The sequence below is a fragment of the Cydia strobilella genome, chromosome 15 (genome assembly GCF_947568885.1).
Source record: "Cydia strobilella chromosome 15, ilCydStro3.1, whole genome shotgun sequence".
NCBI classification, from domain to species: domain Eukaryota; kingdom Metazoa; phylum Arthropoda; class Insecta; order Lepidoptera; family Tortricidae; genus Cydia; species Cydia strobilella.
The window spans coordinates 1446277-1518365 of record NC_086055.1 but is presented as its reverse complement, the minus strand read 5'-3'; the positions used below and the strand labels follow the sequence as shown (position 1 = coordinate 1518365).

At 36.6% G+C, this 72089-nt stretch overlaps 1 protein-coding gene and 1 long non-coding RNA gene across 2 annotated transcripts; one reads left to right on the top strand and one right to left on the bottom strand.

Annotated features, from left to right (window-relative positions):
* Nucleotides 1-16079: 16079 nt before the first annotated feature.
* Nucleotides 16080-39763, top strand: LOC134747773 (connectin-like). The gene is made up of 3 exons (XM_063682411.1): nt 16080-16218; nt 36561-37633; nt 38993-39763. The coding sequence occupies exons 2-3, from the start codon at nt 36580-36582 to the stop codon at nt 39445-39447; spliced, it is 1509 nt and encodes a 502-aa protein (XP_063538481.1). The 5' UTR covers nt 16080-16218; nt 36561-36579; the 3' UTR covers nt 39448-39763.
* An 11276-nt stretch (nt 39764-51039) lies between these two features.
* On the bottom strand, nt 51040-54226 carry LOC134747804 (uncharacterized). Its single transcript, XR_010128363.1, has 3 exons — nt 54028-54226; nt 53277-53384; nt 51040-52413 (listed from the first exon to the last, which is right to left on the bottom strand). It is a non-coding gene; the product is annotated as an uncharacterized LOC134747804 (long non-coding RNA).
* Nucleotides 54227-72089: the final 17863 nt, after the last annotated feature.

Sequence of the window (72089 nt, the reverse complement as noted above, 5' to 3'; positions counted from 1 at the left end):
GGAGGTTGATTCAAAATTCATAAATGTATTCTCCAATTAGACCTCAAGGGCTCTTTCACAATCAATCAATCAATCAATCAATCAATCAATCAATCGTTTATTTGCAGATAAAAACACAATTCAGGCATTTAATTCAGTAGGCCGAGCAAATGATTGGCGCGACAGTATCTCGCCGCGAGATAGACTACCCGTCTTTTACTAACTGTATGAACTAAAGAGGGACGGGTAGTCTAAGTCGCGGCGAGATACTCACGCGCCAATCATGTGCTAGCCCGGCATGACCCATAGAAATGTTAGTAACAAAAACTTAAATACTAATGTTATACAGTACAATTATTATTAAAAGCTACCATGCAAAACAGTATACATTAATCATACCATAAGTCTCATTATTTACAATAACACCAACGGCAAATAAATAAAAAATAACAATCAAGGTTATACAGAAATATTTTTAAAGCAACAAATTATTGACATCTCAACGCACCTCAAAAGAGCCGGCTCTTGAAATAACACGATTAATCCGAGGGTACTATTACCTATTATATTAAGTTTAAAAACCAACAATGGCATTAGAACCTTGTTTTATTAACGTATTTGTTCCATTTGGTTGGTGTGCGTATGTATCGGTTAGTGCGACAAGGTGGTAAGGCGTTTCTTTTGAGGGTGAATGTACAATATATTCTTCCAGACGACCGACTTTTGTGTAGCGGGTGTAGCGTAAGTGATGAGTGAGTCGCAGCGGCATGAATTTCGTCATAAAGATGATATTCGGATGTAAACTGCACTGCAGCTAATACATTTCTTCTAAGTCGGTCCCTCACTGCTGAGGATCGTGACTCCGCTTGCTAATTTTTCCTACGGCAGCTCTCCGCTTCTCCCTGTAGGTTGCTTTGTGGAAAGCGTTGCCTAGTGTGATGTCCATTTGGTCACAGCATCTCCTTGGACTTGGTCCTCTAGGCCAGTGTTTTTCAAACTGTGGGTCGCGACCCCTAGGGGGGTCGCGGCACTTATCCAAGGGGGTCGCGAAACCAGGGGTCGGAAACCGGTATTTGCTCCATACAAAAATACCGTTATTATTACGTTCTTTTTCGTTCTTTTGTTTATAAATTTCATTTTTAATGGGACATTTTAATAATGCAAAATTATTTTCTAAATACGTGATTCAGTCCTACGTAATGAGCATAAAATAATTCAAAATATTGGCCTATTTCAGGGTTTTTTAAAAAAAACCGGTTCCGAGCCCTGCGCGAAGCTCAGGGTCTAGAGTCTAGGCCGTGTGCCGTCCACCTTTCTCATCACAAGTCTCTCCAAGTCGTCAGGGTCTCTGCGAGCTATGTGACCGATATATCTCAGTACTCGTTGAAGACAGATTGTAGATAGTCTAGGTTCCTTGTCCTCAACTCGAGCGTCCACTCAGGCCTTACACTTACTCAGTGTAGCAGGAGTGAAGGAGCTGAAGGAGGCAGTTAGCAACCTGAAGACCTTGCTAGGTTTCATGGACGAGCTGCGGTGGTTAGAATAGACCTACCTCGTATTCACGCATAATAGGCTCGTTGGATGTCGACTTGAGGAAAATGACAAGTAAAACTAACTAACTACTCAGTGTAGCAATCCGCACTAAACTTGTGACTTACTCCACACTAGTTATAAGGCTAGTAACAATGTCCCCCATTTCGCACGTGAGTCGCTGGCGATCGAAATGATTTATTCGAATAGAATGAGCGATATTTACTATTGTCGACAATTCGACATGTTAAATTATCCTCTTTGTTACTTTAAGGTTCCTATACACTGGTTTGTACCTTTTAGGGTTCGGTACCCAAAGAGTAAAAACGGGACCCTATTACTAAGACTCCGCTGTCCGTCTGTCCGTCTATCCGTCTGTCCGTCTGTCTGTCTGTCACCAGGCTGTATCTCATGAACCGTGAATCCGTGATAGCTAAGTAGTTGAAATTTTCACAGATGATGTACTTCTGTTGCCGCTATAACAACAAATACTAAAAAGTACGGAACCCTCGGTGCGAGAGTCCGACTCGCACTTGGCCGGTTTTTTTTTTATATCGTATTTCGTTGACAAAGTAAAGGTATGATAAATTTATTTGTAATTTTAGAATAAAAGGTTTATGGAATTTTAAATATGACTAGAAAGTTTTATTAAAGGTACGAGCAGCACTCTATTTGTATGTATATTTAGTATTAAACAACTATTAACGTTGGCAAATTTGATGCAAAATTATCGTGAACAAGGCTCAACATTCGTAACAAAAAGTACAATTAAGTAAAAGTAACAATGAAATAAATGCTTAAATAAGTCACTCCTTCCATTCACTGGGAAGCTCCCTTGTATTTCACCTTTCCCTGTGTTGGTGTGGCCTGATTTCACCCCTGTTCACTACGCGCATACACCCTTAAGTTCCTCAAGTACCACAACATCGAATTTGTATCCAAAAAACTGAACCCACCAAACCTACTGATGTGCAGTTCTATAGACATTCATTGAGCACAAGTCAAGGATAAAACTTCCAAAAACCGGATAAGTGCGAGTCAGACTCGAGAAATACATCATCTGTGAAAATTTCAACTATGTATCTAGATACATTTCATGAGGAGTCTTAGTAATAGGGTCCCGTGTTTACCCTTTGCGAAGGGAAAAAACCGGACAAGTGCGAGTCGGACTCGCCCACCGAGGGTTCCGTACTTTTTAGTATTTGTTGTTATAGCGGCAACAGAAATACATCATCTGTGAAAATTTCAACTGTCTAGCTATCACGGTTCAAGAGATACAGCCTGGTGACAGATAGACAGACGGACAGACGGACAGTGGAGTCTTAGGGTCCCGTTTTTACCCTTTGGGTACGGAACCCTAAAAACATTGACAACTTCTGCAGAAGATGGGCTCATGCAGCCATTTGTATTGCTTTCTCTTGATCAATATCAATTTTAAACTGAAATAGATGTCATATATTAAAGAAAAAGTGACGAAGCCCTCCAGTGGTAAAGGCCGGATTCTAACCTGCGTCTAGCAATCCGGACTAACGCCATAAACCCCTAGGCCACCTCGCCACGGCGGAACCCGTCCCAATTTCTCGACTATATTATGCCATTACCCAAGACCATTACGCAAAAAACAGCAAAAAAATAACGTTTGTTGTATGGAAGCCCCACTTCAATATTTATTTTATTCTGTTTTAAGTATTTGTTGTTATAGCGGCAACAGAAATACATCATCTGTAAAAATTTCAACTGTCTAGCTATTACGGTTCATGAGATACAGCCTGGTGACAGACGGACAGACAGAGAGACAGACAGACAGATAGACAAACAGACAGACCGCGGAGTATTCTAAGACTCTACTACTACTATACTACTAAGTCTAGTAAGATAAGGTCCCATTTTTACCCTTTTGGTGCGAAACCCTAAAATACATCAAAATATTTAATAAAATAATTTGATTTGTTCCCAAACTTGTTAATAAAACATTAATTTATTAACTACATTAAAGTCTTTCTTAAGCTCTATTTGTACGATTTTTTTCATTCAAACAAATGAGACTTAATAATAATAACTCATTCCTCACATTTATTAACTAAATTAATAAATAAACATAAGAGGCATTTTCTTGAATTTTACTTCTTTATCCGACATTCGATATTTCATAAATGAGTCTGAGTACCCATAACACAAGCCTTCTTGAGCTTACTGTGGGACTTAGTCAATCTGTGTAAGAATGTCTTATAATATTTATTTATATTGGATCGGGCAATGTGAGAACTCTCTAAGACGATATTATTTTATTTGCTGCTAGAAGACCTTTGAATAACGTATACTGATGCAAATTGACATGTGGTCGCTACAGCCGGGCGGAGACACGTCGTGCAGTGTGGTTTACGCGGCTTTTAGATACCAATGTCACACATTCGAAACTACCAGGCCAACAGGCGTATTCTGACATTAATAACAGTTTATGAATAGATCTAATCCATAACAAATCCAGATCTAATTCATAACCTGTTATTAAAATCAGAATACTCCTGCAATTCGAACATAGACTGAAATTGGAATGATATTTGAATCATGTTATTTATTGATCGTGCGTGTGCACGGCTGAGGAATGTTAGGAATGTTGGGCGTCATGACAGAGTGGTGTCATTCTGTACGTAGCCCCCCCCCCCCCCCCCGCGCCGACTTCCTCTACCGAATGCACGGAGTTTGAGGACAGTACTTACGGATACGGACGGGGTACGGATAAGGAGGTATAGTATATACACGATAACTAGGATGCCATTTAATAAACAATATTGGGAACAAATAAAATTATTTTATTAAATATTTTGATTTGTGTTTTTTAAGTACTCACACTACTATATAAATTATAAACAATAATATATGACATCTATTACATTTTTAATAAGTAAAATTTCTCAATTATACGCTCCAAGAATCGCACTACGAATATTTCGCATATCGAATATTTCACTCGACTAAAAATAATAGTGAGTAAAAACCGTACTGATCTAAATATACGCTCCAAGCCTAGATTTAAATAAAATATCTAAAGAAATTATTTCCACCCAATTTTATTTATCCACCAATCATTTAGCAACTGCACCGTAATTTGTAAATAATATATAATCTAATAAATTTTCGTCTTCGTTTTGCAGCATCTAAATGCTTATTCGTCTGGTTAGTTAGTAAGTTAGTTAGGTTAGTTATTTATTTAATAACTTAGTTAAGAACTAGTTAAAGTTTTTGGTTGGGGACTGAAAATCAGCGGTCTCGCTGAGTCTCATCCATTTTACTGCACAAATATTTGTAATTCTATCTGATTTTTTTATTGTACTCGCAATTCATTGTTTTTTGTGTTGGTAAATAAATCTTTTTATTTATTTTTTATTTACAATAAAAAATAAAGTTTCCGTAAAAAATACTTACCTCATCTACGTAAGTTTACATTTCTCCATTCACAATACAAAAGTCAGATGGTCTAATTATGAAATAGAAAAGAACCCGTCCGTTCTGTCTATACTAATTTGTCATATCGTCATGATCTCTATCTTATAAATACGACAATTGCAATAAAACTACTTCAAATCACAATTAAAACTAACAAATGACTATCGCCCAGTTATACTGTTCCCCTAGCAACAAAGCTTTAACATCTGTAGCATTGAACATGATCTAAAGATCTGATAAGATTGTATGTTGACGTTGATTTGATTCGACGGTGACCGTTACGTATACATATGTGTGTATTGTGTGTTTGAATCAGTCGGGATAAAAATGGAGAACGGAGAACCATTTTTAAATATTTCGAATGCGGTAAAATACTATTTTGTGTTTCTTTGCTTCCGCAAGGTTAAAATAATGTCTCAAGTAAAAATAACCACCTCCACAGTCACCAAACCCGTTGTCTAAATCGTTGCTATTTGATTCTTGATTCTTCTTGAAGATACGTACAACATAGGTATCTTTTTTTCTGATTTACAATGAATAAAAAATAAATAAGTAGCGAGTATTGCTAAGAAAAAGTTTGGCTAATAGCGACGACGAATTTTAAAGTATTTGTTTTCGGTTTTATTTTATGTATTAGTTCTAAGTAGTCTTAAACTAAAACTAACAAAAAGAAAAACTTTTAACTACTTCATTATTTTTCTAAATGTAGGTATGTAGTGATTAGTATGTAGTTAAATTATGAGTTTCATATAAGAGACCCACACTAGCGTCATTCGAGGGTCGACGCCTAATCAGCGCTATGGAAAATGGCGTCGCTGCGGAGTTGCGCCAACGATGCATCGAGCAGCAGCCACAGAGTTGACTAAACACCGGCGCTCGGGTGACGCTAGTGCGGGATGGCCCTTTCTAGGTAGTGACCTAAAATTTGTCTGGAAGAGATCGCTCTTTAGCGATAAGGCCGCCTGTCCTCTGTCTTCATGATTTATTCCTTGGTTTTTGCAATTAAGATGATTTGTATTGTACCGATTGTATTGTTTCTACGTCAATTTATCTGTACATGATTTTTGTGATTTGTTCATCCTCTTTTCCTCTTCAATCGAAAATTAAGAACGCAACCTTATTTTATGATCTGTCAATGTTACCAAATACAACCCCGTGTCCTATAAAGGATTTGCCACACTGGATGCGTTCTGCGGTCAGCGGTCAGGGTCAAACCCGAATTATGTATGAACAACATTGACAGCAACCTTTGAAGTTGAAGTTTGACCTGACCGCTGCCCGCAGAACGCATCCAGTGTGGCAAATCCTTAAGGGTGATAATGAAGGTAGACTCAAGGGCAAGCATCGTAAGGACAGTCTGAAGGGCACTTGTTGGCAATTCATGGGATTTAAATAACAATCTAGCTCACTATAACACTGGTCGATACTTGCAAAGGAACATTTTAGCTGAAATGAGAGGTCAACTAGAAAAGAGAGTGATATATGAGACCGTTTAAATTAAGTGGAATGCCTAACGGAGTTTTAAATTGGCTATGGCTTTGTCATTGTAATTTAGTGTACTGGGGCCTGTTTTACTATAGTTTAATAAGTGTAGGGGGAGGTACAAATATTCGCGGAATGAAGTAGAAGGAGATAAAATGGTACAAAACCTTATTGCTTATCTGGTATGAGAACTATTTAGAAAAAAATAATATAAATGTCAATTCAAAACCGTCATTTGCTTTAAAGATATCGCTTTTCAAACAAATTATTTCGGAATAAACTGAGGCTGATCGCTGTTATAACGACAAAACGATAAAATGCTAAAATAAAAAAATCAAAAAATAAATAAAATAAAAATAAAAATAAAATATCTTTATTTCAGAACATTTAAAATTCCATACAATATTGTTAGTACCATCGTTATACCTATGTGTTAGTAAATACATTAAAAATAAAAACAAAACTTTTAACAATAAAATCAAAATCCAATAAATTTAAATAATTAATATGTCAGATTCAAAATAATATAGACTAGAATAATAATTAGAATGTAGAATAGTAATTAAAATGGTGACCATTTTCATCTTAGCGAAGGAATCGTCACTCTCGAATGAATAAATAGTTTATGATGGTCCCACGATGGTCCCTATATATTTTGCGAAAATATTCCAAATGACTTTAAAAAACATTCATTTATTTAATTAATAATAAATACACATAGGTATTTCTTTAATTATTTTTTAAAATAGAAGACTTCTTGAAGGATATGTCATACGGACCACTATAATGCCGGCTGTACACACTCGTCGCGAGACCCCGGGACAGGCCAAGAACGAGTGTGTACATGCCCTTCTCGTCTCGCTTTCTTTGTCTCGTCTCGCGCTTCTCCGATTGGATCGGTGGCTCTCGGAAAGAGGCTTTCGACGAATGTGTACAGCCGACATAAGGTTAGGCAATAAACTGTACTGTGTACATGACTTAGTTATTAAAACACTCCTGTGTTGTTTTTATAAAACTCACTTTCAGCTCGTTTCATAACCCACACTCGTATTTTAATGCCTTTCATTATGTAGCAGTAACATTAAATACTATAAATTAAATTGAAAATAAAAGTCACAAACGTTTAATTAAAACTATATCCACTCAAACGTACTCTGGCGCTTGGATTCCATTTGACATAAATAATCCCCACCGCGACGCTAATCCACATAAATCGAAATATCGGATCCGTGCGATCGGACCGCAGTGCAAACGCATATTTACTTCTGATAGGATTGGATTGGTAGGAACAGACGAGAGCAGATGAGGCAAATTTGGTCTTTCGATCAAGGAAATTGACAGATACTGTAATGTAGCAACAGTATACTGTATTATAATACAGCTGTAGTTGACATCTGAACGTCACCTTTAAGTATAGAGCCTCAAAATTTGTTTTGAGGACTTCCGGTTCGAACGCCATCTTGATAGTAGCCTCGTGATTAATTCCTTTATTTTTTGTTCATTAATATTGTTTAAAGTGTAATATAGATAGCTTTATTATACAGTAATCTAATTTGGTAATGTGCAGTGAATGGAGAATTAATCTCAAAGCGTGTTTAACCACCATTTTGGAGTCAACGGCCGGTAGTCCACGTGCTTCTCGTAAAATCCAGCTATCGGTTTTACGAGACAACAACAACAATAACTACCGAACAACGTCGTGCTCTAAGAGCATTTGGTATTTCTACCTCTAACCGTGTCAGGCTAGAGCCCTAGAGGCCCATAATTTTATTTACCGTACACTGGCTGAAGAAAATCTAGAATTATTAATTCGATCCCACGTGGATCCCACTTTGACGTTGGCGAAATCATCGACAGTACCGATGGAGCCATACTACTTAAAGATTGATTGATTGAAGATTTGTTTTGTGATTAGATACCCCCGGTTCGCAGTGCTCTAGTGTCATGGCACGATGCGACATCGTGTCATGTTTCGGCGTCGTGTCGTGGTACCATACGACGTCGTGTCATATTGCGACGTCATGTTGTGGCACGATGCGACATCGTGTCATGTTACGGCGTCGTGTCGTGGCATCATACGACGTCGTGTCGTGGCACGATACGACGCCGTGTCTCGTTGTATGTGACGTCGTGTGGCGTCAATACTGTAAATCTACGACGTAAACCGTAAATATTATTTTCTCTATTTCTCTCTTCATTCTGCGACTTCTTAATAGCAGCAGGACAAGAACATACGTCTGTTGCGGTCCACATCCCTTGATTAACTACTTTTTTTTTAAATTTCAACGTCATAGTATTGACGGCATCCAACACCACGTAGTATAGTTTATTAGTGTTTTGGTTCATAAGTTCGATCGATCGCCAATAAGTTCGAGTTGGCGCATAAATAATACTCAACAAAGGACAACAGTAAAAACGAGCCGAGATTATTAAATTTAGACTCAAACGACTCGTTTCTACCAACACCAATTAGAAGGTATCAAAGATTTCCAACTGAGGTGTCTGTCCCTCAAGCTGGGTTGTATTGTCCACGCATATTTACTAACATAATGCAGGGTTATAGGATCTCACACTCTGCCATTGATTTAGCCGGACTTATACTGACAGTATGATATCCGTCCAATCCTGCCGTGGCTTAGTATTTAGGAGTAAAATGAATGAGTTTCCGATGAATGCACCATGATTCTATTCAGACAAAATGTCATTTAAGCTGCCATTTACATATACCAATGAATACTTAAATAAATGGGGCAACTATAAAACGGTTGCTTAATTTAACGCAAACCCTAGTGAATAAATCCGACAATCATCATCATCTTCAGTCTGTATGCGGCCCATCTACTTGGCACCCAAGACCTTAATAATCAATCAATCCATAATCATTTATTTCGAACAAAAGTCCATAATAGTTTTCATATTAACCATGACCCAGAATGTTATACATACCAGTATATACTTTTTAATTCACCGACCAAAAAGCTAAACAAAGCTATTTTTTAAATTCATTTTTATTGTCTTCGGTTACCGCGATAGTTACTCATGAAACTACACCCGTTGACCACGAACGCTGTAAAGAGTTCGAAACGTCGGGATGTATTATAAATTCAATATACGCGATATAATCCGTTTTCATAGTTTTATTTCAGGCATTTTTATTATACAGGATGGTTAAAAAATAAGTGCATTCCCGTTGCCAGGGAGGTTTTGGGATTATAGTGTACAACTTTTACTATGGGACCAACCACGAAATCGCGAAAAAAGAATTTACCCATAGAAAATGGACCAACCAAAATTTATGAAACAGCCAAATTTTTTTTTGCGATTTTGGGGTTGGTCCCATAGTAAAAGTTGCTTAGTATAATCCCAAACCTCCCTGGCAACGGGAAAGCACTTATTTATTAGACAACCTGTATATTATTGATTAGGTACACATTTGTCCACAAATTTTAGAAATATGATACGTGAGTTTTGAATGATTCACGGTCAGTTTCACTAGACTTATATTGACCGGGATATAGACCGTGATTACCTTTTGTATTATTTGTGAGCTCCCGATATTTCGACGCAGTTACATGCATCATGTTCACGGGTGACTGAAGATAGCGGATGGGTGTCAAAGTTGTGTAGACAGCGCTCTGTCTACCCTCATTCTTGCAAATAATACAAATAATACAAAACGTAATCACGGTCTATATCCCGGTCAATATAATTCTAGTATATGATACGTGGTTATACGAGTAGGATCACACGCTCGCTCTGCCATTGCACATTGATAACAGTCATTACTTCAACGTGTTGTCTGTCCGTTTTCGCCATGACTCCATATTTAGGAGAGGGTTTTATTGGATTCACCGAATTCACTATGATTTTATTTAAATTTGAGGTAAACTCTAAACGTTCGTAATATTTACGTTTTAGCTACCATTTACTGCAATAAAATAAATTGTATATGAGAAAGTCACTATTCATTTTCATCAAAATGAAATAAAAGCTTGAAGCCATTTATTTATAGTAAATGCTTAGATATTATCGTTAAATTGGTATTTATTTAACGTCTCTATCCCTAAGTAATTCTGTTGATTTATATCCAAATCATAAAAATGAACATTGAACTTTTCGTGAAATTTAATACTAAGCTTTTTCATCCCCAGAGTTTGCCCAAGCAATTTATAGTTTTATTAAAGTTTACCCACGGCCATACAAGTATGGATGGGTTGGGTGTATATCCTGGACAGACATAAGCGCCTAATATAAAAATTTCCAACAATAGCAGCACCATGAGAGACGTAATAATCTCCTTATTGTGCAGAACCATAACATGACCCTCTGTTTGCTTACTTGAAATCATTTTACCACTCAAATATCAACCTTCCTCCCCTACAATACAGTTCAGTCTAACCTACACTAAAGACGAGTAACATAATATCCTTATTACCATAATTTCATAACGAAGGGTGCAGAGATTTTTGATATTGCATTTTGATTTTCGATTTACTTTTTTTGGTTATTAGGAACTCATATTTCATGATTACGTTTAGATGCTTTGAAATTTTAGATGCGAGGAAAGATAAAGTGAAATTGCAGTGGTACGTGAGAGGGAAGGCAATTTGGTGGCTATATGACCTGTAACCTACTTGTTCGTTGAGATGAAAAATTGCTGACACAAATTGTCTTGCAGTCTTGGAACATCGCTTTTAAGAATTTAAAATAGTTATGAATTTATCTCTAGCCGCTTATAGGCCTGTAAAAAGATACTCATTCCTCTATAAATACCTATATTTTTAATCTTTGCTTTAAAATTGTTTAGCAAGTTTTTTTTTGTATCTCAGGCAAAAAATAAAGTTATATAGGTATGTTTAGTGCAAGTGTAAGTTTCCGTAACAAATGTGCTAGTATTACATAGAAATTTTATTTATTTACTGTTTAAAATGAACTCCCAAACCAAACGCACCTATTAGCTGTGCCATAGGAGGTAATTACATAATATAATATTCGATGTATTACCCAATTTTTTTAAGCACCCTTATATATACGGTTCAGTATACTCGTCGTCTACAAGAATTTAAATTACGTGCATGGCACGACACATCACGTCTTCCAGTTAGCGTAATAATAGATAACACATCTAACTATTCAAAATGTATCTACGGATTAATTTTGGAAACAACGCCCATGTTCGCCTACGGTTATGACCATTTTATTATTATTGCGTATACGGGGACGCATAAAGCGGCGCGACCGATGAGTGATAGATCACGTGTGGGTTTCTCTCATCGGTAAATATAGGAAACCTTTTATATTTTTTATCAAAACATACCTACAGTGTATATTGTCTGTACATTTATTATTCACAAATTAATAGTGAAAAATCTGAAAAGAGGAATTATGGGTACAATCCAGGGTCAGGCTTAGAAAAATTTTGCCAGTGCCGAAATTTTATTTGATTTAAAAAAAAAAAAAAAAAAAATTTTTATTTGATTTTTATAGGAATGCCTAGTTTTGGATACCTATAAAAAAGAAAAGCGTAAACCATGACATGTGAAATGACAAAACAAATCATTGTCATTGCTACCTTGCATTGTTCATCTTTAAAAGTAGTACGAGTACGAGACAAAAGATTAATCAATAAAATAATTAGCAGTATGTCTTTACAATTAATAAGAGATATTTTTAATCGGACATTGTATCAGAAATATGTCACATGTCATATTGTTGGTAGTTAGTTAGTAAAAGAGCGATACTCGACAAGTCTATGCATCAATTGCAGGTACGTACGTTAGGGTACTTATAATTATTATAAAGAAAAACTATTGAAAAAAAATATTGGGTCATATTTTTACGTATGTAAATACGTTGGATGCCATCGTTAAACTTGAATCTTACCTACTTAACTGCAGTTAAATATGAATATAAAATTAATATATGTAGTTAGGTTAATTTGGTCAAATTTAAGTGCATGGTAATTTCTGCTTTCGATAATGCCACTTTAAGCTGATTACACTTACAGTCAGGTAGGCTATTATTGTTGTTTACAATACCACTTCAAGAATTCTTTTATTGCTTCTAGCTATTTTTGTAGCGAGAATTTCTCCCCTGAATGTGGATTTTACTGCTGGAGGAAACTCAGACATTGATGCTTTACCTATACTGTAGTGACCATGAATCGAAATACATTTAGCACTTTGTTTATCATACTAATCTGCGAAAGTTACTCTGTCTGGTTGTTACACCTTCACGCTTAAACCGCTAAACCGATATAGATAAAATTTGGTATGGAGATAGTGTAAGGCCCGGGCATTTTTATCAATCATCATCATCATTTCACGTAAGAATCCACTGTCTGTCTGTCACCAGGCTGTATCTCATGAACCGAGATAGCTAGACAGTTGAAATTTTCACAGACTATGTATTTCTGCTGCCGCTGTAACAACAAATACTATAAAGTACGGAACCCTCGGTGAAAGAATTCGTTTTTTACCTGGATGAAGTTACAGATTTAGATTGCGGTTTCGTAATACAAGTTCTACGCAGACAAAGACGCGGGAAAATGATGTTCTCGAAACCAAATAAGATTGGCCTACTAAATAAATACCGTAGGCCTTTTTTTCGTGTAAATCTCTATCTCTATTACATTTTTTTTTCAAAATCATTTATTTAACAATATTTTAAACGTTCATTACTAATATCAATTTAACATTTGGATTATTTTTACGAGTAAATACGTTTAATTTTAAAAATACACACGATTCAGATTAAACTTCGCTAATGGATGTTTAATGAACAACCATGTAATACATTATGATTTGATAGATTTGTGAGTATCATAATGCATTAAAAAACAAAATTGAAAATACACATGTACATAATAATGTAATTTAATTTTTTATCTATCATGCTACATAATTATGTTTTAATTTCAACAAAATCAAATAAGTATGTACTTATGTATACCCATTTTAGTGAACTGTCTTGTTCTTATGAGTAAATAATGAATCTCTAAACCTAAAATAAATTATATTATAAATCGTACCAAGAAAAACTGTCTCAGTAGTCCACAATCCATGGTCACCGTGCACCGTAGAGCACGTTACCTGCAAGCTTACGTAGCAACAGCTTAACAATAACCAGACGCTTACCCACTAGGGCTCGAAAAGCTTTGTCCAGACTTTTATGATATCCGACAAACAATACTATTGTTAACCTACTTCCACGATTATAACCAAAATGCGACAAGTTGGGGTTAGTAATTATTTCAAATCGTGTTTTAGCTTCTTGAAAATTAAGTTGAAAATAGAAAGCTTATGAGATCTTATTTCTACTAATTATCGTTAAGAGTTTATTGTTTCTTGATTGTGGATCTTGAGATTTTTTGTAAGTTGTTACATGCATTGTTTTCTTTTAAGTTGAAGTCCTTTGTATTTCAAGTGTTTTACTTAGGTTAGGTTCTTCAAGGGTTTTCTTGAAGATACCTGGGCAAAGAATTACCTGGAATCAAAAAATGTGAATGTTATTCCTATGTTTGTCTGCTTTATCAAAAATCTTATTTCCGTGTGAATTTTTTCCTGGCATTTGCCTTTGATTAAAACGTGTAAACATTCAATATAAAAACTACAAATTTTGGGTTTAGCCCCCTCTCAAGAATAATATTTTTGTCTAAAATCAATTTACTTGATATATTATTCGAGTCAGAAACACGACATCAAACGTTCAACAGCGGTATTCAGACATAAAAATCTGTTATGGTTTTGATGGTAATATGATTATATGATACGATCGATAATGCTTACTGGTACGCGTGAAATGCAATGTGAGTTGTATCATATTTAAGGCGTCTGCGTCTTGCTCGCTCCTATTGGTGCGCGCGAGAGGCTATTTATTTTAAGATCGTATCACAAGATGCCACGAATTTTCGGCAACTATTCGGTATTCGGAGTATTCTGCCACTTTGCCGAATATTCGATATTTGGCCGAATGTTGCGTACTATTCGGCCGAATACCGAATATCTCTTACAAAAGATAAATTACGCAATAATAATAACTGCAAACACTAAATTTAATGTTTAAAATGTTTTCTTGGAAAGTTGTTAAATACGAAGACTAGTTTTGAGCATTTGTTGGTTACTAACAATTTTATTTTTGAAATTTAACAGTTTCGGAATCTGACGTGATACAAAATCGAGATTAAATAGCTTAATAAAGATGTTTTAGAGATAGAGATGCCAAATTTTAACATATCAAAAAAATATTAAATCATATTTAAAACTCATACAACCCCTATTTTACTACCGTTCATTAATTCTAAATAACATTATAATTATATGAATATCCAATTTCCGTTAATTCTAACTAGCATTATAATTATATTAATATTTAATTACTCGTTTATCTATTGTACGATACACCGCGCTTATTTAATCAAGTCTAAAGCACTTTGGTCAGTTAGGCGCCATCTAAAACGTGGTAAGAGACATATTTACGCTATGAACATACGATGTTGTGTTCGTATAAATGTTAAGGCAGGTGCACATTATGAGTCATGGTTTTATAGCGTAGGGGGACAAGAGATAAGGCGTAATGTGCTTTATCACACATTCATTCGATTTAGGTAATTTTGTTAGGGATATTGTCGTATAAACTTATAAAGGAATACGGCCTTTAGCAGTTATCTGTCTGAAATCGTAAAAATAGTATTCATGTATTGGCAACACTGTTTTTTCGGTGCTATATGAGAGAGCTTCACCAATTGAGACATTCATAAAATGAATACATTAAGTTGGTGGCAGATTTTTCAGAGCGCTTACCGCGAATCGACGTGTTGCCTCCCTGTCACACTTACGTATGAGTAGTAAGTGCGACAGAGAGGCACGTCAAATGTGGTTCGCTGTAGGCCCTCAGGTCTAAGGTACCGTTTGGATCCAGACTATACTATACCGGCAACTGCTGCAGTAATGCGGCGCAATATTGCTGCCGACTGCATTGCTGCCGCAAATGTCCAAATTTCGGGTATCGACATCGATTAGCTCATCTTAATGCAGCGCAATATTGCTGCAGAAATGTTGCTCTGGTATGTTGCCAGATTGGCAGAAAGTGTAATAAGTAGAAAATATCTAATGTATTCCCAATACGTAAAAAACATTGCATGTCCCTATCGCTCCAATATAGTATGTAATACGAGTGAGGTGCCCGGACTCCGGAGAATATAATACTTATCTTAAATATTTTTTATAAAAAAAATTAACATTTCCCACAAATACCTACTAACAAAAGCGAAAAGGTCTCTACGAGTTAGACTTGCATTTCCAAACTTTCTACGTAATAAAATCATGTTTAGGAAACGATTTTATGATAACCGACCGTTAAACTCGATCATAATTCAGAGCAGGAGCGTGTTAGGAGAATTTACATTGCTTCGTTTAACACTAACTCAATAGGAAAGCCAAGGATCCCACCTAACCCGGAATCCCTTTACACAATATTCAAACTACTATCACTATATCGCCCCTGTCCAAAGCCACATAACAATTCTTGAAATCTTGACCCTTCCAAACCTTCCAAAAAATTTCAAGCAAGAAACCCCGATGCATCCACTCCCCACCAGTTGCAGGATTCCCCGCCCCATCTAGGTGCGGAGCTCAGTTCGGTTCGCGTTTTCTCGGGGTCGCACGTCGCAGGAATTTCGGCGTTCTCGCATTCGAAGTTGCCGAGAACTTAGTTCTCGTAATTCAGTGATTATTACTGGTGCGTGCCTACATTGAGGGTGATACGTGATTCCGGTTTTGGGTGAGTTATTTTCTATTCGTTTTCCCTTTATCGAGTGTTAATTAGGGGCTCGGTAATTGGCGTTAGTTTTATTTTGTTTCCTTGTTGATTTAGTTTTCGCCTTTGCTAAATGTTGTTTGCCGTCAATTCACGTATTTGATTGTTTGGGAGTTATTACAATATTGGATTTGCCTTTTCTGTTTACTGAGTTTTTTCATTTGCTAAACACACAATGGTGATTTTTAGTTTAGCTTTGTATTTCAAGTAGTTTAGTGTTACAGGCTGAAGTTTTCATTTGAAATGTTTTTTGTTTAGCTTTATTTCATTTTATAACTATATTCGGAGCGTAATAAAAATGGCGCTAAAAGATTTTTAATTATTTATTTACTTTCCCTACACTTTTTTCAAATCACATTTTTCTAAATTTTAAGTTATAATCATTTTTAATAATTAAGTAAAAACTTTTTTTATCCTTAAACAATATGTAGTTATGTATTGGCTTTTTCCTATAAGTTTAAAATTTTCTCTCTTATTTAATTTGTAGGCAAAATAAATAATAAATTCTATCGTCTTTTTAAATTACTAAGCAAGATGCCTTCGCAAGCGGCGTAGAAGCGTAAATGTCTCGTGTTTTGGAGTTATAGTTGTTTGCCGTTTATAAAATTATCCCGCTTTCGAAGTTACCTCACTTCACCTTACAGATATACAATCGGTTTAACGGTTCCCTTCGGTCCCCAAATACGTTAACCTGTAATCCATCTTCCGCTGGGCGAACACTGGAATTGCTCCAATTCCGCACTTTGCCGCCCGCTTTGGCTCATAACTGCTCAATTTGTCATCAGCTCAACCAATGATCTGAGAGAATTCACTATTTCTTTGTCAGGGTAGTAACTGTGATCGTAATTGATAATTAATCATTTGGAGCGCAATTTCTTTGATTTAATCCATTAATTTTAACAAGATTTGGTGCTTCTAAACTTTGGCGGGAACTTAGCTTCGTGGGAGTTGCTTGTCGACCGCCATCTTGTTTTGTTTTTGCTCATTAACGTTGTTTAATACTGATAGCCTATTGCAGTAAAATAATGTGGAAGTGTGTGGATAATGAAGAATTAATCTAGATACGAGTTTATCCACCGTTCTGGCGTTAACGCCAAGTAGCTCCACGTGGACCTTGTATAGTCCTGCTATCGCTTTACAAGAGCTAATAACCGTACACTGTCTTATACTAACTGTACAATATTCGTCTATACCTATATTATAGCTTCTTATACCTTGACACTGGCTGATTTGTCGCAATGGACTGAAGCCATTTAATTCGCAATGGATTGAAGACAGCAGCAGAAGTAGCTAAGCGGGCGAGCTGCTCGAAATGATCTTGACGCGACTTTACTGTTAAGAGAATAAGAGCGTGTCTAGGTTACTTTGAACACCTCGCCCGCTTAGCTACTTCTGTTGCTGACTTTACATTGCGTGTTGACGCTCATAATTTAGTTGTCTTTTTAACGCCACCAGTTTTGTCAGAAGTATTCTATGTATAGTTGTTCAAGCAAATCTTGCCAGTAGAAAAGGGCGCGAAATTCAAATTTTCTATAGGACGATATCCCTTCGCGCCTACATTTTTTAAATTTGCCGCCTTTCTCTACTGACAAGATTTGCTTGACCAATGATAAACAACATCAATAGCAGCGGATAAACAAATACCTATATACCCTACCCGTGAATAAAAATACGTCTGGCGTTTTCTTAGTTATCTGATATGTTGATGCTGACTATGACTTTAGCCATAACAATGATGTCTACGTATTATTTTTTCTTGAAGGTCATTAAGAGGATAGGTACATTATTGGTAAGTTTTTCATACAAACTTTCTCGACATTTTCCTCTCTGGATTTTGGCCCTAGTTTTTTTATATGAGTTCAATATTACCAGTATCTGTGTCTGTACGAATTTTTTTGATATTCTTGTTTTATAAGAACTAGGTTATTTACTTCAAACAGCGCTAAAACGGCTAAACAGACGCCTCTAGCACACAAAATTGGCCAAAAAAAAAACGCAAAAATCAAAAATCAGCCACACATAAATTTTTTCTCATTCCGTTTCCAAAATTTTGTTACGATTGGTTAAGTTTTGGAGGAGGAATATGTCGATAACCGAAACCTCGATTTCTGAGATTTTTCGCCGGAGCTGCAGTTGTCCTTATCGCACTAATCGTTAGCTGGAAGAGATCCCTTAAGGGGATAAGTTCGCCTTTGTACACATTTACTGTATTCTCTTCTCTTTGGTGCAATAAAGTGTTTAATACTACTACTACTAATCTTAGGAGTCGTCCCAATCAGCGTGACGGAGATATTTACCTAAAATCTAAAAAGGGCTCAGCTGATATTATCCTCTTAATGATCTTTGTTATTATAGATATTTTATGTATTTATACTGGGGTCCCTTTGTTTGACATAATTTTCCTCGGGTACTATAGATAGGTTAGGTTTGTTTTATGGCAATCCTGAAAAGTTACGCGTTTTTGAGAAAAACCAAATCATGGCTACTGATAATATGACAATCATTACATTATGACTTTCAATAATTATGTTCGATAGAGACCCATTTATACTACAACCTCAATATTATCGAATTTGTCGACCGGTCTGGCCTAGTGGGTAGTTACCCTGCCTGTGAAGCCGATGGTCCTGGGTTCGAATCCCGGTAAGGGCATTTATTTGTGTGATGAGCACAGATATTTGTTCCTGAGTCATGGGTGTTTTCTATGTATTTAAGTATTTATATATTATATATATCGTTGTCTGAGTACCCATACCACAAGCCTCCTTGGGCTTACCGTGGGACTTGGTCAATCTGTGTAAGAATGTCCTATAATATTTATTTATTTATTTTATTTATTTATCGAATTATGTACAATTATTTCGTTTACTCACAATGTTTTATGGCTATACCAAGCGAAAACGTAACCGGAAAAGCGATTTTATGTGAACATAATGTCTCGTCCCGGTTCTATTTCCCCTCCAATTAAGCATATGGCTCACTATCGCCGTAATTATACTAAGCTATTGATTTTACCGAAATATACGCCTTCCGCCGCGCCGGCAATGTGATGTCAGATGTCACCTTTCATATCGCCGCTATACTTATACAACCTCGTATCTGCAACACAAATTTGATGACAAAAAGACCCGTAATCCGAATGAAAGAAAAGCGACATTTCCATCAAATGATTGTTGCAGATATGAGGTCGAGTAAGTATAGCGACAATATAAAACATTGATTTGGTAAGTAAAGCCTGTATTTTGTGTTATTGTAAAACTTTTGTCGCAAGTCATAACGGTGGTTAAAGTAGGTATCCTTGAATTCTCTTAATTATAAGTAAGCTAATTAAAATACATAAAAATAAACAAAACAACAACTAATAAAAATGACACAACCAAATACAGAAAAGGGTCCCAATGTATATTAACTTTAGGAATCAAAGTACCTCGATATACATAGTTTGGATAACTTTAGAACATAATTATAGCATTTTCATTTTTTTTTTATTTGAGCATAATATATATAACCAACAAAAAAGGTATACCATCAGATCCACAGCTCAGGCTTCGTCACATTACAGAAAGCTCATCAACCTCACGCTTCTTCAGGTCAGGTGCAATTTTCAAATTAATTGTAATGATGGATGGATGTCTGTCTGTCTGTCACCAGGCTGTGTCTCATGAACCGTGATAGCTAGACAGTTGAAATTTTCACAGATGATGTATTTCTGTTGCCGCTATAACAACAAATACTAAAAAGTACGGAACCCTCGGTGCGCGAGTCCGACTCGCAGTTGGCCGGTTATTTATAATAAAAAATTTAAAATGTGCAAAAATACGAAAGTTGTCCGCTATTGTTGTCGGACATGGCTCGGCTCCGCGAACTACTCTTGTTAAAACTTCGCTAGCTCAAATATTTGAGGAACATAACTAAATATACCTGCTCAGAAGTTTTGAAGACTTGCAGTACTTGTGCGTTTAGCAACAAAACTTACCTAGCTTCTAGATTACACATTTTAGATCGCAACTTTGGATAGAACTTTGGATTTCGGATTCGGTTTTTAGGGTTCTCAAGGATCGGCAACGCTTAAGTGGCTCCTGTGATGTTGCTTATGTCCATGGGCGACGATGACCGCTTCCTATCAGGCGGCTCGTCTGCTCGTTTGCTATCTTATTATTATTATTTATTTGGAGCTTTACGTGTCCCACTGCTGGGCAAAGGCCTCCCCCAATTTCTCCACAGATCTCTGTCCAGTGCCGTGTCTGGCCACTCCTTCAAAATGGAGTCTAGTTCATCCCGCTATCGCCGGCAGGGTCTGCCATGTCCCCGATTTAAGTTTTCGGGTTCCCACTCTGTGGCGATTTTGCCCCCCTCCCCAAATATGAAGACACAAACAAAGAAATGACGTTTGCTATCACATAAAAAAAAAACCGGAATCTTTGCAACTACGAGTACTTAATCTTTGAGTAATTAGAGACAACGCTGAGCAAAACGCAATAATTTTAAATACATGCAGATTGACTATACAGGTTCAGGTTAGCCCAAAAATACTTTGACAAAGATTTTTTACTGTACAGGTATTGTGAAATATTTTGAAAATAATGTTTTGCTTGAGTAAAATGATTGAAATTTTTAATAACATTTTATAAAAGACGTGTCAGTAAGAAAAATGGTACCTATCGTTTTAAACACATAATTAATATCATTAACGAGTTTAACCTAGCTGAAAATTTAATCGCGTTAGACCCATTAATGACATTAATTATAGGTACCTATTGCTAAATTGTAAATTTAGTTAAGAAATTATTACTGTCACTAACATAGTTTTTTTTTTTTTTTTTAAGGTTTATTGTAAGTACTAACATTTTATGAGCCATGAGCTCGAAATAAACGATAATTAAATTTAATTTTTAATTGCAAAAAAAATGACCTTGTAATAGTGAACATTGTAACAGGCAGACAAAGAGATAATTTCCAGAAATTCGTTGTCTAAGAAAGTTAAGTGTTTCGGGACAGGTACAATAAAATTATCGTCAAAAAGGTTGCTAGGAAGTGACAAACTAAGTAATAATGTAGATACTATAAAAGAGCTAACAATAGCATTGTTTGATAGGTTCTGTTCTGAATATTTAAAACGAGGCCAATATACGAAAGTACCTATTAGATTTATTGATTATTACTATTGTAGGAGCAGCTATAGGTAGACAATTAGTAAAGTTGGTAAAGGCGTAGACATGCCCGTGTACATACGTGCGCGTTGTACTTACACAGATTCTTATGAGAGACGTCACGAGCCAGTGTGCTCTGGCCTTAAAATAAATAATACGCAAAAAGAAATAGGAAGAACATGTTTTCAAGTAAAATTGAAGATATTTGTATGATCGAGAGCCAATTTTGAAGCCCGACACTGGAATATATTTTACCTACACGTAATTTACTTCAGATTACTGGACTAATTATCACAATTCACGCAATCTACACCAAACTAACTAAAATTAATAAACCGAACTCATTAAGCAATTTAAAAATTACCTAATCTTAAGTTTTAAATAAATAAAATTTTACTCAATATCCTAAAACCGATTTAATAACGGGTAAGGCATAGTTCGCAAGTCCTGTTTTTTGTGTAAATAGTAACAAATATTTTGTTACCGTTATGCAAACATTTCAGCACTTGCAGCACATTCACTGGGTTTGTCCGCACCTTGAGGCCTTCCAGCAGTGGACAAACTAAAAGGTTTTTTAACATGAAAGTCCATCAGTTAAACGGACATCCGAAGCAGAAATTTGGAACGTGTAGCCAAGTTTTCCTTTAACGCCCCCTCGGGAACCTACCCAATTTAAATATGCACAAACACCCTAAAGAAATTTATCATTTACAAAATTAATGTAAACTGACTTTATCAGTAGCTTACAGGTGATGGAAACTCGGAACTTCAAGTTGAATTTGACGAGTGGCTCTCGAACGAAGTTTTCACTTAAGGCAATAAGTTTTGAATTATGGAGGCTTGAGATTTGAGTGATGAGAAATTGTTTTTCATGCGAAGGTGTGCTTAGTTACAAGTGGGGTTGGTGCTTTTTCAAATGGCAGCGTTGTCTTTGTCATGTTACTGGCTATTTAGGCTGCAAGTTGGTTGTTAGTGAAAATAGAGTTGAGGGCCATTGAGCGAGCAAGGCTTAGGGGTAGGTGAGTAGAATTTAATTAATGTTTAACTTATTGATGTTTGAACCTTGGGGACATTTAACTATCTCAAACGGTATAAGTTTCACTAACTCGTGTTTCATATTAATTCAATTCTGCGTCTCGATTAGTGTCTCATAGTCATAATACTTACCAGACTACAGAGAAGCCTAACGTGTATAAATTATATTTATGTTTGAATTATGGTTATCTATATTACACGTACACTGAAAAAAATAATTAGCCGAACTCATTGAGTACCTAATTCAAAAAGCCGATCAAGTGCGAGTCGGACTCGCGTTCCAAGGGTTCCGTACGTTACACAATTTTTAACATTTTTTTTTTGTGAAACGTCAGTGAAATGTCTTTAAAATCTTGTGGCCTAGCGGTAAGAGCGTGCGCCTGCAATCCGCGGGTTCAAACCCCGGCTCGTACCAATGAGTTTTTCGAAACTTATGTACGAAATATCATTTGATATTTACCAGTCGCTTTTCGGTGAAGGAAAACACCGTGAGGAAACCGGACAAATCCTATTAAGGCCTAGTTTCCTCTCAGGGTTGGAAGGTCAGATGGCAGTCGCTTTCGTAAAAACTAGTGCCTACGCTAATTCTAGGGATTAGTTGCCAAGCGGACCCCAGGCTCCAATGAGCCGTGGCAAAATGCCGGGATAACGCGAGGAAGATGAAGACGATTTCAGATTATCTATAGAACTTGAACTTCTATATCTACGACTTACCTAATATGTACATACATTTACATTTTTCACAGTTTTTATCAGACTGGCATTAGTTAACGAAATTTTTCCTGTCTATTGTAAATAAACAGAATATTATAGTAAAAGCTTAAGTTAAAGCCTGATGCCTAGATAGCAAAAAGCACAAATTTAATATTCTTAAAGCTTTGTCTGAAGTAAAGTAAAAGCTCTCACTGAAAAATATAAATGCAATAAGGATGAAGTTAAGGCGCAGAAAGATCCTAAATGGATAGCAAGTTATCCTGTTTCATAATAAAGTGCATTCAGGTCCTTCTCCGAACGCAGCTCGCTGAGCACTGAGCGGACGGCCGTGCGTGCCCGGTTACGTGTACTGTTATTAAATTGTTATGTTTAACAATTAAGAGCGGCATCCCTATTGCATAGATTGCAGGGTAGCACCAACGGTCTCCTAAACGCATTTGTCGTCAGAGTGGACTGCCCACTGATGAGGCGTTGGAACCAATTACATGAGCCCAGCGCATCATCGAAATAATTAGTTTTAATTCGTTTTTTAGGTATTTATTGTTTTACTATATAGTGTACAGACTAACATAGATATAGGTAGCATATTATAATTTTTGTACTAACACTATATGGGTTCTGTTCTGTGCCTGAAATAAATATTTACAATTTCAATTTCAATTAAATTAATCGATTAGTCGATCAACAACAACATTACGCATCTTTAGAAGCAATTTTCATGTACAGTCAGCTGCAGAGAAAAGGCACCCCCCCTGCATACAATGTTCTGTAAATTAGTATGGACGTGGGGTACCTTTTCTCTGCAGCTGACTGTACATAGCTTTTGTGCAAAAATAGTTACAAATTTTTAATGATGCGTTATATTATTAGTTACTAGAAAAAGGCCTGAAAGTTTATATTAATATTTTTCGCAACCGTATAATGAATTAAAAAGCGCTACTGGCTACTAACTGCGCCTTAAAGTAAATTACATTAGAAATCTTTGTCACTCCCACACAACTGAGATACATCTGATAAGTTGACAAGTAAAAACTGTAGAAAGAAACCTAAATCACAGAAATATCTTTGAAATGTTTGATACTTTTTATTTATTAGTAAATTGACAGAAACATCCAAAATAGCAAAATACACACACACACTGCACTGGCTCAATGACCCGAAAAGGATCTTGGCCTCTGACACAAGAGAGCGCAACTCTGCCCTATTCTGGCCCATTTCAAGCTAGAAAATAGCAAAGTAACAAGAAAAAAACTTTTTTTTACAATTTTTTTCGCAACAAATTAACTAGGTGCGAAACTTTTATCTGTTTATCAACAAATAGTAAACTGTGGATAATAATATTATACGACTTCAATGAGGTTGCATAATCTGCCGAGTGACGATCGCAGTCAATAATATTGACCAATCGATCATAAGTAAATCATCATCATCATCATGTCAGCCGATAGACGTCCACTGCTGGACATAGGCCTCCCCCAAGGCTCGCCACTCCGACCGATCCTGTGCCGCTCGCAACCACCGAATTCCCGCGACCTTAATAAGTAAATAATGTATGAAAAATAGGATGTGACTTTTCGTTTGTAACTATTTACAATCGTTTGTTGTCATCCTAGCTAATCTGTTTTTTTATACAAATTGCTCCAAATAAATTAATCGTTCCATACGGCATACGTATACGTAGGGTAGGGTAGGAAACAGTGGCTCGAAAAAAAATAGCCGGGTACCTGAAACTAATTCCAACATGTTAGAGGCGATATTGGGGCGACTGTTCGACAAGCCACTGTTCGAGCTGAGCCACTGTTTCCTACCCGACCCTACTTGGTATGGTATATGAGTATCACTCCCCAAGCAAACTGTAGAAACATTACTACATGGTATAAAACAAAGTCGCTTCCTGCTGCTGTCTGTCCCTATGTATGCTTCTTTAAAACTACGCAACGGATTTCGATGCGTTTTTTTAAATAAATAGAGTGATTCAAGAGGAAGGTTTATATGTATAACACATCAGCATTGCACCCGTGCAAATAAAACCGAGGCCGGTAACTAGTACAATATAATCAAAGGAATACTTTTTTCCGTCGTCGTTAGTAAAACGTACAGTCTAAGATTTTAATTTCAGTACCATTTCGTACTTTGTTACAATGACAATCATTATGAAAGTCAGTAGGGACGTCTTACTATTCTCACTGTGACAAGGTACGAATTGGTACTAAGCTTTTATTCCATGACCGTACCTACCTAATTTATTACGAATTCCCGCGTGCCCACTCACTGGCAAGTCTCAAGTTAAAGACAAGCAACCAAGGAAAGATGAAGAAGGCACACAAAAGCCGCAGTTTATAGAGTAGAGAAAATTAACTGGATCCATTAGAATAGAAAACTAATTAAGCTTTCCTACTCATTAAGTTATCTTAAGTAAGATGAATGGGCGGAAAAATGACGACCAGTTAAGTATAGTAGGTAGATACGCTGATGGAACTGGTGGTACTGGGTTAAAATCCCGAAAGGGTCACTGACAGAAATGTTTGCATAACAGTATTAAAATATGAAATAAAACTATGAAAACGGATTATATCGCGTATATTGAATTTATAATACATCCCGACCCCCGTCACCCGTGGTCACCCGTTGACCACGAACGCTGTAAAGGGTTCGAAACGTCGGGATGTATTATAAATTCAATATACGCGATATAATCCGTTTTCATAGTTTTATTTCATGAGTAACTATCGCGGTAACCGAAGACAATAGTATTAAAATATTTTGTTATTACTTACACAAAAATTGGGACCGGCAAACTATGTGTTACATTACACCAGCCAAGAGGCCGGTTGGTGAATCTAGTCTCACGTATTTTACTTATAAATAAACCATCACAAACAAACTATAAACTGTGTAGTACTACTACCGAATAACATCAATATCAATTGTTAATTTCATACAACATCAACATACTATGGTAACATGTACTAAAGAGGCCCACTAACTATCAGTCCGCCAGACGATATCGGCCTGTCAGTTGTTCGGAACTTTTAAATTTTTGTTCTAACTGACAGGCCGATATCGTCCGGCGGACTGATAGTCAGTACGTACGTACTTACGTAGGTACCATAGTACTTAACGTAGGTATGGTTTTTATGAAGTATAAATTATGCTGAAAAAACAAGTGCGAACCATGTTCTCTTGAAATTAAGACTTTGTCATGACGATTTAATCCTTAATTAAGTGAATTTGGTTGTCCCTTCGGTTGTTTTTGTATGACTATTGAATTGGTAATTCATGCATCTAATGGTTAAAATTGAATAGCCAAAACAATTGATCCCTTATAACAATCGAAAATAAGCTGCTCAATTTGTACTGACAAATAAACATTTACCTGCTTCAAAATCTTACACTTGACAAAACAAAATTCAACCTGTTGTTTAAAGAGGTCTTATACAACATTTGAATGCGTATTACCTGTACAGTTTTTACAAAATGCTCGACAAAAGTCTACTATTTCATCAAATCTTGACCGTATATTGTAAAGTCACGTACAATGAAGGATGACTCACGCTTAAACAGGGTCCGGGGCGAGGCGTCCGACACTGTTTTTTGTAGAAAGCATCGCGTGATCACCCATCGTAGAAAATGAAATGTCGGCCCGAACCCGGACTGTTCTAGCGTGAGTCATCCTTAAATGTGTAGTTCGTCAAAAACTAGACTTTTTACATATTAGGTAGCGCTTCCACTATTACTAAAGATTCTCCAATTACATGACGTCCTTCATGACGTAAGCACCGATTGCTCTGAGGTCCCGTTTTTGACGTAACTACACGAATAAGTGCACTGCACGCACAAAACATTTCTCGGAACAGAACCGTGACAAGAAACGCTAAATTCTTGCTAACACGATAATAAAGTTGAAAACAGAAATTCAAAGCCGCTTTAACCGAAACAAGGAAAGGTGGACATAGTTAAATCGAATTTAAAACGAAGTACAATATCAAAGGTTTCTATAGATATACTCTCTTTTTCTATCGCGACGGGAGAGCTCGAAGTGTTTGAAGAAATAATCTTTAAGCCCACAAAGGGTCCTCAGGTAGATTGCGACAATGCACGCAGGTAGAAACGTAATCATTTTGTGGGCTGTGATTTGGGATTTTTGGCACGAGGAGTATTTGGGGTAATTGGTCTTTTACTGGACTTTACGGTGTTAGTTGGCGACAGGTAATTTCGTATCGGATACTTTGTCGGTTTCGGACAAAATGACAGTTTTAAGAGGCGGCTAACGTAATGTTTATATTATATAAAATTTCCACACGTTTAAATCAAGGGCAAATACCATAAAATAATTACTCAGAACCTAGACTATATTTACACGATACTAAAAAAGCGTCACGATTTTTCAAAAACTGTTGACCGAACTGCACCTTAACCCTTAAATGCATAATGATGTAGATATGCATCGTATATTTGATGGTCCGTGGCTCAATATGCAGCTATCCAAAATCACATTTATTACTTTTATACAGCATGACACATCTATTTCAATTTATTAAAAAGTTATACAAAAAATCATGCATTTAAGGGTTAAAGTAAATATTTGTTGTTACGAATATTTTCAGAAATCCCGAAGTTAAACGCTAACAAGAGCGCCAATTAAGAGCTCTTAGCGAAAATGTACGGATACAGCTCACAGCTTTTATAATTCGACAGAATTCCGTCCTTTATATTAATGAATGGGATACCTTTAGTCGAAACGGGATAAATTGGTGTTTCACAAAAATTATCAAAAGAAATATGCAGAAAAAATATCGCAGTCAAGTCGGAATAGTGGACCGAGGATTGTAAAGCATTGTGTAATTAATTAGTTTTTATTATTGTGTATGTGTATTTTTATAATACATTACAATATTACTTACGCTGATAAATACAGCAACTATAGTAACTAAGGAGATACTTCTGCGGAAATGGCGCTGGATAGGACATATTTTACGAAGGCCAAACAACCACATATCCAAGCAAGGGCTGACTTGGAAAATTCCCGGAAAAAGGGGGCCAAGGTCGCCCACGTACCACCTGGAGGCGCACAGTGGAAAAGGAGGCTGTACCAGTTTTGGCCTCGGCTGGGCGGACCGCGAAAAATGGAAATCCCTTCTGAGAGCCCTACGTCCCTGATGAGGGATAACAGGATACCATCATCATCATAGTACCTTCTGCAACGAGGTGGGTGAAGTACTGCAAACGAGGGACAGCAGCAGTAATGATGGTGTCTGAATCCGAACCGTACCTTAATAATAGCAGTGTAAGAAAATATGTGAACAACCGTGACCCGTGAAAATCTATGTGGCACTGCGCCCTCTGATTTGACACCGAGAGAAAGGTACCTTATTATACAGGGATGTCACGTTTCCGGCAGATAAAACGAATGTGAATTACAGAGGACCTTACCGATTTGACTCCCCATGAATGTATGTTATGAGGAAATTTATGGGGACCTCTAATTTCTGAGATAAAACATTATCGGCATTAATATTGTCTTCGGTTACCGCGATAGTTACTCATGAAATAAAACTATGGAAACGAATTATGCCGCGTATATTGACGGGTGACACCCGTTGACCACGAACGACCACGAAGGGTTCAAAACGTCGGGATGTATTATAAATTCAATATACGCGATATAATCCGTTTCCATAGTTTTATTTTAGTATCGGGACTGTGATTAGTGAACAAGATTTGTTCAAATACTAAATTAAATAATAAATAATCCTTAATTTTAAACTGTTGAAAAATCTTGCACCAAAAAGTACGAGACGAAAAAATATTCTCATTTAAAATTTTAAAATTCATACTGAAATTCAAAGGATAGCCTTGGTTGTATGTCACTTTACCCTAAAGTTTTATATAAAGTATGTGGCTGTATCATCAAATGGGACTACTTTGCTTCAGATTATGCCCCAACAATCTAGGGGGGGGGGGGTTTGTAGTTACTCGAGCATGTTAATTAAATATAATATTTAATATAAAATCTACAATTATGCGATAGCCCTCTCTTAATTTACCTATTTATTAAAAAGTACAATATTTTCAAAGGCCCACAATATTTTAAATATAAAACTCCCGTGAGACTCAAACATATTAGATTATTTTAAAACGGGTCACTCACGTATTATTAAGTCGAATAGCTCAACATGTTTCGGTCCAATTCCGCCCACAATATCTTTATATTGATTACGTATATCAGATGACTAATCCATACATTTTATTTAATCATTTGATATTTGACTTGCATAAGTACTTGTTAATATTTATCAATGAAAAATAACTACTAAGAAATGTTGATAAAGATGTGCATAACATATTATTTGTGACTATTACAAAAAATATGCTGAGATCATTTTAAAGGTTATTTGAACGCGTCTTTGATTATTTTACATTATTTTTACATAACAATAATGTTATCAACATCAAAAATGCGAGAAATATTGTTTTAAGCATTTAATAATTAAGTAATATTTTTTTAAAATCACTTTAACGGTTATTTTCTTTCTTATTACGACACATCAAAGATAATGCGTCAAACGAAACCGACAAAAATCCTTTAATAACATTAAAACAACAGTCACTGGGCGGCCAATTTCCCTTCCAAAGTCTGTTTGCTAAAATAAAAACGTCAAAAATGGGAGAACGTTAAGAAAACTTGGTCCACAATGACTCCAGCTACTTTTGAGCGTTGTCTTAAGGTGCAGTGAGTTCAGCCAGCATAGTTCTTAAAAACCCGTAGCGCTTTTTTAGATAATAAGGGTTCCAATAAATATAAATAGCAATCATGAGGCCTCTTTATAGTAAACTAGCTTTTGCCCGCGACTTCGTCTGCGTGGACTTAGTAACCGCAGCTAGAGTAAGAACAGCGCCTGGAGAAAATCTCATAGCAATCTAAATTTGAGCATATTATGCACACAAATTAGCAGGCACTTTGTTAATTATCTCAATTCCACCCCTCTTTTTACTTTCTTAAGGGATGATTTTCGGGATAAAAACTATCCTTTGTCCTTCTCAGGGACTCAACCTATCTCTATGCCAAATTTCATCTAAATCGGTTCAGCGGTTTAAGCGTGAAAAGGGAACACACAGACAGACAGACAGACAGACTTTCGCATTTATAATATTAGTATGGATTCATCGATTCGAAACCTGATTAAATATTTGGCTCGATAGAAAAAAATCACAAACATGTCTAAAACGCATCATTAAAAATGTGTAACTCTATTTACAAATATTTAATGGTGCGTTAGGGAATGCAAGTCGGTTTTTATTTGGAAATTTCGGTTAATAACCGGTTAGTAACCGGTTTTACATACAATTAAAAACCGGCTTGCATTCCCTAATTTTAGACATGTTTGTGATTTTTGTGACAAAGCTAATTAACATGAAAATTGTTTCTAAAAATGCGTTATATTTTAGATCAAACTCATCTATTATTATTTTTTACAAAATAATATTAACAATGACATCCGCGATCCCAGGCGCGCACGTCCGGCCGTCCGCTCAGCGCTCAGCGAACTACGTTCGGAGAAGGACGAACTCACGGCGCCTTAAGAACTTGCTCGGATTGAAATTGCAGGCACGCTCCCAGTGGTGAAATTAAATTTAAAAACAAAAGACGGATACAATTCGTTAATCTCTCTTCTGTTTTCTTTGCGCAATTCCTTAAAATTTCCTTTAAGGTTCCTTGTCTCTAGCGCATGTCTTGGTTTTGAACAGACATAAAAACTGTTTTTCAAGTGTATTAATATCTACAGGGATTTTTTTTGAGGTAAGTAAAATTTTTGGCGCGACTAGAGGGTAACTCGGATTACTTGTCTGACGGAAGTAACGCTCAGTAGTGACACACGCACAATAGGGCACACGTCAAAGTGCCAACATAGCGATAAACGTCATCGTCAAAGAAGTTTTACTTGAATCGCGCGTAAAGATTACACGCACACTTTTTTAATTATCAGCTGCTCCATATTTTACTACTTAAATATATAGGTCATACTGAGTAACTTTTACTATGGGACCAACCCCGAAATCGCGAAAAAAAATTGGCTCTCCTATAGAAAACGTCAACATCTGACCAGCTAAAATGTATCCAGAAACATACAATTTTCTTTTCATTTTTTTTATACTACGTCGGTGGCAAACAAGCATACGGCCCGCCTGATGTTAAGCAGTCTCCGTAGCCTATGTACGCCTGCAACTTCAGAGGAGTTACATGCGCGTTGCCGACCCTAACACTCCTGTCCCTCGAGCTCTGGCAACCTTACCGGCAGGAACACAACACTATGAGTAGGGTCTAGTGTTATTTGGCTGCGGTTTTCTGTAAGGTGGAGATACCTCCCCAGTTGGGCTCTGCTCTAGATTTGGAATGACATCCGCTGTCCTGTGCCCTACCACACAAAGCGAGATGTCATTCACAGTGCCCATACCATACCTCTCTTTTGGACGTAGTTTAAGGACATACCCGGGTCCAAAAGTTTCATACATATAAACGGAGTTTCGTTCTCATTTTAAAACTAAGTGTTGGATTATAATGAAACTTTGCACATACAATGATATGAGGTATATCTAGGTCTGTAATCAGTTTATATAGCTCTAGTATATAAAACAAACGAAATAGAGCAAAAACAAGTGTTGTATGAAAAACTTAAATTCGCTGATTTTTTTAAACTATTGTATCTGAAGCTACATAAACTAATAACAGACATAGATGGTCTGTAATTAGTTTATGTAGATGATGGTGGAGGATAACTAGATATTATCCTATTGTAAGTACAAAGTTTCAGAGCAATCTAGCTAGTCGTTTTAAAATGAGAGCGTAAATACGTTTGTATGTAGAACCGAGCTTGCCCCGGACTCTTAAACTTAGGTTTCTTCGCTTCTTAATAACAGCCTAAAGTAGATAAATATTTATATCATCAGTGAAACTTTTCTGATTGTTTGAGTTTAAATATATTTATTTCACCTTTGCAAGTAATTTTTTTGAATCTATCAATAAAATCGACTTATATAGTTTCCTTTGTTTTGTTGATTTGTATCTAGACACGCGGTAGCGTGTCCAGCCAAGTTCAAAAAAAAGGAACTGGCGACGCAGCAACCGTGTGTATTACACGAACCATTTCGAGCTACTTTTGACCCCTTCACAACTTGAAACCTGTTTAACCTGCACATATGAAATTAGGCACATTTATTCAAGCCCCTTAGCTTGTCCAGAATACAAAATTTCATTAACGTAGCTCAAATAGTTATTGAAAAAATCACGTTCAAAAACCGACATTTTTGTGACTGACTGACTGACTTATAGATCAAAAACCTAAAAAACACCTAACCTACTTCCAGATGTCCTAGAAACTTCAAATTTAGCATCAAAGTAGATTATTATGTGTGTATACAGGGAAAAATCTGAAAATAGAAAATTGATCGTATTTTTTACATCAAAATAAAATCACCGTAACAAAAGAAATAAGTAAGTACTTGAAAGCTCTAGACAGAAAAATAAGTTACTGTACATTAAGAAAATATCACGAAAATATAATATTTAAATTTCAAAGCCGAAAAGTCGTTTCTCCAAGTTCATTTTATGGTTAATCATTCAGAGGGCAGTTGGTAAATAATGAATAAACACGGAAATGTCCTTCCTTTTTAATTAAAAAAAGCGGCAAGGGATCACAGAATTCAATCCGTAATAATCATTTAGACAAAGCTGTTACCTTTTTTTGTCTCGCTCTGATTAGAGAGTTAATTTAAACAATGGACAAGGACAGATGTTTAATTAACAGCGAACGTATTGTCACTGTCGCGTTTTTCTTCGTAGGTTGGTAATAAGCATTTGGACTTTTGTAATTTTGTTTCCAGTTTTGTTACGATTTTTTGGATTTTAAATTAAAAACGCCCTTTCTTTATTAAATTTTTATGTGGAATATTTATATAGAAAATAAGAATATAATTAGTTTTTATGTTATGGAAGTCGTTAACTATTTTCAAGTACTTAATTATATTGGACAGAATTCTCATTAAACAAATAATTAATAGTACCTAGGCTAGGAAATGAATGCTCAAAAAAAGTTGTAGAGGGAAATGCTTGGAACACAATTTTTGACTTCGTAACTTTGTTTGGATGAACATATCAAAAGTCCCCGGCGGTAAGCCTTGACCCTTGGGTTTGAAGGTTCCATTTTTCGATTATATCTCGGAAACTATGCGTCTCAGCGACATGGTCACTTACACAAAATGAGAGGTGGTTAAATTTGTAATAAGTTTTTTTAGTCGAGTTTTTCAATATTTTGTATAGTTTTTGAGATATGCGCACTAGTAGTATGCTACTAGTGCGCATATCTCAAATTATAAAAAGTGCCACTATATATGTATAGTGGCACTTTTTATAATGTTACAATATAGGTTACATAAAGGTGACGTTTGTATAGCAACTGCAGCTGCATTACTGTTGCGACATTACTGCTGTGGCCTTGAAGTGGGTGCTGTATCTGTCCATTTCCTTGATGAAATGAGTCAGCGTTTTAGTCCTAGCGGTACACCCCGAAATTCATTAAAATGCTGCAAATGGTGTTAAAAGTATTTCCATGTAGTATTTTTTACATACAAAAAAAGATGACATCATAACCTCCTCTCCTTTTTAGGATTCCGTACCCAAAGGGTGAAAACGGGACTCTATTACTAAGACTCCGCAGTCCGTCTGTCTGTCACCAGGCTGTATCATGAACCGTAATAGCTAGACAGTTGAAATTTTCGCAGATGATGTATTTCTGTTGCCGCTATAACAACAAATACTAAAAAGTACGGAACCCTCGGTGCGCGAGTCCGACTCGCACTTGTTTGTTGGTGCTACGGGTCAAATTGATTCAAATAGCCTAAACATCAATCGTACCGATTGTCATGCTTTTAACACAGTTTGCTGCGTTTTTTGGCGTATTTGAAAATAAGTGACTGTTGTAGCCGCATTACGACTGCCGCGATTATTAAGCGAGGTTTAGACTAGCAAGGACTTCATGCAATTTTCATTACATTGCGGTATCTGATCAAACTTTTGAATGCACTTTACCTTAGTAGTCGGCAATGTAACGTAAATTGCATGCAAGTTCTTGCTAGTCTAAACCTCGCTTAAGGCGGTTCCCTGAGCCAGAAGGCGAAAAACCTCCTTATATGATCCTGTTTTTCTAAGAGACGTTGATATTCGTAGACGTGGAAAAAATATATGTAGTTCTTGACTATATTATCTTTAACAACATAGCTTCCGATACACGAATTATGACACTTCGCTCGATACAATTAATTCCCAAAGTAACCTCTAACTCGGACTTTTAATCAAACTTTACTCTGTTATTTATTATGTGATACTATAAACAAAAAAAGAAGAAAAAACAATCTTAACTTAAATAGTAATTTCATAGCTTTCGAATTTCGATATTATAGGGTAACGTTTTTAAAATAAATAAAAATCGACAAAATTCGATCAAAATTGACACTTGGCGGGCGTGATCTTTCCCGTTCTTTCTTGCGAAATGTGACAGAGATAGCGGCGAACCGATGGAACAGCCTTAACGTTCAATCATCAAGGAAAATGTCAGTAAACGTTACGTAACAATTAACCGTCAATGACCGGACAAAATGGTTAAAAAGAGTTAAACAAGCCGTTTCTTTGTTACTTAATTTAAACCCTCTTTGTGACAGTAGATTTTAATGGATTTAATTACTTTTAATTGGACATGAAACATGACTAACTGCCGCATATGCCGCCATATTTATGTTTAGGTCACGACACGCCAATGAACACTACTCCAGTCATTTTACGGACCGGAAGCATGGCAAATGGGTTTGCCGGTCTAAGTATTTAGCAGATGGCGCCAGCATAGCGTTCCCTTTCAATCCCTAGAATTGTGTCAAATTTTTGTTTTTTTGAAGTAAAACTTCATTAGGCGCGACTAGAGGGTAACTCAGATTGTTATTCTGACGGAAGTAACGCTCAGTAGTGACACACGCACAACAGACACGTCAAAGTGCCAACATAGCGATAAACGTCAAAGAAGTTTTACTTCAATCGCGCGTAAATATTTACACGTACACGCTTTTTTTTATGTCTAACCCAAAACTCATAGAAAAAGGGGCAAGCTATGATGGCGTCATCTATGCAAACCTTTGACAGTTGCCAAACCCATTGGAAATAGTAGTAGTAGTAGTAATAAAACTCTTTATTGTACAAAAACAAACATAAAACAAGAGAAAAACGCATCATTTGTACAAAGGCGAACTTATCCCTAAATAAAATAAAATAATTAATAATAAATAATTTATAATAGCTGATGTTTAGTTTAATGAACATATCACGATTTTATTATAATATGAACTAGAATCCAACAAAATATATGCTTTTGATTTTTATGAAAATATATTTTCTAGGTCGTTTATTATATGCATCTAAACAAAGTACTAATTAAATTTGTTCCTAGCAAATTAATACACGTAGTCATTCGCGCCGTAAAGCCTGACCAGAAATATATGATCATTGTCAAGAGGGCGCTGTTATTTTCATGTATAGGGTGACAGTATAGTATAGTATGAAATTCCGCAACATGGCGCGTGATCATATATTCCTGGTCAGGCTTTATGTTTGTAGATTTATTTGCTTTACATGTGTACCTATACATTTTGTACGTTTTCGCTTTTTAATGATTTTAGGCAAAAATATTTTTGTAAATATTTTTTAAAATTATTTATTTAATCGCATGGCATAGTAAAACAGTTATTGTGTCAGATGTCGTTTTAAAATGAGAGCTTAACTTCGATTGTATGGAAGTGGCTTTCTGGCGGCGGATGCGTGTGACTCACGATGCTGACGATGAAACAAGGGGTCAAACGTTAATGTCAATAATTAGTCAAAGTAACGTGAACTCGGGAGAACACCCCACTTTTACTTAGTGCAATAGGTATACATCAGTAAATATACTAATACTTAAAATGTATGCAAGCTCTGTAATAACCGTAATTTTATATTAATGACTAGCAATAATAGACTGAACTACCATAATTGCGAATAGCTCATGGCGTTTTAATATACGTACACTATTTGTTTTGAGGGTTTGATGTTTGGTTAGCTAGACGTACAAACTACATACTCCTAATTTGTGTAATTATTGTGTACCTAACATGGATGATTTACATACTTACCTACAAGTCAAGTAGGAATTGTAGAAATGAACAATATTTATATTAACAAACTATGTACTTCTTTGACGATTAGTGATATGTTCTGTTTTATAAAAATTAAAATATTTAAATGTAGAACCATGATTTCAGTTAAAAGCGGCCTTTCATTTTGTCGCTCACAAAGTAAACCTTTCAACCGTTTTTTTCCATTTGTTACAGGTTGTGAAAGGCGAGGGTTATGGAGTCCGTAGTCCAATATTTACTCCTAGCTCTGGCTCTGACCTCCGTGCAAATATCCTTCACCGAGAGCCGGCTAAATGAGAAACGCCGCGATAAAACTGAAAGGAGACACCACACGGCGCAGCTCAACGACAACATCTGCGACATATCCGACAGGGAATCCAAAGTGCACTGCTATTGCGATAACAATGAAGTAAAAACTGCAACTAAAGCTGATTGTTGGGTCTTCAACGGCGGCATTAACGAAACTGATCCGATTTGGTCAAGCTTCAATTCACAACCACATATAGAAAAACTCAACTTCAACGTCAGATCCAATGGCGCTTTGAAATTCATCCCATTACACGTGGTACACCACCTGAAGAAACTCCAAAAGCTGTACATTCATTACGCGACTATCAGCAAAATAGAGAAGAGGACGTTCTCAAACCTGACCATATTGAGAGAGATAATGCTGACGAACGACAAAATAACCGAGTTAGATTTTTCATCGTTCAGCAACTTACCGGCGCTCGTGAACCTAACTATAAAAAATAACAAAGTGACTGAGATTCAGCGCGACGTGTTTGTGGATTTGCCGGCTTTGCGATACCTGGATTTATCGTTCAACAACATTAATCTGGCTCACGAAGGTTGTTTCGAACATCTGACGGTGCTGAGTGATCTAATCCTAGAAGGCAATTCGATTACCGTCCTTAGCAGAGAGACCTTCCGAGGGTTAGCTAATTTGACGCGATTAGATCTCAGATCTAACAAGTTAACAATGGTCGGAGATTTCACTTTCGCCGAATTGTGGAATTTGAATGAGCTCCTGTTGGATAATAATGAGTTGGAATATTTACGTGAAAGAGCTTTCGACGGGCTCGCTCTGCTTCAGAAATTGTCTATGACCGGGAATAAATTGAGGTCCATAAATGATCGGCTTTTAGAAGGCGTTAGGGGACTTGAGTTATTAGATTTGAGGAACAATGAGCTTGAGTTCTTTACGTTGGATACGGTTAAACCGATACTCGACAACTTGAAAGCGAAGACTGCCGTCCTTTATCTGAGCGGTGAGTGATAACGATTTAATTTCATTCCTTTCTCGAAAAACATTTTGAAGCATGGCATTCATAATTTGATCTGATCGAATTTGGGAGTTTATTTTACAAGAAAATTTGCTTTAATTCACATCCATTGGTTTGCCTTTCAATTTGGTATGTTAGCGTTGATAGAGTAAACTATTGTTACCTACGTATTTGGCGCTGTAACAAAGACGGAAAATATTTCTCGTCGTTACAATGAAATATGTTTTTTTTCTAACACAAAGCACAATGAAGCAAACAACAATGAGTTTATTGTAATCAAATCATACGAATCTTATATTTGGCGCAAACGTGTTATTTAGGAGAAAATGACGCACACACGAGTGCTTAGCGCGCTCATGGGAAGATAAACAACTATTATTTCCGCCAAACAATGGCGCAGTCCCCGTAGAGAGCTCTAATCCCCTACAAAAGCACCCTCCATATTAAAGACAATTAATGAGTGTAACAACTCTCCCTTTAGCAAGCCAACAAAGCCATAATAACAGCGTGTACACAATGCAATGTGTTTAATTCAGTCAACAAACAGAATTTGATATAAAAACGATAACTTCATTACTTTTTTCGCCACGCGCCACCGGTTCAACGGAGAATGCCCCAGAGCCACAGTAGTTTAATTGAAAGTTATGCCTTCCATTAATTTCGCTAAAATTTTTCAGTTAAATTTATTTGGTAAAGAACTCTTTTTATAAACTGTTGGCCAGGAAAATTAACTGTTATTTATAACAAAAATAAGTTACTAAGCTTGGGAAACTTGACCTTTCGTATTCCTAGGGTCGTATTTATCCTAATCGTTTGGACATTAAAACATTAAAGATTGCTGCTTAAGAAAGATAAAGGATTTAGAAAAATATTTGTTTAAATAAATCAGTGAATAATCCATTCCATTTTTAGGTTACTAAAAGACATTATTGAAAATATTGTCACACATATAAACTTAATATAATATTTTATCTATGTTTGAGTTATAAATCAAGTGTATTAGATTTTTTTAATACGAAAACCACTTGCACCAATATCTTTGCGGCCTTTTTTCAGTATAAAATCGTAACATTATTTAGAATTATTAAATTTCTAAACACATATTGCTACATAAAAAAATGTTGGTCATGGAAATACACGGAAAGTGTAAGAACAATGAACATAAATAATTACTTAGTTAACAACTAAAAATTTCTGCGGCGCAATTGTACAGCGAGCTGAATGAATCAAATTCATTCATAAAATGGCCCTGCACTTTTGTAGCTGGATGTACTTACCTTTGCACCCGTGTGTAACATGTAATCTGCACTTGTTTCACAATTTAATAAACATCTCTCTCCACAGGTAACCAATTAACTTGCGACTGTCGCTTGTCGTGGATCCACGTACTGCGAAACGAGACTAAGAGCGAACCGCTCATAAGCGCGCTAGACGACGTGACTTGTGTGCAGAAACCCAGAGAAATACCGAACGACATCTCGCAAACTTACGACCAAAAACACAGTTTCGAAATAGAAACTAACGCCGACGTATTCCAACAAGATGAGGAGGATGTCTACGAAGAAGCCAGTCCATCGTACAAACTGGAAGCCACCGCTCCACCAAAACTTGAACAAGTTGTAGTATTAGATATCCCTGTACAAGCATTAACGTGCTCGCAAGAAGTGCCACAAAACGGAGAAGACTCGTTAATGTTGTCGTCAAAGGACGAGAGCTACTGGCGACCGAGCTCAAGCTTCAAAATCCTTTCAAATCTCTCATTAGTGCTCACTCTAGTCACTATAAGTTTTTTAAATTAAACGCAAGCGAAACTGGACTTTAAGGGAACAATGTGTTGCGCTTGTTTTGTAAGAATTTGTAAGTCTGCCGTTTCTTCTGTAGTTTGTAAGGATGAAGACTGGATAATTGTATTTAATTAAATTATTTTGTAGCGATAACTTTGGTGGTTGTGAGTCGGCTTGCTCGGAAGTCTTAGAACAGTAGTTTTGGTCAATTGTTTTGTGATTGAAATTAAGACCGTGAAAATGTTATGAAGTTATTTTAAAGCCCTCCGCTTAATTGTGACAAAAGAATATGTAATTAAGGCTTTTTAAAATTAATTGGAACAGAAAATCAACAAGATAAAGTTGATTAACTTAGTACATGTAAAATCCTAGAAAGTCATATAAATGTTAAATCTAAATTTAAAAATGTGAAGCATTTACCATCTTACGTTTAAGTTTGTATCTGTAATATTTCAATTTGTTCTCCTTAGTACTTATAAATAAACTTGGTTATATGCAGAATTACCGCTTAAGTTGTGAAACTGTGACGGAACTTTACACAGAAACTAGAGAACTAATTTCTACAGCTTGGCTTTGGCATACATTCGCTTGATTAACCCAATATGAGGCAAACATTATATTACATAAACAATATTTGGAGAATGCCTTAAAGAAAAACGGTAACGGTAATAAAAAAATACATTTTAAATGGTAGAAAAACATTCCTTTTTTTAAAACAGTTATATGATATCAAAAATAAACCAAAAACATGTAACTGTAATATAATTAATTTTAATGAAATTTTTATTTCGAATTTTAAAGTAATGAAAATTGCAAGCTAATATTAAAAAGAAAAATTATATCCTGTGGTATTTTTACCCACTAGCGAGTATTCGCGGATTGAACTTAAGTCTTGTTCTACAAATTACTCGTAACGTAACACTTGACAATATAACAAAAAATTCAAATGGAGAACATGCCTAATGGACCTCATGGTAAACAAGGTCATGTACATTTGTTTTTTTTTCTACTCATCGATTTTAATGGTTGAATTAATATTTCGTATACCAACCGCATACTTTTCAATATGGGGAGCCCATAGTCGGACTCAACTATAATGACCTAGTTACAAAACACTTTAGTGTACTATAATAAATTAGACCAACGTGTCGCCGCGGTTAAGTGGGCAAAATCAAACTATAGAACAAGACATCAACGAGCCTCTTTTTCAGTAGATAATTTTGTTTAATTATTGGTGTTGTATAAGCAGTAGAAAAAGTGTTATTTTATTTGACTCATAGAAAAAATAGTTGTATATAAGTACAATAGTGATATAATCAAGCCTTTCAATCTCGAACCTTACTTAGACCACTTATCAAGCTGCGTGGCCTAATGTCAACTGAAAAACTCTCTATTATATCACGACTGTAATACAATTGTGAGTTCCCGATATTTGGCAGTGTCATCGTCACAAACCCCGTAATCCTTAAATTTCGTTTTTAAATAGTTCTTGTAATGTAAAATGTAAAAAAGAATGCCAATTTTGTAAACTACTTGTATTTCTTATATTTATTGTATATTTTGTAAGTTTATTTGCGCTGCTGATATGTCTGTATTAGTCATAGTGTAGGAATTTTTTAATTATACATACCCAGGTTTTGTCATACTAATACATTACCAGTGATCGGTTTTAATTATTAGACCCTTAAATATAATTAGGAGCTTTACTGACTCAATTTAGTAAATATAAAAGCTGTAAATATATTACTTACATTAAAATTTTAAAATAACCATTAAATTTGGAATGAGAAAATAAAGTAAATAATTAAATCGACTTAGTATTTTTAATTCCAAACTTACCTATACATATACCTCTGTGATTGATGAATGTCATGTAATAGTAAATATTTTTCGGGAGTTATTTAGGAATGTAACATTGAAGTAATGAAAATACGGTTCAGATTCCATCACTTAATTCACTTATTATTTAAATTAAGCACAACCAAAAGACACCTGAAGGACATGTCATATCACTACATAGTATAAAACAAAGTAGCTTCCTGCTGTCTGTCTGTCCCTATGTATGCTTAGATCTTTAAAACTACGCATTTGATTTTGATGCGGTTTTTAAATAGATAGTGATTCAAGAGGAAGGTTTATGTTGTGTATAATTGCACCAGTCCTTCAAACTACTGCAGGTTTCCCGGAAAATAACATAGGTTTGTGCTTTTCATCCATACTAATATTATTATTGTAAATGCGAAAGTCTGTCTGTCTTTCTGTTTGTGTGTTCCCTCTTCACGCTTAAACCGCTGAATCGATTTAGATGAAATTTGGCATAGATATAGGTTGAGTCCCTGAGAAGGACATAGGATAGTTTTTATCCCGAAAATCATCCCTTAAGAAAGTAAAAAGCGGGGTGGAATTGAGATAATTAATGAAGTGCCTGCTAATTTGTGTGCATAATATGCTCAAATTGAATGATTGCTATGAGAATTTTTCCAGGCGCTATAGTTATTTTAGCTGCTGGTTACTAAGTCCACGCAGACGAAGTCGCGGGCAAAAGCTAGTAATATTATAAATGCGAAAGTCTGTCTGTCTGTCTTTCTGTCTGTGTGTTCCCTCTTCACGCTTAAACCGCTGAATCGATTTAGATGAAATTTGGCATAGAGATAGGTTGTCCCTGAGAAGGACATAGGATAGTTTTATCCCGAAAATCATCCCTTTAGAAAGTAAAAAGCGGGGTGGAATTGAGATAATTAATGAAGTGCCTGCTAATTTGTGTGCATAATATGCTCAAATTGAATGATTGCTATGAGAATTTTTCCAGGCGCTATACTTACTTTAGCTGCTGTTACTAAGTCCATGCAGATGAAGTCGCGGGCAAAAGCTAGTCTACTATAAATGCGAAAGTCTGTCTGTCTGTCTTTCTGTCCGTGTGTTCCCTCTTCACGCTTAATCCGCTGAATCGATTTAGATGAAATTTAGCATAAAGATAGGTTGAGTCCCTGAGAAGGACATAGGATAGTTTTTATCCCGAAAATCGTCCCTTAAGAAAGTAAAAAGCGGGGTGGAATTGAGATAATTAATGAAGTGCCTGTTAATTTGTGTGCATGATATGCTCAAATTAAATGATTGCTATGAGAATTTTTCCAGGCGCTATACTTTAGCTGCTGTTACTAAGTCCACGCAGACGAAGTCGCGGGCAAAAGCTAGTCTACTATAAAAGAGAAAACGTTTCAATTGACCTGAACTCAATCTAACCGGCCACTGCACTCATTCAAAGCGGTATACCCTCGAACCTTTACAGCGTCACTCAATGCCGACGGACGGCTCACCACGGTTTGCGATTGTCGATATAAGATTTTACGTTTTGAACAAAGAGGTGTCCGTGTGATTCTGCTTGTTAGGCGCGTCGAATGATTAATAACAGACCGTCACTTAAAATGTTTGTGGACATTTTGTTTCGAATAGCACATCAATTTATTTAGAAACGCAACGTTTAAGTTATAAAAATATGATAATTATTTATTAAATTAAGTGTATCAAAAAGCGACTTAGAGGAACTCTTATAGGGATCATCATTTGAAATAAATTATTAAAGGTTTTTTTAGGCAAATTAGTTAATATAACATTTTAAACTTTCGCGGTTTGAACACAATAAATCACATTTACAAACGGGTCTATCGCGAATTTATTTTGTTACCTTTATTTACCGACGTTTCGACACAGGTTTCACTGGTCGTGGTCGCGGCTAACTGACGTCCCAGCAAAATGTCGAAAACAGAGATTTGTAAATAAATGCGCGATAGACCCGTTTGTAAATGTGATTAAATTTGTCAATATTTAGTAAGTAAATATTTTTTGTGTCATTTCAAGTTATTTTGTGTGCACAACTTTGGGAATAAATCAAATTATTTTATGAAATATTTTTGATTTGGGGTTTTTTAAGTAGTCACACTACTATATATAAATTATAAACTGAAATGGACGTCATATATTAAAGAAAAGGTGACGAAGCCCTCCAGTGGTGAAGGACGGATTCGAACCGGCGTCTTTATAAATCCGGGCTAACGCCTTGAACCCCATTTGTTTTGGCATTTTGTGTGATTCGCCATGCGACATACATACAGTGTATTAGTTACAATTATGCAATTGTGATGGAGAGACGAAGTGCAGAAAGACCTCAGCGAACTCGGCACCGTCGACTGGACAGAAACGGCTTTGGACAGAGTAGCATGGCGGTCTTTGGTGTCGGAGGCCAAGATCCACTTTGGGTCGTCGCGCCACAGCAGTAAGTAAGTATTATACAATACAAGTTAAAGTGCATCCGTTAGTATGATAACGCAGCGGCGCAGGGTGTTATATTTCTTTTTCGAAAATTTATTTAAATCGTAGCATAGAACGACCTCAACCCATTTATTTGCTTTGTGCGATGGACTGTGCTGGACTATTCACTACGCGTACGAGAAATCACAGACGTACCAATTCAAGTCTGACCTCCGATAACGTATATTTAGCATGGATCCCTAAGCCAAGATACAGTGGGGATGCGAGAAAGTTTTGTGAAATAGGTGGATCGCATAAAAATCTAGTTTATCTAGCGAACCACGGCACATGAATCGGTTTGTATTGTAATGTACACTGTTGAGGTAGCGCATACATATCAGAGGGCTTACTACAAACACTGAATTTCGCAAAATAAGGGCATTTTTATCCTTTACTCCAATGAAGGCGTAAATTAGAGTGACAGAGAAAGATACCCACAATTTGTGAACTTCGGTGTTTGCGGTAGGCCCTCAGTATGCAACCGCCTCATCTACTGTCCATCAAATAGTCACCAGCAAAAAGCAAGTTCATGCTAAAAACGGGACCCTATTACTAAGACTCCGCTGTCTGTCTGTCTGTCCGTCTGTCACCAGGCTGTATCTGATCAACCGTGATAGCTAGATAGTTGAAATTTTCACAGATGATGATTGTATTTCTGTTGCCGCTATAACAACAAATACTAAAAACAGAATAAAATAAATATTGAAGTGAGGCTCCCATACAACAAACGTGATTTTTTGGGTTTTTTTTGCGTCATCATATCATCATAGTCGCGTTATCCCGGCATTTTGCCACGGCTCATGGGAGCCTGGGGTCCGCTTGACAACTAATCCTAATAATTGACGTAGGCACTAGTTTTTACGAAAGAGACTGCCATCTGACCTTCCAACCCAGAGGGGGAACTAGGCCCTGTTAGGATTAGTCCGGTTTCCTCACGATGTTTTCCTTCACCGAAAAGCGACTGGTAAATATCAAATGATATTTCGCACATAAGTTCCGAAAAACTCATTGGTACGGTACCGGGGTTTGAACCCGCGACCTCCGGATTGAAACCGGTTTTTTTTTTGCGTAATGGCACGGAACTCTTCGTGCGCGACTCCGACTCACACTTGGCCGGTTTTTTCTACTATGATCTTTTATTTATTATGGGTAATCAAATATACTGTTACTGTCTGTTCTTCGGGGCCCCCTGAGGATGGGGGACACGGGCCCTGCGTGTCCCTATGGTAAAGACGGTATTGGACGCAAGGGTTAATGGTTACAAAATGACATCGTAATGTAAGTTAGAATTGGCCTCCAAGTTAAAGTCAATAGAAAGGTGACTTTACTTTAAGATTTTCTAAACTTTGCAAGTTGAAATTGGTACAATGAGCACCTGGGACTTGTAACAAATACTTGTTGTTTTAAGTATGACAATATTTAAGATAATAAAATATTTCGTTTTAATGTTAGTTCAGAGCATAAACAAGTAAAGAATGTGCCTTTGAGAATGTCTTCTTTTTTTTTTTAAATTACAATTTTAGATTTGAACTTCAGTAAATTTTGAGTTAATTACAATACGAGTAGAATAGTAGATGTCACAGCAGGCGTCAAACAGGGTTGTTTGCTTTCCCCACTGCTATTCCTGATGGTGCTCGACGACGTTATGTGCAGGGTTACCAGCAGAGGTCGAAGAGGCTTGCCTTGGACATCCGAGAAAGACCTCGAGGATATCGACTTTGCAGACGACCTCTGCCTTATAGCAACCACGCGTGAGCAACTCCAAGACAAGGCAGAAGATCTAGCAGAAGAGGCTGAAAAGGAAGGATTGCGCATTAACTACAAGAAAACAAAGGAAATGCGCCAGAACACCACCGATTCAACTTCAATGCTGATCAAGGGAAACCAGATTGAACAAGTGGCTAGCTTTTGCTATCTGGGCAGTATTGTCGACCAGAGTGGAGGAACGGAAGCAGACATTGAAGCACGAATAAACAAAGCCCGAGCCGCATTCGGCCAGCTTAAACCTGTGTGGAACTCCTCTACCCTGACGAGAAGAACCAAAGTGAGGATCTCCAATTCCAGTGTAAAGGCCGTGCTGCTGTACGGGTACGAAACCTGGTTTTTCCGCAAAGATCTAATGACGAAGCTCCAAGTGTTTGTGAACAAATGCTTAAGGCAAATCCTTCGCATCTTTTGGCCTAACTGGATCACAAACGCTCACTTATGGAGAATAACCGGACAAACACCCGTACACAAGGAGATACAGACGCGGAAATGGCATTAGATTGGACATATCCTCAGGAAACCTGACACCCACCTATCCAAAGTGGCCCTGACCTGGAAGATGCCCGGCAAGCGGAAACATGGTCGCCCTAAATCCACTTGGCGTCGTTCTGTGGAGCAAGAGCTGGGTGTATTGGGAATGGGGTGGAAGGAGGTTACCCAAGCTGCCCAAGACCGTAGTCAATGGAAAAACAAGATTCGAGCCCTACACCCCAGCAGGGGGTAACAGGAAAAGAAGAAGAAGAGACAATAAAATAGTTCAATCAAATTTGTAGAGGTTTAAGCGGCTAATGGGCCAAAACTACAAAAATATTCGTTTATTCATTTAAAAATGGATGTAGGTAAGTACCTATACAAAACCACTATACATACAAAACCATTTTTATAGATGAAATTTTTTTTCACACTAAAACGTGACGTAATGTAATGGACGTTTTGGGTCATCTTTTTTTAATGGCAGGATGGAGAATGCTGTCGATTCTGAGTGCAATAAGCCCGAGAATGTCCAGATTTGAAATAATCAGGTTTTCAATATTTATTTTAGAAAACGCCCAGGGACATTCCATAGTTCACCGGTAAGTGGCGTTGATCATTCACTAAACACGTCCCGTCCGGCCATTTATATCTTTACAAGCCACTTGTGAACTCAACCGTATGGACTTGTCGTTCTTTATACTATGTAAGGATGAATGAACTCGACTGTACAAGTAAAATCTAAACGTAACATTTTCTCGTTCGCCAAATTAGGTCCTAAGCTTAAAATCAAATAAATAACGAACGTGTTCCAAAAGCTCCGTAGGCAACTATTGGAAGCTGATTTTCCAAGTTCGCTAATGACATCGAAATTATAATGGAGTTCCAATACCCCAGGGGGCGAAAGTTTCGCGCGTAACCATCCACTTTTATATAAGTGTCTAACGACCAATGAGAAGAAGTGAGAAAAGGCGACAGTTTCGTGGAAATTGAGTTGAGTAGTTAGGCGAGTTTAGTTTGTTAGTATCGGCTTCCTAATGACATATTCGAATTTGGTCGAATAAAACCGGCCAAGTGCAAGTCGGACTCGCGCACCGAGGGTTCCGTACTTTTTAGTATTTGTTGTTATAGCGGCAACAGAAATACATCATCTGTGAAAATTTCAACTGTCTAGCTATCACGGTTCATGAGATACAGCCTGGTGACAGTCAGACGGACAGCGGAGTCTCTTAGTAAAAGGGTCCCGTTTTTACCCTTTGGGTACGGAACCCTAAAAAGATACCTCATCACCGTCATCTGGTACATAATTCATGCTTAGGTACCAACCAGAAAAGATGTAGTTACTGTACGTTGGTCGAAATCGAAACATGTCTTATTTTAGATCTCGATGACGAAACATTAAGTGAGAAATGACCCCCAGGTTTGTCCCCTGTGAAAGGGTGCCCATGAAGCTGATTGCTATATTCACCGTCTGGATGGCTATGAATATATAGTATGAATCTTCTTAAATGATTTTTACGTCTAAGACCTTAATCTGTTAAACAAAAGCCATTGTTCTTTTGTGCGAGCATTATGTGCCATTGTGTCTGAGTGCGTGCTACGACGCGTGGCATTTTTTCTTGTGCTCAGACACAATGGCCGACCGCTCACACAAAAGAAACAATGGCTTTTGTTTAACATAGGGTCTTAGACGTAAAAATCATTTGAGAAGATACATATTTCTTAAACTTTGGCCTAGGAATGAGCCAACCCAAAACAAACCAACAACAAAAAATATATAAAATATAATATACTCATACTCATTTATTAATAATATTATTATATATTACACGTCAAAAATTTAATTACATGAGACAGATTACATTATATACATACTTGTAACAATAAGTTACTCGAGTTGTACACGTAACTGACAATTTTCCGTGCAAACATGAAACCGTGCTATGCACTTATCAAGCCACTTACACGACATAAGTATATCCACCTAAAATAAAGTGTTAGCTATTTCACTAACGCCATTTACTCACATCAGCAACGACGTAAATGTAAGAGCAATAAAACCCAAAAAAACTACAACGTTAAGACTTTTCCGTCAAAAAACGCGCGACTTGAAACAGGCCAAGCATTAAAGGGAAAAACCTGGGATAACCGTGGAAATGTAATGAAGACGTTATTCCGTACCTTGAACATTCGGCCAGGTAATAAGTAAGAGTATTTTTAACTCGGCGGCATGTCACGTAGACGCCCTTACTAAGGAAACGGCACTGAATAAAAGATGTGAATGAAAAGTCTTTGTACCGGCTTAGTACTGTATACATACATAGATAACACTGAAATACTAGAAGAAAGACTTATTAAAGAGCAAAAAATATGTGTGCTCATGCGGGGCCCACTACCTAGATAGCTGCACGTCATTATTTAAAAGAAAAAAAATACTGCCTTTGCCATCCTTGTACGTGTTCAAAATGTGTAAATTTGTTAAAAAAAAAAAAAAACTAAACTATAGATTTGTTTTAAAAAATTGCAACGATTAACGCCATAAATACGACCTTGAGACACCGACGCATCAAAGGCTCAATAACTGCTATTCCAAACGGCTTTAAAGTTGTATAATTCTATTCCTGTTGGTATAAGGACATTAGAAGGAGGCTTTTCGAAAAAAAATGTACAGTTTATTATTGGAACATTGTTTTTATAACATAGACGTATAACATTTTAAAATAAATAATTTTTAGATACATAATTTTGTTAAGTACCTAATTTGACATTGATTACACATTAGTATGGGGTTCTTCAAAAAAGGAGTGTACAGGTTTTTGAAGGGTCGGCAACGCGCGTGTAATATCTCCGGTGTTGCAGGCGTCCATAGGCTACGGTAACTGCTTACCATCAGGCGGGCCGTATGCTTGATTGCCACCGACGTGGTATATAAAAAAAAAATTAACATTGGGTTTTTTTTTCAACATACTTCTTTAATGCTTCTTTTACTTGTACTTTATTTTTGTGCTTAATATTATGAATGCTTTAATTCCAGCCAGACATGTGAATAACTGACTGTGTGTGAGTTTACTGTTGGAAAATTGTTTTATGACAATTTTTTTGATTCTGAAACCCTCAGTGTTTCTATGACTTTAGTAAAAAAATTAGCACAAATATTTGTTAGTAAAACAACTTTAATTTCGATCGAGTTTCATACAAAATCTCTGAGGACCCAAAATCGCCATACAAAAAGGGCTTTGGAGAATGAGCCGCGTGTGTTTCACGCGATAAAAATAATTTAAAAATTCGCGCTAAAATAAAGTTCTCGTTTTCTCAGAACAGTTTTTTCGATTCCTAAAGCTTTCAGTTTGGCCCTAGAACTATCCCACAATTTATGTCTTAAGATGATACATATGCACATAAATTTAATTACAAATGTTGATATTGATATCCGTCATGCATATCCGGTTAATAATACAGATACATATATCTGCATTATTTCGGACATCACCCCACAGATGCAGTTATTGGGCTATAGCTTACGTACACAGAAAAAAAATAGTTCTCCAGCCAAGTAAATCCTCTTGTGTCAAGATATTTTGTGTTTCCTATATAAGGAAACAATAAAATTCTTGCGTCAAGATATAAAAGGTTTCAAATTTTATTATTTAAGGTAAAAAAATCAATACTTTATCCGAGCTATAAAAAGTTTTTTTTAAAAAAGCTCAATATTCCCACCAAGAGCGTTTGCGTTTTGTTTTATGTATTGTATTTTTCGAATTGAACCTAAGTGTCTTAGTGCAATACTTAAAGAACTTGTGTCAAGAAACTTTGTTTCTTGGGGTATAGACTCATAATTTCAATCGAGAATTGCATTTCTCCACGAAAACAAGAAAACGCATTGGCTTAAGAGTATGTTACTCAATGTAATTTTTTTATTTTTTCACACCAAGAGCCGAAATTTCTTAGCGTATGAAACCGGTAACTTAAGTCAAATCATAGTATTTGCTGAATTGAATCTTAAGTGTCTCAGGGCAATACTTAAAGAACTTGTGCCAAGAAATTTTGTTTCTTGGGGTTAGATACTCATAATTGAATTGAGAATTATATTTCTCCATGAAAACAAGAAAAAGCATTGGTTCAAGATTACGTTACTCAATGTAAAATATGATATTATTTATATCTAGAGTAGAAATTTCTTAGCGCAAAGTTTAGTATGTTTTGAATAAAGAATTAATTTTCTTAAACCAAGATGATTTTCGTGATTCGTTGAAGATGTAATGTTTGTAGTTCTAAACTTTTCCATATTTTGAAGCGAGATACTACTGTTGCTTATGACAATTCAAAAGTTACTTGAGCTTAATAATTAGAATGTTTTAAATCAAAAGTTGTCCTCTTCATCAAAGATATTAATATTATTTTATGTAAAAGCTTGAATATTTTAATTAAGATATGTTTAACTGATAAACAAAACAGCTTTGTTCGAAATAGGCCATTGTTTTATGATTAGTTTTAATAAATACATCATAAGTACGCTTGTTTGTTATTTAGGCATATAATGTCGGTTTTCCTTCAAATAATAGGAACACATGTTTATATAATAAACTGGAATTTAATGCAAGTACATGGTTTAGGCAAATCAACCATAAAACTGTAATAATGACAACCTAGTGGTTGTCATTATTACATCATTGCATTGGCATTGATCATTGGTAGTCCATATGGCGTATTTCGATACAATACTGTTTTGTTTATCAGTAAAACATCTTGATAAAAATATTCAAGCTTTTACATAAAATAATTATCCTTGATTAAGACAATATGTGATTTAATTAATTATAAACATTTATTTCAAGTAACTTCTGAATTGACGTAAGCAATATTAGTATCTCGCTCTAAAACATAGAAACAGTAGACTACAAAGAGATGTATCCACTTTTGGACCTTATTACAACGCAAAAAGTGGTTACATCTCTTTGTATTCAAAAAAACAACAAACATTACATCTTCAACGAATTACAATAGTCATGTTGGTTTATAAAAAATAATCCTTTACATCAAAAATCTTGTCTACGTTAACATGACTCAAGGGCACACAAGGACAAACAAAAAACCCAGATTATAATGTTAACGTACACAACCTCTACCTACTTTTTTATTATTTTATGTAGGAAAAGTGGGTAACCCTAATAAATAATATCCAAAATAATTAACATGTATTTATTTATTAAAAGTCATAATATTATTTTGCCTCTATCAAGGTTGTACCTATTGCAATTTAAAAATTCACAACATAAAATTAAACTTCTAAAGTAACCCCCTCATTCATAAGTCTCTCAGGTCTCAATTACTTAATTTATGCTTTGTGTCGTTTTAATAAAGACAACTGTCGAAGTGAGAGATAAGGACAAAACATAAATTAACTAATTGAGGCATGAGAGACGTTTATAAGGGGGTAAGTATATTCAAGTAAGTACCTATTTCAGATGAACCGGAATAATTGCGCCAGTTGAGGTAAATGCGTCTTTTTACAATTACAAGAAAATGTTATTTAAGTGTAAAGGAAATTAATTATACTAAAAGCGGTCTTTCATCGGTGCCTGAAATGGCCTAATTGTCGCCTTGGTAAAATTTCGTCGAACCCTATCCATCTTCTTGTAATTCTAAAAAGACTCACTTACCTCAACTGACGCATTTGTCCCAGTCGACCTTAACCATAAACAGCTGACAGAGTGACGCCATTTTAGCGAGCAAACTGCCGCGCGAGGATGGGTCGTTTGCTTCGCGCGGCAATTTCCTCGCGAGGTTGCTCGCTCTGTGGAGAAACCCCTAATTTTAAAACTACAAAGTGTCATATTTAATTTAAAGTAATTTACTGTACGTATACTTAACTATGTATAGGTGTTAGGCACCTGCCATATTAGGTCATATACTTAATCATCTAATACAACTATGTATTTATACAATGAAATGTACAATGTATTTATTTATTAAAAGTCTCATGAATAAACATTTATTTTGCCTCATTAAGTTTGTACTTATTGCAGTTTAAAAATTCACAACATAAAATTAAACTTACAAAGTAACCATAAACGTCTCTCAGGGCTCAAATACTTAATTTAAATACTTAATCAGTAATCACCTAAAGGTTCGACCACACCGCTGCTTAAAAAACGGTGAGGGTACGGAATCGCAGTGACGCGTCGTAAGCGTAACGATTTTATCGCATGCCCTTGCATTTGGGTATCGCACATAAAATACATGATACATTTTAAATAGTAGATCAAATGCTTTGCTTGCGCAATCGAATACATACTTTATATCATCAATGACCATTTACAAACAGGTGAAATTATGTAAGCTGCCTTGTAGTAAGATGTATGGCTGCACTGACAGATTCCGCGCCAAGTTCTTAGATTTCTGTTCTTGTATCTTCTTGTCGATATCTCCGGCGGTCTGAAATCAAATAACCATTAAGAGTGATATGCTAAGCAGACGATGTACAGTAGCGGCGATAGTAAGAATTATTAGTTAAACAATTCGTTTGAATAACAAGTTTGCTATGAAGTTCAAATTACCAGTAATACAATTCCCATGATATGATATTGAAGTAATTTTTTCACTGATATTTCTATTATTGAGAGGTCTTTCTATAACATACCACATAAAAAAGTACTCAAATAGATAGCCTATAAGGGTACACTATTTTCTGAAAACTCCCATTCAAGGATTAATACACATAAATAGAAACAAACGCATTATGAGCGTCACTTGCACCATCCCACTAACCCGGGCTAACCGGTTAAACCCAGTGTCAAATTATACTAGAAACCATGGTAACTCCAGCCACTTCAGGTTTAACCGGCTAATCCCAAATTAGTTGGCTTAAGAGTCTCCAGCAAGCTCGGCCGAATTTCACCTTCCCATACAAACGGAGTTCCGTTCTCATTTTGAAAATACAATACAATACAAATACTCTTTATTGTACACCTCATTACAGGAAACAATACAAAGAATACAGTAGAGAAGAGGTTATGTGTTGGATTGTAATGAAACTTTGCACATACAATGACATGAGGTCTGAAATTAGTTTATCCTATTGTAAGTACAAAGTTTCAGAGCAAATTAGCTTTTCGTTTTAAAATGAGAGCGGAACTACGTTTGTATGGAGAACCGAGCTTGCCGGGGGCCCTTAATCCTGGCACACGCAATTGGCCCTAAGGAAGCTTTTGCCTGCGATTTATTGAAATATTGTTCACTCATGTTCACTCATAGCCTCATAAGTCTCATAACATAATACACATAAGTAGGTAACTTACGTCTGTTTGTACGATGATGCCTTGATGAGTATTTGACAGTTCTGGAAAGTCTGCCTTTTAGAGGGATTAAGTACGCCAATAAGCTTATTTGTACCGGAATCCTTTTATCTATTAACAAAATATAGAATTAGAATTTGGAGAAAACTATTAATATTAAAGGAGCTGATATGTGGCAATACATTCGTACATCATACAGCTTTACATCATACATCTTACAATACAAACTTTAAACTCTTTCAGAATTATAATACCTGATGTTATATTAATAATGTACCTAATAATATTACACGAAAAGGTAAAGGGAACCGCATACCTTCATCTGTTATGGCACTCAATGTTTCGATTAGAGAGAGTGCATTTTTATAAGTTAATGTAATATGTAACTAACAACTATGGATTTATGTCCGAAATAAAATTCTTTTATTTATTATTATTATTAACTTCGGTGATTGGACGAGAACCTCGAGATTGGAAAGAAATATGGGTCAGACTATACCAAAGGGGGGCCGGCTTGTCCAATATTTACAAAATAGGACAACAAGACACACAAGATTAAAGAAAAACATAGGTAATCTATCTTTGCTTAGGCTTTACCACGGAAATATCCACGCCGCCCACGCCATTGATAGGCACAACCTAAATCTTTCGTCCAAACAGATCGGGTGACATTTAGATATAATTATAATAATACTTACTTACTACTACACGTAAATGAATTTATAATTACTTGAATAACTGACTAGGTACTTACCAAGAAAAATTTTCACCACTTCGGGTGGCATGCCCCACGAATGAAGTAACACGCTCGTTTCTTCCATTATTTCTCTTATAATAAACTTGAGTCCCCTGTGGCCACGTACAGCAGCAGATCACACACAAATAATAATAAACTAATATCGTGATATTCGTGATATCCATAAACACATAAACGGTAAGCGGCGCAAGCGTTGAATATGTTCCGGAAGAGATTGGAGATAGATTGGAGAAAAAAATAACGATAGGGAACTGTCAGTTGAGTGTTGCCAATTTACAAATTTTATTTCCCGGTTCCCGGGAATTTTAAGGCTTTAAATGACACAAATGGATACATGTGTGTGTGTGTGTGTGTGTGTGTGTGTGTGTGTGTGTGTGTGTGTGTGTGTAATTTGTGTTGAATGTGTATTTATTCACACCACAGATTATTAACTAGTATTCACACGATGAATTGAATTGAAGGTTTGCCAGAGAGCAATGGAGCGCAGCATTCTAGGTGTCACAAGGATGGATCGCATCCGAAACACTACCCTGCGCTCCAGAACAGGCATAGCTGACGTAGGGGAGAAGACCGCTAGGCTGAAGTGGGACTGGGCAGGTCACGTCTGCCGCATGCATCCGGATAGGTGGGCTAGTATAGCCACCAAGTGGATGCCGCAAAAGAAGCGCGGACGTGGCAGGCCCAGGCGGAGATGGCGGGACGACTTAGACACCTTCACTAATAACTGGCCGGAAACAGCTCAACAACGGGAGTCATGGAAATCTAAGGGAGAGGCCTTTGCCCAGCAGTGGGATACTACAGGTTATTAAAAAAAAAAAACACACGATGGCGGTGGCGCTTTTTATTAAGCGTTGTTGGATTTCGACTTTAAGCGCTGGTCGTTAAATCGAATTTAGCGTGCGGACGGATTAAAGCGCTTTTTAACGCGCGTTGTCAAACCACTCAAACGCAACTTGTCACTGTCAGTATGTAAGAACAATGAAAACTATACTGATCCCCTTCTTTAGGGTGCTAGTACTAGCGTAAGACAAAGACAGTATGGTTCTCTCTGTCTATATGCTTGAAATGAGACAGCCTGGCTTGACCAAACTATATATATTATAGTCTGGCAAACACAAATTAGTTGATCAAACCAAATTGTCAGTAAATAAAAACAAAAAAAGCGGCCAAGTGCGAGTCGGACTCGCACACGAAGGGTTCCGTACCATTATCTATAAAAACGGTTACGTCGGGCGAGGTCAGTATCCAAATACTGACCTCGCCCGACGTTGCTTAACTTCGGTGATTGGACGAGAACCTCGAGATTGGAAAGAAATATTTATTTTATTTTGTTTTTAGTATTTGTTGTTATAGAGGCAACAGAAATAGGTACATCATCTGTGAAAATTTCAGCTGTCTAGCTATCACAGATCACGAGATACAGCCTGGTGACAGACGGACGGACGAACGGACAGACGGACGGACAGCGAAGTCTTAGTAATAGGGTCCCGTTTTTACCCTTTCGGTACGGAACCCTAAAATCTATACTCATCCTTTTCTTTTCGGTGCTTGTACTAGTGTAAGACAAAGATAGTATGATTCTCTCTGTCTATGTTTGAAATGAGACAGTCCTTTAACAAACTATACAAACTAAACGGATAATCACAATTACCAATTTAAAGACATTTTTTGTGCAGTGGCAACACCACGAAAAGTGTAAGAAACTCTAAAGTTTTTAATATTCCGTTTAAGATATGACTTTTTTATATGGCGTATTATTCTTTTATTTAAATATCTTGAATCTTCAATGTAGTTTCAAGAATATCAAACCAAGCATTAGTAAAATCAAGCCAAGAACGTATTAACTCTTGACGCAAAACTTTGTTATTATTCGATTTTAACTTGTTGATTCTCGAGTGGAGATTGTAGACATTAAATCAAGAATATGGGATATGATGCCAAGAATGTAATAAATCTTGACGTAAATCCGTGTTAATTTTTGATTTAAGAGCTTCTTGAATTTTAAAAGGAGTTTATAAGCATCAAACCAAAAGTTGTTAAAATCAAGGCAAGAATGTATTAGCTCTTGACGCAAAACTTTGTTATTATTCGATTTAAACGTGTTGATTTTCGAATGGATCTTGTAGACATTAAATCAAGAATTTGGGATATGAAGCCAAGAATCTAATAAATCTTGACGTAAACCCGTGTTAAGTTTTGATTTAAGAGCTACTTGAATTTCGAATAGAGTTTTTAAGCATCAAACCAAGAATTATTAAAATAAAGCCAAGAATTAACTAAACCTTGGCGTAAAACCGTGTAATTTTTTATTTGAACTTCTTATATCTCGACTGTAGAATGTATATGTCAAACCAAGAGTTAATCGCTCTTGCCTAAAAACTTAAAAGTCTCAAAGCAAAACTTTGGTGCTTCTTCTTTGAAATAGCTTTGGCTCTTGACTATAGGTTGAAAACATCAAATCAAGAATTAATCGCTCTTGCCTAAAAACTTAAAAGTCTCAAAGGAAAATTTTGGTGCTTCTTCTTTGGAATTGGGTAATATTTTTGGTTTGATGAAGAGTTACTCAAGCTAAAACCGTTTTTTAAGAGCGTGCAATATCTCTTGCTAAGACGTTTTTTTATTGCGGCGAATAATTAATATCTTAACTCAAATCACTACCTTTAGCTTCAAAAATGTGTAAAGATAAAACTAAATAATTTTTATTCTGCTTTAAAAAATCATGATGTTTTTAACTCAAGACATATTTATTGGACCAAGCAATTTATTATTTTCTTTAAGCAACCGTGCGCAAGAGAGTTTTGCGTTTTGAGTTAAGATATCTTTTTTATCTGTGTAGGTTGGCCCATCTGGCCAATTCGAACGTATATTTGACATCAAAATGATATGATGTATGTCATTTAGTTATCATTCGCGCGTGCATTCCGCTTGTACTTGTCTTGCTTGAGTACATGTATTGGCGCGAGCGAGACGTACGGGTGAATGATAATTGATAACTATAACAACTCCATATACGGATAAAGACCCGTTAGTAATAAAATAAGTTTTACCATACTTCCTATAAAACTTATTATTATTAAGTAAGAAAAATCATAAAACTTTGGAACCTATTTATTCAAATTATTTTATAAAATATTTATATTTTAGTATACAGATGTATTCTAGTATGTATTTTAGCATACAGTTCATAATTGTTTGTCATCGTATTTTCACGGAAACGCATGAGCGTGCTATTTCTGTCAACCTCAGTACAATAAGTACTGAGGTTGACAGAAATAGCATGACAATAAGAACGTTTCTAGACCAGGATCTATGCTGTTCATACACTGACATTATCCATAGATTTCCTTCTGTAGCATGAATCTAGTATAACTGGATCGGTCATGAGGGGCGGGGGGAATTGACCGAACGGGATAGTCTTATGTAGCTTTCAGTAGGAGTAGCAGAGACAGCGCTGTTATTGTTTGTTGTCACTGTCTCACATTTTTTTTAATTCCCCACCGTAAATTGAGTATGGTTTATAGTGGGCTACAAATCTTCTTGACCAATCATATTGTAGCATTGCGTATGTTTTGTCCCTCACGGGCGCACGCTGATCTATGTTATGCTAGGTCTATGTTCAGTAGTTATTATTAAACATAAAGTAAAGATTCCATAAACTCCTACAGGCTATTAATAAAGCTTATAATCGGGCTATTAGCACGTCAATCCGACGTTGTTAATGATTGAATTCCTGGTTATATAATAGCTCTGATAATTGGTTCGCTTCACACCCTTCTTTAACACGCGACTAGGTTAGAAGTAAATTCTAGACCAATAAAATAGTTTAATAGTACGATTATAGTTACTCATAAATCGGTGTAATGTATTAACAGAAAGACTATTATTAGTGACCACTTGTACTGTGTAGGCAATATGTCGTTGTAATAAGTTTTAAAATTGCTCAGTTGACAGTGCCGACGTTGACTTTATTTATCATAAATCATAAAATAATGTAAAAAAGAAACAAAAAAAAACATTTATTTCGGACCACAGGACTCCATAACAGGTTAGTCGAACATGCAGGAACTTAAAACTATGTTAGATACAATTAAATTATTACTTAACTTACTATATCTACAATACATACTAAACTTAGCAAACAAATTCAAATGAACGCAATAATTAATTAATTAAAAATTTAAAAGAACACGACTATAGTTTTAAAGCGAACTGAAAAGCTAATAATAATTCTTACATATGTTAGTTAGACCAAGAAGAACATACATGGACCAACTAAAGGAAAAGATAAACGTCGTGACGTATCAGGCGGTCAAACGAAAGGCTCAGGAAAGAGATACATGGCAATTGCTCCACCGACAAGAGCTAGGCTCTTAAATTAATGATGATGATGATGTTAGTTACTCAACTTAATGAATGCAAATGATGACCACCCGGGATGACGTAAACATTCTAATACTGTATCATACATCTAAATCAGTTAAGGCATTCAGAAGTTATGGTAGAATAAAGCAACTCACATACATACAAAAATGAATTCTGAAAACAATACACTTCTTTTTTGGGCAATCGTGTAAAAATATGTACCATTCAATCCGCCAGCAGTAGAAATAAACTCAAAAATTGCATCAAATTTCTTTGCCACTTGTGGATAAAATGAAACTTTCTTAGTTTTAAAAAGTATAAAGCGTAAAATCACGAATTTACGACTCCATTGGTAAGGGCCAAAATGAGGAGTCATCTCAGTCGATGTTAATGTGCCGTTTGGAGATGGGCACCATTTGCCGTTATTACGTTCCTTCAGGCTCTATCGGAGCAGAGATGAGTTCTGAAATAACTTATTTTGTCACCTTTTGGCGGTTTTACCTGGGTTTTATGCGTCATTCTTCAGAGGAAGGTAATTTATTTTCGAGCTTGATTGAAATATGGAGAAACCTTAATGTCTTTTGAGGTATCTGTTACACGATTGGCTCAGGACCAGGATAAGAGGCGTACTCGAAGAGAGGCCTAAGCTCAGCAGTGGGCGATAAAAGGCTGATATGATGATGATGACGATCATGAGTGTCCCATTGCTGGGCAAAGGCCTCCCTTCGTTTCCTCCACTCAACCTTGTTGTTTGTAGTGTCCCGCCAATCCGGATAAAATGCGTCCAAGTCGCCCCGCCATCTCCTTTTCGGCCTGCCTGCACCCCGGCCAGCACCATCTATGGTGTTCCGTGGGTCCCACTCGGTAACCAGTTTGGCCCAACTTTCAGGGTCCATGCGGCAGACATGTCCAGCCCAGTCCGACTGAAGCTTAGCGGTCTTACCTTACATCTACAACTCGAGTTCTGGAGCGCAGTTCCGCGTCCCCCTCAATTTTGCACCTAGGTATAGTAAATATTTTCCGCACATATTACTATTTGATCTTTGTTTGGCCTGAGGGGTATTAAGTTTGCCTTTTATACAGTACTGAGCCAGTGAATGAAGTGAATGATGAGATGACGGGTGACAGAGAGGTATGGAAGAAAAAGACATGCTGCGCCGACCCCGAGTGAATGGGACAAGGGCAAGCGAATTATGACATTACTGAGCCGGAAAAGTTTAAACAAATAAATAAAAATACGAAAGTACAATGAAGCGGACCGACTATTATCGGCGTGATTTGATCAGAGGGTCTACCGCGAAAATCGAACATCGAAATTTCGTTATCTGTCTCTATCGCTTGAATATACAAGAGTGATAGAGAAGCAGACAAAGCAATTTCGATTTTGCGGTAGACTCTTTGTACTCAACCCATCTGCCTTTGTTTACTTAGGACCAACTCAATACAAGTTTTCTAATTAATTTTTTGGACCGAAATCTTAAGTAAATTGAATTGAAATATATCTTGTACTGTAATAATTTCTTTATTCAACAGATGGATATAATTACTTGCATTATTAAACCGCTTGAAAAATGTTGAAAAAATATTTTTATTATCGTAAATGTCACAGTACTGGACACTGTCCTAATATTTGCCACCTTTATTCTTAATATGTGTTGAAGATGTTGATGTCAACATTAGCCAGTCTTCACCGAGACCACGGCGACAACGCCGTCCTCGAAACGTCGGAGGTAAATTTAAAACTTATTTTACTCGCATTAATTCCCGCCGCCATTGTAAATAATAATCCTGAAAATTTAATAAGTTCCACAACCATGAAGAACATAGCGCAGCTATTCCTAGCTAGTAATAAGTTGTAACTACAGTGAAACTCCCTCAAAGGCTTATATTAAATGTAAGCTAAGCAAGTTAGAAGACGACGCGGTTGTGGCGTCCGTCAGGGGCCAATTCACAACTCGTGTGATGAAAATTGTTTGGGCGGTTTGATGTAACAAACTTATACCGTCATATCCACAAAAGCTATCAATGTACAAAAGGGTAAATAGGGACCTATGCTAGCCTATTTCATTGTTGGTGAATTTACGCAATAAATAGGTAACTATTTCTCGCAGATGTAAGGAGGCTTCTTCAAGATTTTTTTCTTTACCAAAAGGCAACCAGAATAAATCACGACAAACCATTGGTATGAGTTTGTATTATCAGAGTATGAACCCGGGTTTGAACTCATGAATCCCGCTGTGGAACTCACATTTTTTTTTAAATATTAACTTGTTTTTCTGCGGTTCAATAATCATTAATAGTAAATTGTTCCTGTCATTTTATTACGTAGATACCCTGCCTTTAACTCAAGCTTAGCTCATAAGAAATAGATGAGCCGGAAGAAACGGCGGAAGGACGAAATTACTGTATAATTAACGTTACGTAATGCTACCTGTCATTATGGTCCTTACCGTGGATTTTCCATGGATTAACGCATTTAATACGCCTGTAATTACCCCGTTTTACGGGTAAATACCTACTTTAGGGCTAGGTAACTGTAACAGATAGCTATGACATCGCATAGGCGTTTACATTTTTTGAACGCAGAAGCTAACGTATTTGTGAAATATTTTTCTTGTAAATTTTTGCGTTTGAGACTAAGATAATTTAAAGTTGTATTTTGCTAGTTAGGTATAGCGCGCTCATCTACTTTCAGTATCCATACTAATATTATAAATGCGAAAGTCTGTCTGTCTGTCTGTGTGTTACCTCTTCACGCTTAAACCGCTGAACCGATTTAGTTGAAATTTGGTATACAGATAGTTTGAGTCCCGGGGAAGGACATAGGATACTTTTTATCCCAGAACTCACCCCCCAAGGGGGTGAAAAGGGGGGTGGAAATTTGTATGGGGAATCAATAACCGCTGAACCGATTTTGATGAAACTTGGTATGGGGATAGTTTGAGCTGTGGGAAAGGATATAGAATAACTTTTATCCCCGAAATCATCCCTTAAGGGTGTAAAAAATGGGGTGGAAATGTATAGTGTGGACCAATTTAGGGGTGAAAAAGGGTGGATTAAAAAGCAGACTTGTTTAAGAATTAAGGTACCCAAATTACCAATTGCACGCAGACGAAGTCGCGGGCAAAAGCTAGTATCTCTATATTTGCGCATGTAAATACTAATAACAAATTCCTTCTTACTATTAGGTATTGTATGTTCGACAGTTACACTTGTTTAACAGCTAATTGATCAAACCGCTAATACTTATAAAATAGCGCATGTACCTTTTTTTTAAATCGAAATAAAATATGTAGGTACCTATACTAAAGAAGCTTGTTTTCGACAGAAACTAAATCTGATTTAACGTGTCAACTTTCCGTAACAATCTCTGTTATATTTATTTATTTAAACTTAATTAAACAAAAATATGGTTTACCTACTTTTCGCCGAAAATTGTATTGCAGAGTTTCACTTGGCAACCAACTTTTCGCCAGTTTCATTTGGCCGAATTTCATTTCGCAACTTTACATAATCCAACCTAACCTAACCCAACTTAGTACGTCATGCAAATATACGTAGTGCGTCATGTAAATGGTTGCGAAGTAAGGTTATGCCAACTGGTTTGTCAAATGAAACTTTGGCGAAAAGTTGGTTGCCAAGTGAAATTCGGCGAAATAAATTTCGCCAAAAAGGGAGTACACCCAAAAATATACAACAATGTCAAATGGCGGATTTATTACCAGTTAGCATTCTCTACCCTAGTGCCGAATAGAGTTACATACAATTGACGCAGGAAGAAAAGTGCGCAGTGTGTATGTGTGTGTCTTTTCAACGCATATCATTTTATAAGTCACAATAAATGACTTCTAAAGTATGTACTCGACATTCTAACCACATCTAACACGTCCACAGTGCATAAAATAAACAGTAATAAATCACCCATGTCAATACTCACCCTAACGTATCGAGTCCCTACTGGTGCTATTGTTACAACTCAATATGGATTAAGGAAATCTAAATGATGTTAAGCTTCTGAGGGTGGATTGGGGTTCACTTGAAAGGCTCAAGCGAAATAGGCAATCGATAATCTGAATCAGAATCAGAATCAGAAATAATTTATTACCTATTAGTGTTTACATCTTTCGGTTCCCGCAGGATTGTGTCAGCTAACTTGTGTCTAGGAAAGATCTGTGTAAGCTGAAGGTGTTGTCACAAGTGATGAGTTGAAGATGTTAGTATTAGTGCCTATTTGTGTTTCATATGTTACACTTTTACATTTTATTTTATTCTAAGAGGACGAGGAGCCGCCGCCCCGCAAGGCCAACGTCTCATGTCTTTATTAATAGTATACTCTATTTCACCGATTCTTTTATTTTTCAGTAATGGGTTAAATTCTCCGTGGGCCAGGTAAGCGTCTCCAGGTGTGTTCAGGTCTTCTATTCCCAGCGATGCGATCTTGGGCTCTTGGCCAGCATTTTGTAATTCAGGTCGGCAGCTCGATAATCTGTATGTGTCTATAATGTCAAAGTGCGTACTGTTGCATACTGCGTTATATGATGGCAAAATGATTGAAAATTTAATTTTTTAAGCAGTTCTCGATCCTAATGTTATTCCACCGTTTGCTATCAAATGATGGAAGGAAATTTGGATAGATATATATAAATAGATTATTAGCTCGCGCGAGTGACTAAAAATACGTGAGAGAAACAGCTAGGTTAGTAGTAGTAGTAGAAGTAAACACTTTATTACACAAAACAAGTACATAACACAGAGAGGATACAGTAAATGTGTACAAAGGCGAAGGCGGTGTGTTAGCTAAGTTAGATTCTTAGCTATTCATCGGTACATCGGTACTAGCGCTGTTTTGAAAAAAATATATCCCGCCGAGTTTCTTGCCGGTCTCATATTGGATACCCTCCTGTAAAGGGTTCGAAACGTCGGGATGTATTATAAATTCAATATACGCGATGTAATCCGTTTTCATAGTTTTATTTCATGAGTAACTATAGCGGTAACCGAAGACAATATTACCCTCCTACAATTTAAGAGGGATTTAAATCTTCTCGGGCAGGGGTGTAGAGTTAGAGACGGTGTAGCTTTATTTGAAGTTCATAAGCGCATTGTAATATGCCTACTTGAAAAATAAACTATATTTCGGGCGCATCGCCTTTTCCTGTGTATGATAAAGTTACACCTGAATAGGTCACAGAATATATAATAGTACTAGGTACAGAAGATTCACTCTCTTACAAAACGCGTCTACTACGCGCAAAGCGGCGGTGGCACGCGCTTGCACACGCAGGCGTCCGTTCCGGTGCGCGGCAATTACTACAGAAAAACCTCAAAATTGAGGCGGCCGCAGATACTTGTAGCGACGCGACGAAATCGCGGAGTGAGACACGCCTGATATGGTTAAGTAATGGTCGAACTTTTTCCTGACAAAATATACAAGGTACATAAACTCATACTTGACACGCTTTTATTAAAAGCAACAAATCAACTGCCTACATATTTCGGAAATGTGGAGGGTGCTTCTTAATATGCCCAAATCCGCTCAAATCGAATAAATCATGTCAAGGGGTGTTTGATTCCCGTTTTAGCCCTGTTTTTGTTGTATTCGTCGTCTAAAATGGCGTGATAATGATAATGGTTGAACTTGACACGTTGTCGGATTACATAGGGTAGGGTAGGAAACAGTGGCTCAAAAAAATTGCCGGGTACAGTGGCTCACTCAACCAAATTCCAACATGATAGAGAGGATATTGCGGCGACTGAGCCACTGTTAGAGCTGAGCCACTGTTTCCTACCCGACCCTACTCATGGTACTGAAGATATGTCACTGAATAATACTTATCCAGAAGAATACTTTTCCATATAAAAAATTAAATAGAGATAGTGTGAGTTGCACCAAACCGTTTGTCACCATTAACACTTTCGCAAAATTTTATTGTATAGAAGTTTGTCTGTTAATTGTGGTTGATCAATCCTAAGGTCGCGGATTCAAACCCTGGCTCGTACCAATGAGTTTTTCGAAACTTATGTACGAAATAGCATTTGATATTTACCAGTTGCTTTTCGATGAAGGAAAACATCGTGAGGAAACCGGACTAATCCCAATAAGGCCTAGTTGCCCTTATGGGTTGGAAGGTCAGATGGCAGTCGCTTTCGCAATAACTAGCCTACGTCAATTCTTGGGATTAGTTGTCAAGCGGACCCCAGGCTCCCATAAGCCGTGGCAAATGCCGGGATAAAACGAGGAAGAAAAAGAAGAATTGTGGATGATGCAACTAACCCTTCATTTAGCAACGTAAAATCAATGCAATGAAATTACATTTCACTTGTAAGCACTGACTGGTAGAGATGTGCTCAAAAAGTGTCATTGCCTTTTTTTTATACCACATCGGTGGAAAACAAGCATACGGCCCTCCTGGTGATAAGCAGTCACCGTATCCTCCAGAGGTGTTACATGCGCGTTGCCGACCTTTTAAAACCTGTACACTCCGTTTTTGAAGAACCCCATACTGTAGAACCTTGGGAAAACCTCGGAAGGGAGCTCATTCCACAGCCGGAGGGTACACGGGAGGAAATTCCTCTTAAACCTCACAGTACGCGACCATTTAGGTTCTAGGGTGACCTACAGGAATTAAAAAAAAAAACTGCAAAACCGATCTTGGCAGAAGAAACTGTTTTTTTAAGTAGAAATATTACTCTACTTTATCTATGAATACATTGATTCAATATCTTTATTTCATTTCAAAAGCAAATAACATATAACTTGTCACACATTCCACATATACATTTTAACCATTATCAAATGTTAAAAACTAAAACAAACACGTACACATAAAACCAAAGAAAAACACTAAAACTAACTAGAAAATACACATTATTTATACTAAACATAAACCCCATTCCGACCTCCACCCTGTCCAAACGTGCCAAACATACTTGCGGCAATGAATTCTATGAATTATGGTCCATCTAAATATATGAATGAGATGCAAGACAACAACACAAACAGGCCAATTCAAACATACACTGACATCAGAATGATAGCTGAATGATGTCATTTAGTTATCGTGCATTCCGCTCGTACTTGTCCGTACATGCATTGGCGCGAGAAGCACGATAGCTAACTGGCATCATTCAAATTCTGATGTCAGTGTACGTTTGAATGGGCCTCCAAGCTAATTGCACTTTAAGCGTAAGTTTTCCTATAATGTGATCAATCACTAGTATCACTACGGAAAGAGGGGCCATGGAGATTTCTAAGAGAGTGTTATGTTGGGGGAAATTCTTAAAATAGTTTGCGGGTAAAGGTAGGTAGGTAAGCTACGGAAATTGGTTTACAATTAATAGAGCAACGAAATCCCTCTAGTTAGTGTGCCATACCATCATTATTAATTAATCGGGGCGCCTGGCAGCTGTTCAGCGGTGGGTGTGTTACCGCACCTTGGACGTCACCTGGCACTACTTTTCTCCCAATTAAAACGCCTGACAATGTTATATTCGAATTAAATACATAATTAGCTATTATATCACACCAAACTCAGAGCTTTATAAATTGCACACCTTGAATTGATTTTACAACCCCATCCATTCTCACACCCATGAACACCTGCCAGGCACCCGAATTAATTAATAATGATAGTATGGCACACTAACTAGAGAGATTTCGTTGCTCTATAAATTGCAAACCTATTTCCGTAGCTTACCTACCTACCTTTACCCGCAAAACCAACAGGGGATGATTTTGATGAAAAGGGAAACATCCCTGCCCCTAGGGAATAAATAGCCACAAACACTATATGTATGTATTTATAATACATACATATCCCCCGGTTTCGTAAAGCAATCAGTTTTAGGGCTAAACTATTTTTACGGTTAGGGTTCCGTCCGTCGTAAACCCGAATAGTATGAGCGTAGTGTGATCGACGCGTTCCTATACATTCTATAAAACAGTATCTATAAATCGTATCTATAAAACTACAAAACCGTTGAATGTATCTATTGGAAAATATCAATGAAATAGATAGGTAATATATAAAACACAGAGAAAAGAAATAACTTAATAACAAAACTTCCTCGCTTGCTAAACTTGCTCGCAGAACTGATGGCCGGTGGGGCCGGAAGGTTCTGGAGTGGCGTCCGCGTACCGGAAGACGAACTGCCGGTAGGCCTCCAACGAGATGGAGCGACGACCTGGTGAAGGTCGCGGGAATTCGGTGGTTGCGAGCGGCACAGGATCGGTCGGAGTGGCGAGCCTTTGGGGGGGGGCCTATATCCAGCAGTGGACGTCTATCGGCTGACATGATGATGATGATGATGATGAACAAAACTTCCGTGAGACACAGACATATTAATATTAATAACGGGTCACTCACGTATTTTAAGTCGAAAAACGCTCGACATGTTTCACTCCATACCGAGCAGATCAGGAGCTTGCGTTGACGGTGACGGACCGGTGCAGACTGCGGGCTGAAACATGTCGAGCGTTTTTCGACTTAAAATACGTGAGTGACCCGTTATTAATATATTTAAAAGAAATAATCATGCATTTTTTACAAGATTGTCAGCAAAAATAAAACAATTTTGTTTTTTAGGATAGGATAGGATAGGAATAAATGGTGATATAGGTTTTTTTTATACTACGTCGGTGGCAAACAAGCATACGGCCCGCCTGATGTTAAGCAGTCTCCGTAGCCTATTTAAATAATTGACATAAAGACATAAAACTATGAAAACGGATTATATCGCGAATATTGAATTTATAATACATCCCGACGTTTCAAACCCTTTACAGCGTTCGTGGTCAACGGGTGACATAATGGGCCGATGTCTATACAGGCAAAGCCACGGGCATAGGAAGAATATTCCTTTCAAAACACGCATATCTACATACCTTTTTACATCGACAATTGAAGAGTACACGGAAAGAACATGTCTAGTCACTTTAGTAACAATTTGAGTAATCGCGGTTTTAAAATTTGAAACCATATCAAAATGTATGGTAATTCCGTGACCAAGTCTTTTTTAACAAAAAAAAGTTGTGTTACATATATTATACAGTGGTAGCAAAAGATATAACTAATAGTTCATTAAGAGCTCTACATTTTGAAACGAAAATCTCATTTTCCGAAAAAAGTGACTAGACATGTTCTTTCCGTGTACCCTTCAATTATTTTCGTAAACAGACCATCATACCTTTTATTTTCAGGCCCCGCAAGTTTCATCCATTACGAAATTAAATTAGTAAGCTTTCTCTAAATTAAAGGGGGAAGTTATTAAGTAAACAAGTTAGCGAGTTTTGTCTCTGCGTCGCTAATTTGGGCAATTAGGAATTATTGATACAACACCATATTTAATGCATTATTTTTGATTAAAACTCATTTTAGGGGCTAGCAGCTGAGCCCTAAATAAATTAGAAAAAAACATAAAATTAAATTACTGAAAATAATAAATATTTACACTATACCAAGGGATAGATAGATAGATAGAATCTTTATCTAACTAAAACTTAAATGCGTGGTGATACAAACAATTCAGAAAAAACAAAGATAAAGCAATTAATAAATAAGTTTTTTGTCAAAAAATTCATTTTTGATACAAGCTTCTATTCTTTCTCTAATCAGGATTATTATTTTTATATTTTAACGGGCAATAAATAAAAAGCCTGGAGAGGAAAACTGCCGCCTGCAGTAATTTTAACATCGTAACATTTATAACCAGCCCAAAATATTAATCCCCAACTAATTATAATATAACGACAACCGAAACAAATACTAGCTAAAATATGTACTAACTCAGCGATGACGAAGTAGTATTAGCGTTATTCATAAACATGCCATAACAAATACAAGTCTAACAAGCCCATGATAAACTAATGAAGGAGCTATAGCTATGTTTAACCAGGGGGGTGTCACTGCGCAGTTTAGGTATATTTATTTGGCCGGCGCACCGCCCAGGCAGGTGTATGGCAGTGGGCTGCCGCTCGCGCAAAATTTAAAATACGCAATGGCTTCGAAACCTAAATCGCGATCGAATCTGTATAAAAAATAATGTTCTGTTTACGGATGTCTGAATAAACGGAAGAACAAGGAAGCAGAAAAAAACATTTTTTTTAAATTCCGGACTATATTGACCGACATATTTTCAAAGGAATAAGTACTTCTGTGGCATACCTACTTCCGTGAGAATCAGACATACTATTTCCGGCTAAAAATTTTATGTTTACGTTTGTAATTCCTACATATTTATCTTAAAAATAATAAATCAGTAGGTATAGGTACAAAAACTTGTCAAGTGACAATGTCAACCCCGTGCCGACACTCGCAGCTCGGTCATAAAACTGCGGCGCGCAAAGAAGATTCACGGTTCGTGCGCGGTTATAAGTTTCAATTTTGCTTGCAGGAGGCGCGTGTAGGTATAATTTTGTACCTAAATCTGGCTTTTGTGAAAGGAGTGAATTTTCTGTACGGTAGTACTATTAGTTATTCTGTGGTTTAACATACAATAAACCGTGTAAAAATATTTTCCATGTAGTTAATATCCAGTGAGGAAGGTGACTATGTTTGTGTGAGCGTCTTAATCTAAAAGACGCCCATTCTTCGGAGCATTATTCACCCAAACATTTATGTAACAAAAACTTGATCTGAGAATATTAGATAAATTGAATTAAAACAATCTCATCTCACCTCAGAAATTGTGGTAATTCCTGTTTCCTGTCGCCCGATCCCACTTCCTCGTGGCTCCTTCATTCATTACTGATAATGACGTCATTGATCTTTCAACTCCAAAGGTAATACGCAATTACGATTAAACAACTTTACATCTGTCACTGGGTAAATACTTTATTAGCGAAGGGCAAGGGTCATATTTGAATAAAAAGATAGGAGTAAAATTGCAATTCTTTATTGTACTATTTTCTTTCATGTGATTTGTTGAGGCAAGAACGTTTCCTGTATATAATAGGGTAGATGTACTTAAATATACTTATCCCAATAATGAAATAGCGGTTTTGGCAAAGAAGTATCTGCTATATTTTTAATGGTAATTGACAATTCTTTCTTTGAGACACAATGTGTGTCAAATGAAACGTAAAGGTAGCTAAGGAACATAACGTACAACATACAGAGCAGTTAAAATATATTGGTTTTAATAGAAAAAAAAGCTACATTTTTTTTTTTTTTTTTTTTAACGGAACAATGTGTTTTTATGTTTGAACGGAAACGGTACATGATTTATCTAATAATTGGTTCAACGAAAAACATCTGATATAAAAGGTGAAGTTAACTTTTATTAATAAATGCGAATCTACGAGTAACTGTAGCGTGATCTGAGTTCCGACAGAATATCAATGCTTTGCTCGAAAGAGTGAAAGCGTATAGCTGAGTCGGAACCTTTTGTCTTTTCGTGTTTAATATTTGTTATTTTTCTGATAATTTGTGTAACTTTTTTAGTTTTTGTCTGTTTGTTAATGTGTAAATCGTGTGTGCATGCGGCAACCACATATTTATACGAAATTACGAACGTCAAGCGCGCTTGCCGCGTTGCAGGTTTGCATATGAAGAGTACACGGAAAGAACACGTCTAGTCACTTTTTTCGGAAAATGAGATTTTCATCTCTTAAGGAACTATTAGTTATATCTTTTGCTACCACTGTATAATATATGTAACACAACTTTTTTTTTAGTTAAAAATGACCTGGTCACGGAATAACCATATATTTTGACATGGTTTCAAATGTTAAAACCGCGATTACTCAAAATGTTACTAAAGTGACTAGACATGTTATTTCCGTGTACCCTTCATATGCGACCGCTCTGATGCTTGCGCGCTTAACGCGTGCAGTTTTCACGAATTTTCGCTCTTTTCTTGAATGATTGAAGATCGTATCGGTCCGGAAATACCACGGTTTAGCTGTGCGAGGCAGGATTCCTTTAAGGATAAATTTCTGAAGTTTCTGAATAAACCACAACAGACCACTTATTATAAAGACATAGCATAGTCCCGCTACCCCCTCTGCCACGCATACGGTAGCTTTACTCGATACATTTTCGAATTTCGAATCACGCCACCAAAGGCTTCAGTCGGCGGACCACGTGTCTTTGAACGGACCAATCACGGCACGGGACTCGCTCACCTCGTCCCCCGCACCCCTGTATTTTTGGCAGCATCGGTTTCATCAAATAATTCCTCTATACGAGTTCTTTAGAAATAGGTGTTCTGTGGGATAAACGGACAGTTGAGGACTGCCAACCATCTTAATAGTTAAGTTTACATGTTATATTAAATGTTCGCATTAAATATACGGACCAAAACGTAACTTTTTTCCCCCAAAATAAGCTAGAATTTGGCCATAAACCTTTCGTTGCGGATATTGAAAATCCGAGCCCAGTACGCATGAGCGGATCTCTTAATGTTTTCGCATTATCGGAATGAACTGTATTACTAATGTATTTGGGACGAAAATTGAAAAGCTTTGTAGGCCATAGAATAGTTTGAACCTTTGATTCGTTTGATTTATATTTCACAGTTTAATAATAGATAGAAATCGTCACCAAAATGTATATTGGGATTGTTTAAAGCGTTGAACGTGTGGCTAGCATGTTATTTGTGGCTTTCCATTACAGATGCTTCAAATGCCCCAAATAAATAAAATAAAAATAAATAAATAAAAATGCAATAAGGACGTTTCCATTTAAAATTCTTATAGAAATTCTGATAAAAAGGTCCTTTTTAAATTGAAGCATTAAGGACCCTTCTCTAATGGAATGCCACATTTTGTCACAATTACGAATGATGATGATGATTATGAACTAGAACATCTTAGAAGAAAATGTGCCACGAGATATATGGAGTGTCATTCCGCTAAAATTGAGGACGCAATCCCAGTCAGCGCTGCTGGGGCCCTATTCAACTCGCGGTAATGACATGGTGCCTGTGGAGGTACAGTTGATCTGTCAAATTTTGATATTTAAATTAGGTAAGCTACCTATAAGTAATTGCAGGATAGTCCAAAGATATGTTGGTAAAGAATATTTAGGAATATTGTTCTTTCTTAATTCGTCTTTTATTTACAAAATGTAATTAAAAATTAGAACTACAATCATTTAACTTAAACAAAACAATTGGGTAATTTCCGAAATTGGGTAATCCCGTTTCAAATTTGTCCGCCACTTTTAAGTGTTTTTTCGTTTCGGAATTACTCGAATACACTTCAACGGGAAATAGTTGTTTTTTTAACTATAGGAACACAACTAGAGACACTAAAGTTTTTCATAAAATGCGTGTAAGAATACCAAATCACTGAGCTTGATACTGGGAAAAGGCTGTTTTAAATGTCGTGGCCAGATCACAGATTTTTATCATTTCATGATATACCATGTTTGAGTTTTTCATGACGTGGCTAACCAATCACTTCATGAAATGATTGTCACATAATAAAAGGAACATTTCACTTCAAACGCAGCGTCTTACATAAGCGAACAACTCGCGAACGCGAAGCAAAGCGACGCGGCGCGGCGCGGCGGGCCCACGGCGTTCGCGTTCGCAACGAGATCGCCCATGTAGGACACTTCTATAGGTATCATAGGATTGATTCACTTCGCACTGCATCGCTTCGCTTCGCGTTTACGTGTTGTTCGCCTACGTAGTACGCTGCGTAAGATCTGGCTACGAGATATGCGCAAACATCTACAGAGTACACACGGAAT

Coding starts and splice junctions, on each gene's coding strand:
- LOC134747773 (XM_063682411.1), top strand. CDS start 36,580: ATGGAGTCCGTAGTCCAATATTTACTCCTAGCTCTGGCTCTGACCTCC. Junction 37,634..38,992: donor TGCCGTCCTTTATCTGAGCG/GTGAGTGATAAC, acceptor CTCTCTCCACAG/GTAACCAATTAACTTGCGAC.